The 69015-nt window shown below is 47.3% G+C and overlaps 3 protein-coding genes across 4 annotated transcripts in view; 2 read left to right on the forward strand and 1 right to left on the reverse strand.

Moving 5' to 3' along the window:
* Positions 1 to 23490, reverse strand: part of appbp2 (amyloid beta precursor protein (cytoplasmic tail) binding protein 2) — a 30634-nt gene extending 7144 nt beyond the window's left edge. For both annotated transcript variants that reach the window (XR_008810505.1, XM_056283216.1), the window contains exons 1-12: positions 22797 to 23490; positions 17642 to 17730; positions 16524 to 16675; positions 16202 to 16325; positions 10021 to 10189; positions 9388 to 9477; positions 9020 to 9087; positions 8823 to 8928; positions 8510 to 8634; positions 7560 to 7645; positions 6395 to 6585; positions 4524 to 4689 (exon numbers count right to left, since the gene is read on the reverse strand). Coding sequence is in view for 1 of the 2 variants with exons in the window: in XM_056283216.1 (XP_056139191.1) it covers positions 4524 to 4689; positions 6395 to 6585; positions 7560 to 7645; positions 8510 to 8634; positions 8823 to 8928; positions 9020 to 9087; positions 9388 to 9477; positions 10021 to 10189; positions 16202 to 16325; positions 16524 to 16675; positions 17642 to 17730; positions 22797 to 22934 (1504 nt within the window). In the remaining variant the exon portion in view is untranslated. The remainder of the gene's footprint in view (positions 1 to 4523; positions 4690 to 6394; positions 6586 to 7559; positions 7646 to 8509; positions 8635 to 8822; positions 8929 to 9019; positions 9088 to 9387; positions 9478 to 10020; positions 10190 to 16201; positions 16326 to 16523; positions 16676 to 17641; positions 17731 to 22796) is intronic.
* A 3704-nt stretch (positions 23491 to 27194) lies between these two features.
* Positions 27195 to 39394, forward strand: LOC130115521 (protein phosphatase 1D-like). Its single transcript, XM_056283215.1, has 6 exons — positions 27195 to 27842; positions 31667 to 31895; positions 34587 to 34711; positions 35461 to 35642; positions 35782 to 36006; positions 37376 to 39394. Exons 1-6 carry the CDS (start codon positions 27218 to 27220, stop codon positions 37775 to 37777), a joined length of 1788 nt encoding a protein of 595 aa, XP_056139190.1. The 5' UTR covers positions 27195 to 27217; the 3' UTR covers positions 37778 to 39394.
* Positions 39395 to 50355: 10961 nt separating this feature from the next.
* si:ch211-151h10.2 (uncharacterized protein LOC567699 homolog) lies at positions 50356 to 52507 on the forward strand. The gene is made up of 4 exons (XM_056284112.1): positions 50356 to 50503; positions 51790 to 51917; positions 52037 to 52217; positions 52378 to 52507. Exons 1-4 carry the CDS (start codon positions 50363 to 50365, stop codon positions 52495 to 52497), a joined length of 570 nt encoding a protein of 189 aa, XP_056140087.1. The 5' UTR covers positions 50356 to 50362; the 3' UTR covers positions 52498 to 52507.
* Positions 52508 to 69015: the final 16508 nt, after the last annotated feature.

Raw genomic sequence — 69015 nt, forward strand, 5'->3', positions numbered from 1 at the left:
ACTACTGCAGAGGCAGGTATCATCTTTATGGTTTTTCTAGTGCAGAGACAGGTATCATCTTTTTGGTTTTTCTAGTGCAGAGGCAGGTATCATCTGTATGGTTTTTCTAGTTCAGAGACAGGTATCATCTTTATGGTTTTTCTAGTGCAGAGACAGGTATCATCTTTATGGTTTTTCTAGTGCAGAGACAGGTATCATCTGTATGGTTTTTCTAGTGCAGAGACAGGTATCATCTTTATGGTTTTTCTAGTGCAGAGGCAGGGATCATCTTTATGGTTTTTCTAGTGCAGAGAAAAGTATCATCTTTACAGTTTTTCTAGTTCGGAGACAGGTATCATCTTTACGGGTTTTCTAGTGCAGAGACAGGTATTGTCCTTATGGTTTTACTACTGCAGAGACAGGTATCATCTTTATGGTTTTTCTAGTGCAGAGACAGGTATTGTCCTTATGGTTTTACTACTGCAGAGACAGGTATCATCTTTGTGGTTTTTCTAGTGCAGAGACAGGTATCCTCTTTATGGTTTTACTAGTGCAGAGGCAGGTATTATCTTCATGGTTGTTCTAGTGCAGAGACAGGTATCATCTTTATGGTTTTACTAGTGCAGAGGCAGGTATTATCTTTATGGTTGTTCTTGTGCAGAGACAGGTATTATCTTTATGGTTTTTCTAGTGCAGAGACAGGTATCATCTTTATGGTTTTTCTAGTGCAGAGACAAGTATCATCTGTATGGTTGTTCTAGTGCAGAGACAGGTATCATCTTTATGGTTTTTCGACTGCAGAGACAGGTATCATCTTTATGGTTGTTCTAGTGCAGAGGCAGGGATCATCTTTATGGTTTTTCTAGTGCAGAGACAGGTATCGTCTTTATGGTTTTTCTAGTGCAGAGACAAGTCTCGTCTTTATAGTTTTTCTAGTGCAGAGACAGGTATCATCTGTATGGGTTTTCTAGTGCAGAGACAGGTATCATCTGTATGGTTTTACTAGTGCAGAGACAGGTATCGTCTTTATGGTTTTTCTAGTGCAGAGACAGGTATCATCTGTATGGGTTTTCTAGTGCAGAGACAGGTATCATCTGTATGGTCTTACTAGTGCAGAGACAGGTATCATCTGTATGGGTTTTCTAGTGCAGAGACAGGTATCATCTGTATGGTTTTACTAGTGCAGAGACAGGTATCGTCTTTATGGTTTTACTACTGCAGAGACAGGTATCATCTTTGTGGTTTTACTAGTGCAGAGACAGGTATCGTCTTTATGGTTTTTCTACTGCAGAAGCAGGTATCATCTGTATGGGTTTTCTAGTGCAGAAACAGGTATCATCTTTATGGTTTTTCTAGTGCAGAGACAGGTATCATCTTTATGGTTTTACTAGTGCAGAGACAGGTATCGTCTTTATGGTTTTTATAGTGCAGAGACAGGTATCATCTTTATGGTTTTTCTAGTGCAGAGACAGGTATCGTCTTTATGGTTTTACTACTGCAGAGACAGGTATCGTCTGTGTGGTTTTTCTAGTGCAGAGACAGGTATCATCTTTATGGTTTTACTAGTGCAGAGACAGGTATCATCTTTGTGGTTTTACTACTGCAGAGACAGGTATCATCTGTATGGTTTTTCTAGTGCAGAGACAGGTATCATCTTTATGGTTTTACTAGTGCAGAGACAGGTATCATCTTTATGGTTTTTCTAATGCAGAGGCAGGGATCATCTTTATGGTTTTTCTAGTGCAGAGAAAAGTATCATCTTTACAGTTTTTCTAGTTCGGAGACAGGTATCATCTTTACGGGTTTTCTAGTGCAGAGACAGGTATTGTCCTTATGGTTTTACTACTGCAGAGACAGGTATTATCTTTATGGTTGTTCTAGTGCAGAGACAGGTATCGTCTTTATGGTTTTACTAGTGCAGAGACAGGTATCATCTTTGTGGTTTTACTACTGCAGAGACAGGTATCATCTGTATGGTTTTTCTAGTGCAGAGACAGGTATCATCTTTATGGTTTTACTACTGCAGAGACAGGTATCATCTTTATGGTTTTACTAGTGCAGAGACAGGTATTATCTTTATGGTTGTTCTAGTGCAGAGACAGGTATTATCTTTATGGTTGTTCTAGTGCAGTGACAGGTATCATCTTTATGGTTGTTCTAGTGCAGAGGCAGGGATCATCTTTATGGTTTTTCTAGTGCAGAGACAAGTCTCGTCTTTATGGTTTTTCTAGTGCAGAGACAGGTATCATCTGTATGGGTTTTCTAGTGCAGAGACAGGTATCATCTTTATGGTTTTTCTAGAGCAGAGACAGGGATCATCTTTATGGTTTTACTACTGCAGAGACAGGTATCATCTGTATGGTTTTACTAGTGCAGAGACAGGTATCATCTGTATGGTTTTACTACTGCAGAGACAGGTATCATCTTTGTGGTTTTACTAGTGCAGAGACAGGTATCGTCTTTATGGTTTTTCTACTGCAGAAGCAGGTATCATCTGTATGGGTTTTCTAGTGCAGAAACAGGTATCATCTTTATGGTTTTTCGACTGAAGAGACAGGTATCGTCCTTATGGTTTTTCTAGTGCAGAGACAGGTATCATCTTTATGGTTTTACTACTGCAGAGACAGGTATCATCTTTATGGTTTTACTACTGCCGAGACAGGTATCATCTTCATGGTTTTACTACTGCAGAGACAGGTATCATCTTTATGGTTTTACGACTGCAGAGACAGGTATCATCTTTATGGTTTTTATAGTGCAGAGACAGGTATCATCTTTACGGGTTTTCTAGTGCAGAGACAGGTATCGTCTTTATGGTTTTACTACTGCAGAGGCAGGTATCATCTTTATGGCTTTTATAGTGCAGAGACAGGTATCATCTTTACGGGTTTTCTAGTGCAGAGACAGGTATCATCTTTATGGTTTTACTACTGCAGAGACAGGTATCATCTTTATGGTTTTTCTAGTGCAGAGGCAGGTATCATCTTTATAGTTTTTCCAGTGCAGAGACAAGTATCATCTTTATGGTTTTACTACTGCAGAGGCAGGTATCATCTTTATGGTTTTTATAGTGCAGAGACAGGTATCATCGTTATGGTTGTTCTAGTGCAGAGACGGGTATAATCTTTATGGTTGTACTACTGCAGAGACAGGTATCATCTTTATGGTTTTTCTAGTGCAGAGGCAGGTATCATTTTTATGGTTTTATAGTGCAGAGACAGGTATCATCTTTACGGGTTTTCTAGTGCAGAGACAGGTATCATCTTTATGGTTTTACTACTGCAGAGACAGGTATCATCTTTATGGTTGTTCTAGTGCAGAGACGGGTATCATCTTTATGGTTTTACAACTGCAGAGACAGGTATCATCTTTATGGTTTTTCTAGTGCAGAGACAGGTATCGTCTTTATGGTTTTTCTAGTGCAGAGACAGGTATCATCTTTATGGTTTTTATAGTGCAGAGACAGGTATAATCTTTACGGGTTTTCTAGTGCAGAGACAGGTATCGTCCTTATGGTTTTTCTAGTGCAGAGACAGGTATCATCTTTATGGTTTTACTACTGTAGAGACAGGTATCGTCTTTATGGTTTTTCTAGTGCAGAGACAGGTATCATCTTTATGGTTTTACTACTGCAGAGGCAGGTATCATCTTTATGGTTTTTATAGTGCAGAGACAGGTATCATCTTTATGGTTGTTCTAGTGCAGAGAAGGGTATCATCTTTATGGTTTTACTACTGCAGAGACAGGTATAATCTTTATGGTTTTTCTAGTGCAGAGACAGGTATAATCTTTATGGTTTTACTACTGCAGAGACAGGTATCATCTTTATGGTTGTTCTAGTGCACAGACGGGTATCATCTTTATGGTTTTACTACTGCAGAGACAGGTATCATCTTTATGGTTTTTCTAGTGAAGAGACAGGTATCATCTTTACGGGGTTTCTAGTGCAGAGACAGGTATCATCTTTATGGTTTTTATAGTGCAGAGACAGGTATCATCTTTACGGGTTTTCTAGTGCAGAGACAGGTATAGTCCTTATGGTTTTTCTAGTGCAGAGACAGGTATCGTCTTTATGGTTTTTCTAGTGCAGAGACAGGTATCATCTTTATGGGTTTTCTAGTGCAGAGACAGGTATCGTACTTATGGTTTTTCTAGTGCAGAGACAGGGATCGTCTTTATTGTTTTTCCAGTGCAGAGACAGGTATCATCTGTATGGTGTTTCTAGTGCATAGACAGGTATCGCTTTTATGGTTGTTCTAGTGCAGAGACCGGTATCATCTTTGAGCTAAACGCGGTTTACAATGTGCTGAAAGTGAAGGAACAGCCTGTCTCTGGTTAAGGAAAACTGGAGATTGTGTGGTGTAGATTCTCAATGCAATTGACTGTTCAGGCGATCCTTTCCCATTACAGGGAGTCATTTGATTTACTGACAATATCAGAAATATCCCTTAATCCAGCTTTATATAATAGCTACTGATTATGCAGGACAATAACCATCAAATTGGAAACACTTAACTGGGGAGTATGCCTAAATTATGCCTCACCGATAGCAATGGACCGTAGGTACAGTCTCTCTGCATCTTCGTACTGATTCATGTCATAGTTGTAGAGGGAGGCCAGGTGCCCCACAGACAAAGCCACCTCGTAGTCCTCCTGGCCAAGAAGTTGCTCCTTGATTTGGATGGCCTTGATGTGCATCTCCTCTGCTTCCTAGATATAGTGTACACAGACCGATTAGTCACAAATGATGTATCTGCACACCCCTAAAAGGTGCATCATGTTTGCATACAAACAAATGCATTTACAAACAAGCACACAGACACACTGACAAGCCCGTTATCTGCTGTAGCAACTTATTCATGTCCATGATTCTTTTCCCAAATCAGTGAAAACTAAAGGAATGATACATGAAGCTTCATGAAACATGGCGAGAAACTAAGGCACAGAATCTTCACATTGTGTTACTTCAATACTTCAAAATAAAGTCCTTCCGATATTAAAAAGAATTCAGAAACTACGAGACTTGAGGGATTAAGCGGAAAAAATTCTCATGACAGAAATGTCCTTTCAGGTCATCTTGATTTATTTTTGACCAAAACCAAACATTTTGGAATATCAAGGCAAGAGGTCTTTTCTTTAATGTATGTCCAGTCTGACCGCCATCCTGGCTGGCGTTCGTTCCCTTGGCCAGTGATTTTTCTTGTTGTTGTTTAGTTTGGATATGTGTGTTAGTGTGGATGTGTGTGTTAGTGTGGATGTGTGTGTTCGTGTAGTTCTTGGATATGTTTGTCTTTGTGTTGCACTGCTGTGGACTGGGGGAAACGATATTTCGTTTCACTTCGTGTGTGCAAGTACATGAGAAGTGTTCCTGATTCCTTTGACTGAATTTTTTCCCTAACTGCTCTTGGCCTGTGCTGCTCCAAGGACAGTAGATGTAGCAGACTTACAAACCACATACACCATCTATACGTAGGAGGAAAGATACTTCACCTTTGGGCGTATTTAGGGGTGAGACATTTTTGTCAATACCTTAACTACTTTATATTAAAATAATCCCAGATTATGATTGCATGTAAGGCAAGTCCTTTTTTGAGAATTGTATTTTTTTCAGAAGTGTGTGTCAGAGTCAAGTTGCCTAACCTTATAGCTTTGGGCTGTCTGCATATTACACGTTTCACTTGGCCGACGGCCTCCGTTCCCTATGTAATTTTAGGGGTGAGTTACCGACTCATTTCCATGTAATTCAAATCAACCTGAGCGCTGATGAATTTGCCATATGTTGTGTGCACTGTGGCCACAACTGTAAAAAGCAACCCCCCTCCCCAAAACAAGAAGAAACCCTTAACAGAAAAGCAAGAGGTCAGACAGATAATAAAGCAAGAGGTCAGACAGATAATAAAGCAGTATCGCCTGTTGAACAGTAAACAATAAAACCATTTATCTGGTGTTTATCTGTCATTTGTCATGTATCTCTTCTCTATATTCCATGTGTCTGTGTTGTAAACTGTCAATTCCATAATTTCCCCAGGGCTCCAGCATTTACTTCTGAAAATCAGTGTGTTTTTTTCCCCCCTTAACACCAGCTCAGATAAACATCGGAGAAAAGTACAATACTCAAGGGAACACATTTACAGTCATTTCAGCACATTAAGTTTAAAAAGAGCTGGTGCTAATGTCCCTTACAAATGACTTGATAGTTGTGCTGACAGGGCACTGGCAGATTTACAACCATATGAGGAGGCCTCTACAGGATCAATACCAGGTAAACCCGCTGTGGAGGCAGACAAGCTTAATCCACTGCCTATCTACAAGCAAACTGCGCATGATGCTGTCCATCAACGCTGACAATGCTGGACACACAAACCCTGCCGACACACACACACACACACACACACTCTCTCTATTTACCACTAACCTTGAACTTCCTCATGGACTGGTAGAGACGTCCAAGATTGCCATAGTGCTTGGCTGTCTGTACATTGAATTCGCCAAAGGCTTTTTTTGCCAACTGCAGTGAGGATAAGTGGAGGTCGTGTGCCTCCTGCAGGAGGCGCTCCTCTGTCTCCTTATTGTGGCAGTCAATCGCTATTTCCTCCAGGATCAGGGCTGACGGAAGAGAGGGGGTGGCAACAAAGGATATTTTAGCCTTCTGACTGGGCTTTACTACCAAGTCAAGTAGCAAAAAAGGTGTGAGAGCACACTGAGAATTTGTGGCACCAACAGGCGTGCACCCCAATAACGTCAATCACAGCTGATTATATTAAATATGAAAATCACTAGTGTTTACAGTGTCCTTGAATCACCTTTTTAACATTATGGGGAGGACATGACTAAAACTCAGCGACTAACACCCACTGAGAGGGCACAGACATTAAGGATGTCATCAAATATCCATATCATTCGGTGCATTGTTATATCAAAAAACTCTTGAGGCATCGATACCTTAAAATGATAATGAAACTGTATTTTTTGATGCAGTAATGTAGTACATTTAGCGAGCACACAACATTATGCTCTGCCACCACCCTGCATGCCTCTCCTGAATCAGTGGGTCGCCTTAAAACGGTATAGCAAATGACTTCTGAGGTAAAATGTAACATAGATGCTGATTTATTTCAATAAAATGTTTGCATTACATGAGATTTTGTCACCATTCTTATTAGGATTAGGTGCTGTTGTTATAGTTGATTTTAACAAGTTTATGCGATATTTCATATATTATATCTATATATATTCTTTTTCTTTTCTTTTGGCAATTATATCGATACTCATCAGGAATACTTTCCAATCATTGACACTTGAAAGAGGGTTCGATAACATGCCTAACAGACATATTATGTTAATTTAACTGGGCATATACTAAGTGCAAATTTCGAAGAAAGTACAAAGTGTAAACAGAGGAAACTAGCCAAAAGCAGGTAAGCCTTAACTACGACAAATACAAGAATGCAGAAATCAGGTCCTCCCTGTCTCCAAGACAAATGCAGTAGTTATATTCAGAGGCTGGTCGGCCTCATGTTTTCCATTGTCCTGTGTACATAGCTGGCAACAGCACAATGTCTCTAAGCAACCTCACTTACCTTTGACCCTCTTGGAGGAGGCCAGCAGCAGATGGTCCTCAGGGAGAATGTGAGTTATGATGTCTATGGCACGTTCTGCGTGAAATCTGAAAGGACAAACACAATAACGGACCCAAACGGAGCACGAGGCCCAAATTTGGTTGGTAACATGACTGCTGTCAACAGTTCGGGATAAACAATTCTAAGAAAAGAAGGAGGCCTTTTCTTAGAATAGCACTGCTATATACTTGTGTTGTTAAAGTGAACCGGGATCATTGAGTGTAGGACAGAAGGCCAGTTAGTTGTGAATCAATGCCTGTGCCCCTCGTGTAGGTCCCAGTTCAGCTGGGATGCAGCCATGAGCTCCATCTTCATGTTACCTTTTGCCTACTAACAAACTGCTTTCATGAAAGTATCAAGAGCATGCCCTCCAACCATGCAGCTAAATACCATGATGCAACCATGAAAGCCAATACAGTAAAAACAAGAGATGAGACCATTACAGGGTGTGACTCAGTCTTGTGTTTTTTCCATGGAACCTCATAACTGCTGCCGTGGGCAATGCGTCGCAAACTGTGGTCTTATTCACTCACTCATGGACACAAATTGTGGTCACTCACTTATGGATGACCTGCGAGGGACACTTAGTAGATGTTTAGTAGGACGCGCTCACAAATTGTGGTCACTCACTCGCACACCCACGGACGCAAATTATGGTCACTCACTCATGGATGACCTGAGAGGGATGCTTTTAAAATTCCTCGGAATAATAATAATCTAACTAAAATGGAAGGAGTCTCCGTCCATCGATTTTCCCAGCAACTGTCCATCCGATCAACTTCACACTTAGCGGGTGCGCCGTGGGTCTGGACGGTTTCATGCTTGTTGTACCATGAGAGTTGTCACATTAGTAATGTAATTAGTTGGCAGAAGAGCCTTATAATAATGAGCTTCATAGCAGGCCTACTCACAGAGCATTGTCAAATTTCCCAGAGCTGTACTGATGCACATAGGAGGAATATGCCAGATCTTCATGAGCAGTGGCAACATGGATGTTCTTCCCCCCAAATACAGACTGTCGGATATCCAGGGCAGTCTGGCCATAGTCAGATAGGTCGCCAGACAAGACAGAAAACAAAGACTTTTATTCACAGTAAGTTAGGAAATAGATATTGAACAAGGTCTGAAAACAGATATTTAACAAGATTACAATACTTCTTTTATCATACTGGTTTTACACGATAAATGACATAACCACATATTTTTATTCATGACCAGACTTACCTGGTAAATGGCAACTGACTGGCATATGTTGTCTACATTTAGTAAGTAAAACCCATAATCTAGCAGTGTGTCAGAGTATTTCGGATGCTTGTGTCCAAAATGTTCTCTGTAAAACAAAACAATATCAAAGTCAGGGATGAAGAGGTCAAAGGAAGCGTTCGCCGATTTTGCAGACTTTCTCAGAAGTTAGCTGTTACCTTGCTAGAAATACTGCGTGTTTGATCAGCTGTTCTGCTTTTCGGAACTCCCTCTTTACCACACAAGCCTACAGTGGAAAGATAGGTACAGTCACTCTTCACAAACACTGTAAAATGTATACCTCACTATCTTAGGAACAAACTTCAGATAACAAAAGAAAAAAAGGCCAAGAGAATTCTTGACTATGATAAATAAATTGCTATGTCCCCCTTGAATCGATTAAAATATCCAAAATCAATGACAATGCACCAACAGCATGTCTACTACTACTACTTTCGGCTGCCCCCGTTAGGGGTATACACCAATAGCATGTCTATCATCTTGTAATATAATACCATAATCTAATTATGTTTGTGTGGCGTGTTACCTTGGAGGCTTGTCGGAGGACATCCACCACTACTTTAACAGGTAGCCCTGGTGTAATTTCTTTCATAGCCTCTATGCACCATCTATATGCCTGGGAGAAATGGCAAACATGAAGAAAATATATTATTTAAAATGAATTCAATATTTGTCAGTTTCTGCATGTAATATTTCTCATTAGAAATACATTTTCCCACCCAAATGTACTATACATTTCTCAATTAAATCTAAAGACTTTCAGAGTAAACCACGTTTGTTTATTTATATCCATCATCCATCCCTTATCCAAACCGCTTATCCTGCTCTCAGGGTCGTGGGGATGCTGGAGCCTATCCCACCGTCATTGGGCGGCAGGCGGGAAGACACCCTGGACAGGCCGCCAGGCCATCACAGGGCGTGTGCGCACACACCCACACCCAGACACACACATACATTCATACCTAGGGACAATTTAGTAAGCCCGATTCACTTGACCTACATGTCTTTACGATGACCCCCAAGGTTGGACTACCCCGGGGCTGTAACCCAGGGCCTTCTTGCTGTGAGGCAACCGCACTAACCACTGCGCCACCGTGCCGCCTGTTATTTAGATATATGTACTAAAAACAAAAGTTCAGTGACTTGCATTCAAGCCTACCTCATCATAATGGCTTTTGGCAAAGAGCAAGGCACAAAGCTCGCCATACAGTGCTGCCTTGTTGGCCTGGTGACCATGTTTGGCTAGTTTATCCATGTAGGACTGGGCCAGCTTGAAGGTCTCCTCCCCCAGGTGGTATTTACAGTTGCCATTGCGGACATGGAGCAGCCTGCAGAATTAAAGAGAGTTTATGCTAAGTTAGCTGTATTTTGACTAAACATGTACTGTGTTTTAGGCCGATGAACTGAGATGCTAGATTGAACACAACTAAAATAGCTTTGATTGTGTTTTTCCAGCAGCAGAAGTGGTTCTTTACAACAGGGATTCTCAAACTTTTCCATGCCAAGGCCCCCCAAATAGCATTAACTTCTGGCTGGGGCCTCCCTTTTGCAAGACGTCTTTAAAAACCCATTGACAATACTATGGCACATGTAAAAAAACAAAAAGACTTCTGAATATATTTCCTTACTTGTATTAATGCAGTCATTACATTTGTATTTCAGTTATTCCATGAGATTCAATATTTCTGTTTTCCATTATAAGCATTGTTTGTCAGTTTAGTTTAACAACATTGCACGTGTGTGTGTGTGTGTGTCTGCGACTGACGCTAGCATACTAGTGGGGGGGTGGGCTTATATATAACATAATATGTAACAGTTGTATATTATTTTAAATTATACAGGACAGGATGAGGTGGAAACAGATGATCCACTGTGGCGACCCTTAACGGGAGCAGCCAAAAGAAGAGGAAGATTTTATAATAATATACATATAATAATAATGATAATAGCAATAATATAATAATAATAATATAAATTAAGAATTTTTTTCCCCCCCAGCAGTTTTCCTCATCTTGCCTCCAATTTGCACAACTTTGAGAACCACTGACCACACACATGGAGAATTTCAGATTTTATAAATGAGAATAGGAAGCAACTTAGTGACAGCATTCACTGACCCCACTGCATCAGGCCCAGCACTCTGAGGACTACTCTGGAGTAAGAGTGAGTCAGGATTTTCGCACCATCTTTCATGAAGGCGTGGCAGAACTTGGCCCCCTTAGTTCTGAACAGTAAAATCTTCTCTAGAAACAGCTCCCCCCTCGCACCCATCGCTTTTTTTACAGCATGACAGATCCTTGTAGTCCAGTGATATGAGACTTATGAAACGCAGGTCAAGCAGTCTGTAGCTGATGTCAGGTTCTCTCAGTCCTTGCAGTGTCTCTCCTTTGACTCTCTTGAGGAACTCAAGCAAAATGCGGATGGCAGCTACAGCAGATAACATATCTGAGTCTTTCCTCATCTGGGTCCTGAAATACTCAACCAATTCGTCTACGTTCATCTTGAAAATGAAAATACTCCACACGGCTGGCTCAGCCTTTTCTCCAGCTAGAGCCAAAGTAAATACGGAATCAGAACACTTTGCCATTTCACCTCATGTACTTGCGCACATGAAATGAAACGAAATGCTGTTTCCCCCAGTCCACAGCAGTGCAGCATACAGACAAAAACACATTCAAGAACTACAAGAACACTACTACTACTACTACTACAATTACTACTACTACTACCAGCTGCTCCCGTTAGGGATCACCACAGCGGATCATCCGTTTCCATTTCTTCCTGTCTTCTGCATCTTCCTCTGTCACACCAGCCACCTGCATGTCCTCCCTCACCGCATCCATAAACCTCCTCTTTGGCCTTCCTCGTCTCCTCTTGCCTGGCAGCTCCATATTCAGCATCCTTCTCCCAATATACCCAGCATCTCTCCTCCACACATGTCCAAACCATCTCAATCTTGCCTCTCTTGCTTTGTCTCCAAACCGTCCAACTTGAGCGGTCCCTCTAATATACAAACCCCAGTTCCAATGAAGTCGGGACGTTGTGTAAAACGTGAATAAAAACAGAACACAATGATTTGCAAATCCTTTTCGACCTATATTCAATTGAATACACTACAAAGACAAGATATTTAATGTTCGAACTGATAAACTTTATTGTTTTTTGCAAATATTCACTCATTGTAAATTTGATGCCTGCAACACGTTCCAAAGAAGCTGGGACAGGGGCAACAAAAGACTGGCAAAGTTTAGGAATGCTCAAAAAACACCTGTCTGGAACATTCCACAGGTGAACAGGTTAACTGGAAACAGGGGAGTGTCATGATTGGGTATTAAAGGAGCATCCCTGAAAGGCTCAGTAGTTCACAAGCAAGGATGGGGCGAGGGTCACCACTTTGTGAACAACTGTGTGAGCAAATAGTCCAACAGTTTAAGAACAACGTTTCTCAACGTACAACTGCAAGGAATTTAGGGATTTCCTCATCTCCAGTCCATAATATCATCACAAGATTCAGAGAATCCGGAGAAATCTCTGCACATAAGCGGCAAGGCCGAAAACCAACATTGAATGCCCGTGACCTTCGACCCCTCAGGCGGCACTGCACTAAAAACCGACATCATTGTGTAAAGGATATGACCACGTGGGCTCAGGAGCACTTGGGAAAACCATCGTCAGTTAACACGGTTCGTCGCTACATCTACAAGTGCAAGTTAAAACTCTACCATGCAAAGCCAAAGCCAGATATCAACACCACCCAGAAACACCGCCCGCCGGCTTCTCTGGGCCCGAGCTCCTCTGAGATGGGCTGACCCAAAGTAGAAAAGTGTGCTGTGGTCTGACGAGTCCACATTTCAAATTGTTTCTGGAAATCATGGACGTCGTGTTCTCCGGGCTAAAGAGGAAAAGGACCATCCAGATTGTTCTCAGCACAAAGCTCAAAAGCCAGCATCTGTGATGGTATGGGGGGGTGTTAGTGCCCATGGCATCATGGGTAACTTGCACATCTGTGAAGGCACCATTAATGCTGAAGGTACATACAGATTTGGAGCTACATATGCTGCCATCCAAGCGACATCTTTTTCAGGGACGTCCCAGCTTTTTTCAGCAAGACAATGCCAAGCCACATTCTGCACGTGTTACAACAGTGTGGCTTCATAGTGAAAGGGTGCGGGTACTAGACTGGCCTGCCTGCAGTCCAGACCTGTCTCCCATTGAAAATGTGTGGGGCATTATGAAGCACAAAATACGACAACGGAGACCCCGGACTGTTGAGCAACTGAAGTCGTACATCAAGCAAGACTGGGTCAGAATTCCACCTACAAAGCTTCAACAAGTAGTGTCCTCAGTTCCCAAACGCTTATTGAGTGTTGTTAAAAGGAAAGGTGATGTAACACAGTGGTGAACATGCCCCTGTCCCAGCTTTTTGGAACGTGTTGCAGGCATCAAATTCAAAATGAGTGAATATTTACAAAAAAAACAAACAAAAAAACAAAGTTTATCAGTTTGAACAGTTTGAAAAAAGTGTATCACACGTGCGTGCACGCGCATATGCATGCGCTCATTAGCTTGTCACACACCTTGAAACCGGGACAATCCCGGACAAACTGGGATGTCTGGTCACCCTAACAAGTTAGGAATTTTGCCAGGACACCAGGGGACCCCATACATTTTGTGATAAGTGCCATGGGATCTTTAATGACCACAGTGAGTCAGGACCTCGGTTTTAATGTCACATTCGAAGGACGGCATCTCCAACAGCACAGTGTCCCTGTCACTGCACTGGGATTTTTTGATGCATTTATTATTATTATTATTATTAGGGCCAGAGGGAAGACTGTCCCCTACTGGCCCACCAACACCACTTCCAGCAGCAACTCAGTTTTCCTGGGAAGTTTCCCATCCAAGTACTAGCCAGGCCCACATCTGCTTAGCTTCCATCATTCATTCCGCAGAGCCAGGGTACATATTGGTATGGCTGCCGGCGATAGAAGTCTGATAGAAAAGTTGAATAGTTTGAAAAAAATTGTACAGTAAGTAACACTGAAATTGTTTTTCATCCAAGTTTAAACTGAATACCAAGATATTAAAATTCAGACAATGAAAAACATTTCAGTTTTTGAAAAGAAAAAAAAAGAATCAACTACTGGCCACATAATTCAATTCCAAGAGAAAAACAATTTCAATGCTCATTATTATATTCAATAATCTAGTGCAAATTTCAACCCGTAGAAATCTTTGACAAATCTTAATTGCCATCTTTCAATAACGCTGGTGTGTTTGTTTGGCTGTTCACATCACAGCTGGCTCAAATGCTCTCTCAGGAGGCTTTCACATCAGGGATCCGGGCCTGGATCAGAATACACTTGACCCCAAAATCCAATTCATTTGATTAGTGTGAACTCTGTGTACTGTACCCGGCCACGGGTCCACTTGAAAAGGTGGTCTCGAGTACGGTTCATGTGTACTCGGGTACGGTTTGCATCAGGTGTGAAAACTACTGTACCAAAACACAGAAGTGGACTACCATGTGACGTCATAACTATTCAACTGTTCTGTTCAAACATGGCCTCTTCCAAAATCTGTGCATGCGCACAACACGTGTCAATCTCATCCTCTGAACTGCACGGCCATAGCTGATAAAGTAGGAAGGCAGGTGAGAGGGTTGTATAGTGAGAAGATTGACTCCATTGTATGCTTTTTCTACACTGGAGCGACAACATAAACAAATGTCGCGTAGTCGATGATGCAAGTGTACGCTTCTTCGGGTTTAGCAGATCGCAAACCAACTAGGTGCATACAGCGACCTACTGTATCTGAGTGTGTAATAATAATAATAATAATAATACATTTTATTTGTGGTCGCCTTTCAGAGCACTCAAGGACAATTACAGAACACAGTTCTGTAGCTGTAGCCTTGGGTAACAGCTAATGGGGATCTAAATAAACATAAACATCCATCCATCCATCCATTATCCGAACCGCTTATCCTGCTCTTAGGGTCGTGGGATTCTGGAGCCTATCCCAGCAGTCATTGGGCGGCAGGCGGGAGACACCCTGGACAGGCCGCCAGACCATCTCACAGGACCGACACACATACACACACATTCATACCTAGGAACAATTTAATATGGCCGATTCACCTGACCTACATGTCTTTGAACTGTGGGAGGAAACTGGAGCACCCAGAGGAAACCCACGCAGACACAAGGAGAACATGCAAACTCCACACAGAGGACAACCCGGGATGACCCCCAAGTTTGGACTACCCCGGGGCTCGAACCCAGAACCTTCTTGCTGTGAGGTGCCTGCGCTAACCACTGCGCCGCTAAACATAAACAGTAAAAAACAAGCAGCACTGTATCACACAGCATAACATTAAAACAAAGCAGGGTAGACAATAGAAAGTTAACACAACAGGTAAGTATAAAATAAACATCTGCACAAAACTGAAAGAAGCGTGGATCAGACTGAATATGCCAGTTTGAAAAGGTGCATTTTGAGATGGGATGTGAAGGCTGAAAGAGAGCCAATGTTGTGAATGTCTTGTGGGAGAGAGTTCCATAGGCAGGGGGCAGAATGACTGAAGGCTGTAGACCCCATAGTAGTCAAGCGGGCCAATGGTGTAGTGAGGTGGAGAGCAGAGGAGTTCAGGAGGGTGTGTGGATATGAAGGAGTTCGGAAAGATAAGAAGGAGCTAGGTTATTAAGGGCCTTAAAGGTGAGGAGCAGGATCTTGAAGTCAATACGGTATTTAACAGGGAGCCAGTGGAGTTGCTGAAGATCAGGAGTGATATGATCTATGGAAGGAGTTCTGGTAATGATACGGGCAGCTGGATTCTGGACCAACTGAAGTTTATGAAGACACTTGAGGGTAAGACCAAAGAAGATAGAATTGCAGTAGTAAGTGATGGGCGAAGACAATTAATACTGCATAGGTGGAAGTATGCAGACCGAGTAACATTGTTGATGTGAGCTTCAAAAGATAATGTGCTGTCCAGGATGACACCCAGACTCTTAACCTGAGGCGCAAGTAGATATGCAAGTGTGCTCGGGTACGGAACAAAATTACTAAAGTGAAAGCTGAGCGGCGGGGAGTGGAGAGGGCAATTGTACTCAGGCATGGTACAAAGCAATCATACCTAATATGAAAACGCCCTCAGTAGCTATGAGAATATTGGAAATGAACAAATGAAATAATGTAAAGGTCTTGATATTCCCTGTTCATCATCTGATTGCAATGTTCAAGGGGGAAAAAAACAGCTAAATGTGGTCAATTGTCTCTAGTAAAATGTGGGCATTTTTTGCAGACTTCATAGACAGGAACAAATTCTTCAGACTGACCTGACACAGCATTCGACAGCACGATACCAATGCAGGACCTCATTGTGGAGAGTGCAGAGCTGCAGGCATGACAGAAACACCTTTTCTGCATCTCCATACCAGCCCGCATCAGACAGGAAGCCACCTAGTATGCAAACATCAGATTATTTCGGCTAACTAAAAAAAAAAAAAAAAAAAATCCAAACATGTAAAAAACATTTTTTTTTTAAAAATCAAAGCTTATGAAGCAATTTTAAGTTTATTTTTAATAGAACGCACTCAAATATCATTATACTTGTTTTAGTGATTGCAGAGATTACCATTATTTCCCTCAGCCATTTACCTAGCACAAAGCCAAACTGGATGGCCTTCTCTTTGACATGGGCATCAGATTCTGAAATGTAGGAGCAACGCCGGCTGAAGGAGTTGGCCAAAACTGAAGCCACTTTCACCCCATGATCCATCAGGGCCTGGAAGCAGTGGTGCAGGAGGTGTCTAAAGTGAAGAGAATATGGTAATGGTCAGGCTAAACAGAGAATCCACGCCACTGAAATGCAAACCTAATCAATTACATCATGGTGGTAACACCACACTACTCAACTATACAGAGTTATAACCACAGGGCAACTAACTAATGCTAGTCTGCCTGTGATCAAAACACTCAATCCTATTAATAAAAAAAATCCTCAAATTGAAGGTAAAGCTATAAGTTGGAGACTTTGGACATATTAATTTCAAGGGCTGTCACACCACAATCAACAGTGATATCACCACAGCTTGCATTTTTGCCTGTGGTATGGATACATTTGCAATGGTTTATACATAAAAGTTGAACAACCGGTCCATAGGATTTAGCCTACTAGAGGCAAGATGATCATGATTATCATGAACGCGCAAGCCACTGGATCATAAAATCTTCAATTCTATACTTGATGGTTTCTTAATCACTATATTAATATTTTTTTGGCCCTGTGATGGACTGGCGGCCTGTCCAGGGTGTCACCCTGCCTGCCGCCCAATGACTGCCGGGATAGGCTCCAGCATCCCCGAGTCGCAGGATAAGTGGTTCAGATAATGGATGGATATTTCAATATTTCTAAGAAATAGTATAAACTTAAGAGACTTTAAATTCCATTTTGCATACCAAATATGGGCTCTTAAAAAAGCCATCGATCTAGGCTAAAGGCCACAACACACTCTGCTGATCACATTACTGAAAAGGCATCAACAACGCACTTTAGCGTACTAAACAGCAGTGGCAAGAGACAAACCTTTAACTCTTGTCATTGCATACTGACAGTCTTTTGCTCTTCCAGAAAATGAGATTGACCAAATCTGTTGATTTGAACTATCTTGTCCACCTATCAGCAGCGAGCAGAGGCATTCAGGGCCTCTTTAGGATTACATTTTGCCAACAATGTTGGTGGTTTCACAGGAGGCTCAACCCCATTGTGTTCTCACCTTTTGTCTGAGGCGCGTAGGACTTTAGCAAAGACCTCCAGCTCACAGAACTCTCCTCCCAGCTGGCAGAGACGGCCCTGCTGGTAAAGCTGAAAGAGAAAGGAGGGGGTGGGGGGCTTAAGTTTAGAATGGGGACTCCCTTTGTCTTATAGAACAATACGGTTGACTTGTCTTCTCCAGTTACATTTTGCAGGTAGCATTCCTTTATTGATTGTAAAATTTTGCTAGACTACAAAAGTTATCTAAATGCTATTTGCTATAAAAGGAATTCCGTTTTGTTTAAGCATTAGCTTGGTTGCTATTATTGAAAAGATTTGCCCTGCGGTTCAAAGGCCTACAGATTTTGTTATGTAAGATTTACCTCAGACTTTACAGACTACAATTTCGGTTCATTTGCGGTACTGTGTAACATTCGGCTCTAGCAGTGTTTTGTTTTCAGGTCGACCGAATGCAAGGCCAGATACACTTCTTAACAATAACGTAAACAAGAAAACACTCAAGCCAAAAATAAATAAATAAATGAGTCCAAGCCGCAATCTAATTGTTAAAAAGTATAGGGCAGTGATCATCTCTTAAAGTGTTTTTAGCTCCACAATGAACATAGTTCATGCTTAACAGAAAAAGTTGAAAAAGTTTCACAATAAATGGTTTTACAACTAAAAAAACAAAACATAGCTAACATCTTGAAACATCTGAAATCGTGTAAAATATACAATAAAAATGGACTATGAGTGACAAGTTAATTATGAATTAGTTTGAAATGGGGGCTTCAGCAGATGCTGGGACATTCAGATGATCAAACAAAGCAATCTGCTGATGTCTGGCAGGTCATCAAAATGTGCTGAGCTGCAAGTTGGTATTTTCACTGCCTCTACATGTGCCTTTTCGGCAGATGCTGCATAATGTTCTGAGTTTTATCTTTCTCTCTCTCAGCTGCGTGTTTGTTAAGTTTTCAGGGATTTCTGAGTACTTCCAACTACCATATGCTTTAAGCATATCAAAATCCAGTACAGTTTTATGCAAAAACTTGGGGCCCCCCATTCAAAGCTGCGCGTTTTGCTAAATCTCTTGAGAAGAATTAACACAACCTCTAAGATTCAAAGTAAAGCAGGACATATTACTGCTTATTTTAAAGCACGCGTGCCATTTATTTAATGGATTTAACAGACTGAGGGAAAAAAAATGAAATGGTAAACGTGCAAAAGTTTAGGCACTTTGTCAGTAAGATAAACATCTTTTGCAGAAATCACAGCTTGCTATAGCCAGTTTATAGTCTATTATTTCCAACATGACTCTTAGTTCACGAATATTATTAGGTCGTCTCGTATGCACTGCATCTCTAAGATCTCCCTAAAGAGTTTCAATAATATTTATGTCTGGGAACAGTGACAGCCATTCCAATCCTATTTTTTTGCTCCTGTATATGTGTACACAGTTGAGTCAGAGGTACATATTCTATCACTCTACTGCTGAAATATCCAATCTCTATTCAGGTTTAATACCATCATTACATATGGGCATTCACTGATTATCACGCTGACTCCATCCTTCCATCCACCTGCATATTTCCTTTGCCACTGGCTGCTGCCCAACCACACATTTATAATAGACTACCCCAGTGGTTACCCCAGTAGTACGGAGATCTTTTCTTAAAATGTTTCACCTGTTTTTCTCCAATTGCATCTAGGGGTTTGAGGTCAAAAATAGCTATTTTTAACTCATCAGTCAACATAACTGTTTCAAAAAGATTTGCTTTGTCTTGGTCCTGTAGATCAGGGGTGGCTAACCATGTGCCATGGAGAGCCATGTATATGCAGGTTTTCATTCCAGCTGGACTCCACACCATCTGATTTCACTGATTAGCAACCCTTCGACCAAAGAGGAAGAATGAATCAGTGAAATCGGCTGGTGTGGAGTCCGGCTGGAATGAAAACCTGCATCCACATGGTCTCCATGGCACATGGTTAGCCATCCCTGATCTAGATCTTGCCTCGACTAAAACAGTTCCTTTTAACTTCAGTTTCTTAATGATGTATCTGACTGAACAAGTTAAAAGCTGAAAGTGTTTGACACCTTTTTATAGCCTTTGCCAACTGACATTTGATTATGTTTATTCTGAAGTTCTCAATCGGCAGCATAGAGAGGAGACCAGGTTTGTTGCAGGTAAGCACAACATCCTGAGAGGTTAGAAGGCTGAGTATTTTTCATCTTCTGCAGGTTCTTCACTTATTCATATTTTTTTAAAGATGTGATTTCTGACCAAGTGTTGTACCAAGTTACAGGGTGCCTAAACCTTTTTACATGCCACATTTACACTTCTATTTCTTTAATCTTGTAAATTTAGCAAATAAATAGTAATAATGCATCCAGTTATGCAGGAATATGCCATTTTTAATTTGTATATTTCAGAGATTGACTTCATTTCACCGTAACATTAAGGAAAATATGCAGTTTGACCAGGGGTTCCAAAATGTTTGCATACAACTGTATATTCTTTTATAGTTTATTGTATTTACTGCATTACAGCAGCCAAGGACAGCCTTAAAACTGCGGGTTAGGTGGAGTCCATGCATGTTCAAAGTTTTTCATGTTGTCAACAGATCTGGACTGTGGGGTTGGGTAGGTCGGGCAGCAAGACAGAAGTCACTTCTCACCAATGTGAACATAGTTGTGTCTTGGTTATAAAAAGTGTCTTTCAAAATCATGTGGTAAAATGTTTTATGGTATAATACAGTCACAACAGAACTTTTTAGTTTCAAAAGACATCTGGGCAAACACAGCCCACTACTCAAAGAACACAGTAGATTCCATTAAGCCTGACTATGACAGCAATCAAGGCTGACAATTCACCAAACAGGACCTTTTGATGCTTTCCCTTATTCATGTAGACCAGCAGCCAGATGCGCAAAACTTTGTGTGTACTTGTCATTATGCATGCTCAGTTATCCAGGTAAGAAAATCAAAGAAAGTTGAATCAGTTCATTTGGACATGTTTGTTGACATACGTTTCATCACTCATCCAAGTGACCTCTTCACTGACTGCAGGTGTCCCCACCCTCATAAACAATGCAGTGGCATAACCACCCAAAACAACAATCGGTTTCATATGCAAACTGCCATGACCATTAACTAGTTTCAATGGCCATGTGTACTATTCACAGAGGATTTGGGAATGTTTGCAATCACAGCATTGTAAAATGGTGACAGATGTACACTCCCAATGCCCCCCCCCCCTCGGTTCAGGGATGGTCATTCCCTCTTCGTCTCCCTCTTGCCATCTATGTGAAGAGGGAACGACCATCCCTGAACTGAAGGGGAGGGGGGCTTAAGAGTACATCTGTTGCCATCTTACAACGCTGTGACAACACAGAAAAAATTCTGACTGGATAAAAGTATATTAATTTAGACAAAGCACAAGTGTTACACTGAACAGCAGGTGCAGCCATAGGGATGATTATAGACTTAAGAAAATGAATGATGTGGAACTTGAAACATAGAAAAATTATAAATGCCACAAAGGTGGAGCTCTTTGCATCATGCAAACTCTGAGCCAGCGCAGAAGCTCTGTATAGGCAGTTCTGGCACCCCAAAGCCCACCTATAGCACCGGATATAGGCAGTGATACTTAATCATGGGCCATGGAGGGCTATTTGTATGTAGGATTTTCATTTCAACATAACACTTCACCAGAAAATTTCACTTATTAGCCTAGTCCTCCCCTGTCTGGTTGAAGATGTGTTAATCAATGAAATCAGGTGGTGTAGTGCACACACGGCCCTTTATAACACATGATTGAGTATCACTGGCGTAAGGGAACCTGATTTATTTTTCATTTCAACAAATTATGCCATCCTACACCATGGGCATGATCTGGATCAAAGTGGATGGAGGTGCTATATCTGACCTGTCTGCAAGTTCTCTGGAAAACAAATCTCAACAGAAGAAACCAAAGAGTGGTGAAAACCCTCTGGATGGACTGGGATGGCATGGTTTCTCTGCAAGAGCCATGTCAACACTGGGTCCAATTTGGTAAACAGTGTCAAAAGCACGGCATTCAGAAATCGACAGTAGCACATTAGCCGTTCATCATCATCTTAATAGACTTTATTGGGGAGCTTTAATAATATCTTTACAGCTTACGGCAGACAGTATAAGATACCTATTCATGAGGGCAATATTCCAATTTCCCAATTGTGTTTGCGTTGGGTGAAAAACTTGTTTACTCAGGCTGGAACCTGAACCTAACTGACAGAATAGTTGTTGTTATGCTCTCTCTCTCTCGCTCAGTATTTATTTTTTCAAACTCAAACACTGTGTCCCCATACAAGCCTACAGTCAATGAATAAAACTCGACATTAAAGTCCCCCAATTCTGATTGCCATAGGTTCTTTTTCACCAAACGAGTATATCAAGGCTGGACCCCGAGATGCATACAGGTACACATATTCCCCCGGGCTGTGCTGGAGTTTCAGAAATGTTGAGTTTCGCATGGAAAACGGTGCAGGTTAAACGCTTCTGTGTGTACGTAGCAGGACAGTATTTGGCCCCAGATCTGAACAGCGGTCTGTATCCTGGATTTGACACACGGGGCAGCCGCCATAACCACGGGTCATCAAACAGGTGAAACTAGGTCACTGTAATCGTCGGTCCCCAGATAGTTCGGGAACGTGTCGGCGAGGGTGGGAACGTGTCAGCGAGGGCGTACACAAGACGTGTCTGTCGGGGGGGGGGGGGGTCGCCTCGGCTGTGTCCCCGGTCCGGATCCCAGTCGGCGATGTCAGACCATCGATTACTCACCGAACCCATCGCAGCTCCAAGCCCCCCCCCCCGAACCCTCCGCCGTCTCCACCACTAACCGTTACATAAGGGGTCCGCGCGAGCGCCTTTAACGGACAGACGTCAGAAACGTGGCCGAACGGAACACCCGAGGTTCTGTTTGCTCGGACGGTTTAACAAACTAAACGTTACTTGGGAATCTGGGGACGTGACCCGTCAGCGTCGTCGGTCAACCCGGTTATGAACCCCTGAGCCTGGCTAGCTTAGCTTAGCTTAGCTTAGCATCCGATCTTCCAGCGTCCCTGTGTGACGGACGCCGTCTTCAGCACAGCCGACCTCGGGCCGTGGTGTGGCTGGACGTGCGGGGCTGGACACTCACCTTGTAGTAGACGTCGAACTGTATGTTCTCCGGCAGCGAGCGAATGTCCCTCCTCGCCCTGCTGTAGTTGTCCACCACGGCCGAGATAGCGGTGTTGTACAGCGTCTCCGGGATCCACTCCAGCTCTACCGCCGCCATGTTGTTTCCCCTCTCCAAAGCCCCGCAGCGACAGCCCCCCTCCGACTCTCACCACATTCGCTGCCTTAACGCGAATAAAGCTCCTCTTCCGCGACGCCGCACACACTACACGGTCAGTGTTGCGAGTGTGGACGGCTTCCCTTCCCCCCGGATTTCAGCAAGCTGGCAACGTAGCGATCGACTCACATCTTTCTCCCTCATCGCCGTTCCTCCGTCATCCCGAACGGCTCCGATTAGACGCAGCAGATATCGCGAGAGAAACAGGCAACTGTCAAGCGGAGCCCCCCAAAAGGCCACCACCTTCTGGGGTTATCGATCCCTCTCACTGGAGGACAGGTCACCGGGGCAGAAATAAAGAACACACAGGGGCAAAACTGCTCCCATCTCATTTATTTCAGCGTTTGTTTTTCCGAGGGATTCTCGGTCATTACCATGACGGCAGACGGTCAGTGAGCCCTGCTAGATGTGTTGGGCCACTGACTCCCGTTTGATGAGATTTTATCAAGATTTCTCTTGTCACACATGATGCACTACAAAATAACACTGATATGAGCAAATAAAAAAGGAAAATCGTATATATTCTCCCAGTGTACTAAGCCAATCCAGTCTAGTCTTTTTTTCTCAGCCTTTACTACATTTTTACAATTACTTGCCTATTTTGTTTGCATCTTGCACAGCCGATGGAAGTCAGCTAGTGACACTTGTTGGTGTTCAAGAGAAAGCGAGAGAGCGAGACACAGACAGACGGGGGGGGGCAGACAGAGACAGGCAGACGGGGGGGGCAGACAGAGACAGACAGAGACAGACAGACAGACCCAGACAGACAGACAGACAGACAGACAGACAGACATAGACAGATAGACAGACAGACGGGGGGGGGCAGACAGAGACAGACAGACGGGGGGGGGGCAGACAGAGACAGACAGACGGGGGGGCGGGGGCAGATAGAGACAGACAGACAGACGGGGGGCAGACAGGCGGGGGGGCAGACAGAGACAGACAGACAGACGGGGGGGCAGACAGAGACAGACAGACGGGGGGGCAGACAGAGACAGACAGACAGACAGAGACAGACGGGGGGGGGCAGACAGAGACAGGCAGACGGGGGGGCAGACAGAGACAGACAGACGGGGGGGCAGACAGACAGACGGGGGGGGCAGACAGAGACAGACAGACAGACGGGGGGGCAGACAGAGACAGACAGACAGACAGACAGACAGACAGACACACAGAGACAGACAGACAGACGGGGGGGGGCAGACAGAGACAGACAGAGACAGACAGACAGACACACAGAGACAGACAGACAGACGGGGGGCAGACAGAGACAGACAGACAGACAGAGACAGACGGGGGGGGGCAGACAGAGACAGACACACAGACACACAGACACACAGACACACAGAGACAGACAGACAGACGGGGGGGCAGACAGAGACAGACAGACAGACGGGGGGGCAGACAGACAGACAGACGGGGGGCAGACAGGCGGGGGGGCAGACAGAGACAGACAGACAGACGGGGGGGCAGACAGAGACAGACAGACGGGGGGGCAGACAGAGACAGACAGACAGACAGAGACAGACGGGGGGGGCAGACAGAGACAGGCAGACGGGGGGGCAGACAGAGACAGACAGACGGGGGGGCAGACAGAGACAGACAGACGGGGGGCAGACAGAGACAGACAGACAGACAGAGACAGACGGGGGGGGGGGCAGACAGAGACAGACACACAGACACACAGACACACAGAGACAGACAGACAGACGGGGGGGCAGACAGAGACAGACAGACAGACAGAGACAGACGGGGGGGCAGACAGAGACAGACAGACGGGGGCAGACAGAGAGACAGACAGAGAGACAGACAGACAGAGACACACAGACAGACAGACAGACGGGGGGGGCAGACAGAGACAGACAGACAGACAGAGGGGGACAGACAGACAGAGGGGGACAGACAGACAGACAGACAGAGGGGGGCAGACAGAGACACACGTTCCCCTGCTACACGTTGTTGCTGCTCTGTTTGATGACAGTATATTGGTTTGGTTTGGTACTATCTTTCTTTGCTGTGCTGTGTGTTTGTTTTCAATAATGTTTTCCAGTTAATGTTGAGCTTTTTCAATGCTTATTCCCATGCTTTGGCAATATGTACGGTGTTACATCATGCCAACAAAGCCAACTGAATTTGAATTTGAATTTGAACTGAAAGAGAGACCAAAAAGCAAGGCAGACAGTGCAAATATTAAAATCATTACGCGGATTGACAAGAGCATACTGGATCGGTCGAGGCCCGGCTTCACAACGACCACCATCGGTGCTGTGCCCTCACAGGGTACCCATGGAAACTATCAAATCCGCTGTGGTGACCCCTGGGAAACAGGGAACAAGCCGAAAGAAGAAGACAGTGCAAATATTGGGTTTTGTGCAGTGAGTGGACTCGGTCAACAAGTCGGGATGTTTGATGGCTTATATTTCATATAAAAAAGACTTTCCCTTTTGCTTCTGTGCTCAGCCACACACAAACAACTTGGAAACTTGGAGCAATCTGTACATCGGGTACATAAATCCCTCAGTCCGTCCTACTCATGCGGTGATTCAGCAGCCCAGGCGACAGCTCACATGCGTGATCAGTGTTACATTGGTAGAATGATTGTTTATTGATAGCTTAGAGTAACATGACCCCACAGTATCAGTGTGCCCCACCCCTTTCTCTCCTTTAAAAACGCACAGAAAGAAGATCTTTTGGGGGGAGTCTGTGCAAGTTGCACACGAGTGATTGGTTGGTATCAGACTCTGATTAGAGGGGGTGGTGACACACACACACACACACACACACACACACACACACACACACACACAAATCAAAGAAGGTTGAATCAGTTCATCTGGACACAGCGTTTATTGAGAGAAAGGTTTCATCATCATCTAAGTGACCTCTTCAGTCTCACCTGACTGCAGGTACCCCACCCTTATAACCAACACAGTGGCATAACAGTCATATAACGTAACTTTGCTAAAATCCAATCTATCCTACCAATCGCTGGCGTCAATACCTTTATTTCTGTAATTGTTTTGTCCAGACTTAACTACTGCAATGTCCTTTTCTCTGGGTTTCCACATTCTAGCATAGAGAACCCCCAGATGACCCTGAAAGCCACTGAAAAACTCTAGAATCAAACTAGAAAGGGGGACCACAATAAACTCAGAGCCTTCCTTCATTGAATCCCCAACCATGCTAGATCCTACTTTAATGGTGGTGCTGGATGGCCTGGTGGCCTGTCCAGGGTGTCTCTCTGCCTGCCACCCAATGACTGCTGGGATGTAGGCTCCAGCATCCCCGCGACCTGGAGAGCAGGGATGGCGGTTTGGATGATGGATGGATTACTGTTGGTTGTGTACATATTGTGTAACATTGCACTGCTAACATGCATCCTTGCCCTTTGCAGCCAAGTGACCTTTAATGTGGGGTGAATTTCACCTTTATCCCTCTACTTCCATCCTTTCAGTCACAGCTAGTTGTTTCGATCCTTCTCAAGACACAGTTGTACACCGAAGATCAACCGGTGATATCTGTCTGCTGCCATGTCCGAGGAATATGTACTGTTATGTGTCATCAGTGCATGGTTTGGGGTCTAGAAAAGTAGGAAATTGGGTTTGTTTCCATTGCAATTTGATTTAAGGTTGTATTAGTATTGCATTACATATATGTTTTTTCATTATTTGTTTGTAATTTTGGTGTTGCGTTGCACGTTGTCCCTCTTGGGAGAGAGATCCCTCCTCTGCTGCTCTCCCTGAGGTTTCCTCCTATTTCTTTCTCCCTGTTAAGGTTTTTTTAGGGAGTTCCTTGTCCGGCGAGAGGGTCTAAGGACAGACAGGATGTTGTGTTGCTGTCAAGCCCCTTGAGGCAAACTTATAATTTGTGATATTGGGCTATACAAATAACACCGACTTGACGATTCCTCTGGGTGGGACGTTATTTGTTCTTTAACCCCGTGGTAATAAACGTATGCATAAACACACACACACACACACACACACACACACACACACACACACACACACACACACACACACACACACACAATCTCCCAGGAAGTCCGTTTACGTACATAGAGGCTGCAGCTCTGACGTCAGCGCGTTGGGGCATGCCTACTAGACTTAACGTAAACAAAGGCCGGACGCAACAACACAGCAAAGTAAAGTTAACTACTTAAGTTGCTATTTTAGGTGGTGGCCATACCGGAGGAGAGCCCGCAGGAACACCCCGCTCGGTCAGCCATGGAGAACGAATTGTTGATTCGAGTGAGCGTGTTCGCCGACCAAGGAGGAAGGAAGTACATGGAGGATGTCACCGATGTCGTAGTGGAGCCCGAGCCGGGGGAAGAGGCGCCCGGGACGGACGGCTGGAAAGACGGCGGAGGCGGCGCCGCTCAGCCCGGCTCTGCCGCCGCCGGAAGCGCTCAGCCCGGCTCTGCCGCCACCGGCTCTGGCGCCGCTCAACCCGGCTCTGCCGCCGGCGGAGGCGCTCAGCCCGGCTCTGGCGCCACCGGCGGCGGCGGCCCGCCTGCAGAAGTGTCGGATCCTCCGCTGCTGGCGGCTACATCCGCGCACCTCACGCCGAGCGACGGCCGGCCCACGGCGGCTGCAGCGTCCCTCCCGGAGGAGGGCACCCGGTCGCTGGCTCGGTGCGCCGCGGAGACCGGAAGCCGTCCCCGCCGCTCGGTGGCTTTCTTCGCCGTGTTCGACGGCCACGGGGGGCGTGAGGCGGCTCAGTTTGCGCGGCTCTGGCTGTGGGAGTTCATCAAGAAGCAGCGCGGGTTCTGGTCCCGGTGCGACGCGGACGTGTGTTCGGCCATACGGAAAGGATTCGTCGCCTGTCATCACGCCATGTGGAAGAAGTTACGTAAGTTGGAGGCAACACATACCTGGCCGTTAATATTGGCTACCACAGGTTGCACCGTTCAGTACGTGTACAGCTTCTTTTCTTTTGTTGTGTTTTGTTGTGTTTTGTTGTTTTACCCGTTTTCATGCACACTGCAGATTTATATGCAAGGCTGCCAAATGTCTCTCGTGACTGTGGACAAATCAAGCCTGCAGTCACACAACTGTCCGGTGTCGACGTTTGTGCTACAAATCCCAGCAACCCAGGGTGTCCCAGTTGGCCAACACGCACATTCATCTGGATTTGAAGGCATGTCACATAAAGCCACGACAGCGCCTTGTTTTTGAATCAAAGACCTGCAGCATGAAGTGACCAGCATGTATGTACTGGTGCTGGCTGCATCGCATGCCACCCGTCCTACCTAAATGTAGGCTTGGTTAGTTAGTTACCCCCCCCCCCCCACTGTCTCTTAAGAAGGACACAAGATAACCAACACGGCGGCCGTCTCTCCGCGTTCTGTAGGATGAGCGGTGCATGCCGGGGCATGTCACCGCCATGCGCTTGCAGCTGATAGGAGAGCGATAACAATGGCTGTGGTGTTTTAAACGCGCCTGCCTCACGCCGCGAGACTGCCTGCGTCTGATTGGCCCGTTTGATAGTTTTGACTGGTCACGAGTTCAAGGCGTGAACGAGGCGATGAGAGTCAGCGCCTCCGAGTCTGAGGCCATGGTTCTCTACCGCATAATGGTGGATCGCTCCCTCCGGGTTGGGGACGGGTTGCTGCCTCAAGTGAAGCAGTTCAAGTATCTCGGGATCTTGTTCCCCAGTGAGGGTAGGATGGAGCGGGAGATTGACAGGCGGATTGGTGCAGCATCAACAGTAATGCGGATGTTGTACCGGACCGTTGTGGTGAAGAGGGAGCTGAGCCGGGAGACAAAGCTCTCAGTGTACCAGTCAGTCTTGGTTCCAACCCTCCCCTATGGTCATGAGCTTTGGGTAGTGACCGAAAGGGCGAGATCGCGGATACAAGTGGCTGAGATGAGTTTCCTCTGTAGGGTGTCTGGGCTCAGCCCTAGAGATAGGGTGAGGAGCTCGGAGTAGAGCCGCTGCTCCTTCACGTCGAAAGGAGACAGTTGAGGTGGTTCGGGCATCTGATTAGGATGCCTCCTGGGCGCCTTCCTTTGGAGGTTTACCGGGCATGGCCAACTGGGAGGAGACCCCGGGGTAGACCCAGAACTCGCTGGAGGGACTACATGTCCAGATTGGCCTGGGAACACCTTGGGATCCCCCAGGAGGAGCTGGAGGGCGTTGCTGGGGAGAGGAAGGTCTGGAGTGTCCTACTTAGCTTGCTGCCACCGCGACCCGACCCCGGAGGAGCGGCTGAAGATGAATGCATGAATGAGTTCAAGGCTACGTTTACACCACAACGGTCTTGCTAAAAACGTAAAAGTTTTTCATTTGCGTTTTAGAATAGTGCCGCGTTCAGACGACGTCGTTTTGAATACGATCCGCATGCACACGGATCCGCAGAAAGCCACAGAAAGCGCTGCAGTGTGCATGCCACGCCAGTAGATGGCGGTGAAACTTTGTAGTAGACAGACTTTCCGGTGGACCCCGACAACACCACGCGCGTGCGCACAAACGCATTCTTGTCAGCGCCGGTGAGTCATCCAACAGACGATGGCGGGTGTACGCTGGAAGACAGATAATGTCGTCCGAACGAACGGCCAAAACGCAGCAACACTTTACCCTTTTATGTTGAGGACGTTGCCGTGGGAAACGGCCCTTAAGAGCCCCTAAAAGGCCCTTAAGAGACAACACTAACAATGGCGGATTACCGAGCGGCGTTTGTGCCGTTATCTCTGCGAAGTTTCAGCGCCACCTACTGGTCTGGCGTACACACTACAGCGCGTTCTGCGGCTTTCTGCGGATCGTATTGTAAACGGCGTCGTGTGGCACTGTTAAAACGCGAAGGGAGCCTTGTCGGTGTTTAGCAGGGCCGCTGTGGTATAAACGGAGCGGCGACCATGGCTGGGATCTTTTCAAAGCGCCTGCCTCACCTTGCAAGAATCTGCCTCCGTCTGATTGGCTCGTTTGATAGTGTAAACTACAAATAAGACACGTTAGCCGCTAGCTAACGGGTCTCAGCCTTTAGCCGAGCGGTCAGTGACGTCGCCTTGCGGTGCAGTACACCTCGTATCGAATCCCGCACTGGGCAAGAAAATAACCGGTTACAGTAAGTTTGACTGGTCACAAGTTCAAATTTGATTATAGTCTGTTTTTTGGTTTTTTTTAAGAGTGGACGCATTTATATTGTAACGTGCATGTATAAGTAGACACGCTGGCCGCCGGCTGGCGGGTCTGGCCCTTTAGTCTAGCGGTTAGCGATGTCTCCTGCGGTGCGGGCGATACAGGTTCTCTTCCCGGCCGCGGCAGCTCCTGTGGTTGCGTTGTCCCCCGAATTCGCTACAGTATCTATGTGGCCTCTTTCCACCGCCCCTGTGCTCTTTCAGGTATCTGTCCTAAATGGCAAATGAATGGCTCATAAATTAACCTTTCAAGACGAACCCTAACTTAAAACCTATTGTGAGCATCGCAGGCTAGAACGACCGGGATTTCACTCCTACCTAAAATGACCACGGGCGGTCAAAATGACGGCCGGGTTTTAAACTCTGTACTCTGTCAAGATAAATACCCAGTTGCCATGTTAATGCATTGCATATGTTAGTATGTCTGTTAGGAAAGGACTGACGCCAACATTCACATTTTAACAGCTATAATACTATTTTTAAATAATTTAAACTTCAGAGAGACATGGTCCAACTTGAATAGCAAAATTGAAAAAAAAATGTAATCGCTCATGGTCATTCATTCATTCATTCATTCGCTCATTCATTAATTTATTCATTCATTCATTCATTCATCATCCGCTTCTTGGGGGTCGGGTCGCAGTGGCAGCAAGCTACGTAGGGCACTCCAGACAACCCTCCCCCCGGCAACGCCCCCCAGCTCCTCCTGGGGGTACATGCAACTTTAGGAGCTGCAGGGAGCGGCAGGTCTCTTTTTTTCTTCTTCTTCACAAAGTTGTTAAACTTTGAAAATCCAAAACAGTCAAAATGACCGCCTTGGTTGTGCTAGTGTTAAAGTTTGGATTTACCTTTTTAAAAAGTCTGATAAAACACATCGAAACACATTAAGTTTCTTATAGTGCTCGGCGACACGGAAAGTATACACAGTATGTGCAAAATATGTCTAAGAATCCAATTGAGGTTCATCATTTGGTAGTGTAAATAAATATATTATCAACCCAAAACTAGTTTTCAAATAATACTCCCTAAAACATGTAAGACCTCATTTCATGAGGAATTTTACATAATAGATTTTCATTGTCATTAATGTAGACAACAAAACTGGTACATGGTTGTGTCAGTGTAAGAATAGTGTAATGTGCATGGATGAGAAGACACGCTGGCCGCTGGCTGGCGGGTCTGACCCTTTAGTCGAGCGGTTAGTGATGTCTCCTGCGGTGTGGGCGCTACGGGTTCGCTTCCCGGCCACGGCAGCTCCTGTGGTTGCGTTGTCCCCCGAATTCACTACAATGTCAATGACACAGTATAAGAATATCCAAGTTTCAAGCAAATACAACACAATTGAAAGACGATAGATGATAATATTGAATTATGGCTCAGCCTTAGTTGCTTTTCCTCCATTGATGGCATTATGGAAAAATATTTTAAGACTCCAGATTCTGATTTGAGGAATGACAAAATGTGCAGCAGCTGTGGGTGAGTACATATCAGATGGTAAAAGCTTGTGGCCTTTATTTTTCCTGTCTCTCTTCTTAGCTGAGTGGCCGAAGACACTTACGGGCCTACCCAGTACATCTGGCACCACAGCCAGTGTGGTTGTCATCCGGGGTGACCGCATGTACGTGGCTCATGTAGGGGACTCTGCAGTGGTCCTTGGAGTCCAAGATGACCTTTCCGACAATGTCATAAGAGCTGTGGAAGTCACACAGGACCACAAGCCTGAGCTGCCCAAGGAGAGAGAGCGTATTGAAGGTCTTGGAGGGAGGTAAGATGTCATCCAAACTCCACATGATTATGCTTTCCTCCACTTCGTTATCTGTTTTGAAAAAGGCACCCCCGTAACGCAGAGTTGGAAATGAAAAATAAGTTGTTTGAAAATCAACCCACAGACGATTTCCTTCAAAGCATCATTCAGTCAAAACATAAGTAATGAAAAATTTCCTAGCAATGCAAAATTCATTAAATTTCTTGACTTGAATGCTGACTTCTATTGAATGAATAACAGCAACAGCAAAAAGAGACCTCTGAATGCAAATGCAGAATTACTGATCCATCTGAAATTCAGCTTAATGGTAAAATGCATACAGATGTAAAAAAAGACCTTGTTACACCCAGTGGTAGTTTTTTGCTATTTTACTTTTAATTATCCCACAAGTATAGATACCTTGAGATGAGATGGATTCTGGTGGGTTGTTATGTAGTAATGAAATAGTTAAAAAATTAATAGTATTCCCTAGCTTAGCACTTTTTCCACGAATGTGCATCTCCCACTTGGCCTTCTCCTGCTGTCCTCTTGTCTTCATCATATGCTGTCATTGCAGTATCAGTTGTGAATATTTTATATATCAGTAAAGATAGAAAAAGAGGCAAAAACCATTGTGCGTATGCAACAATTCTGTAAAGAGAGCTTTGAAACAATAGCAGAAACACAACAGCTGGGCCAGCTGCTGTGTTTCTGAATTCAGGAATCTGGGTTGTGAAGTTGCACGAGTTGTTTACTTTGTTTGAGTTATTATCACTCAGCTGCCCATACTGATAGCTGCTCATTATATTTTGTTTCAGGGAACAGCATTGTCAAATATTACACTCAACCCATTTAAAACTCATTATTACTGTCACGTTGGGCTGCTGAAAGCATACGCACATTGATTTTTGACTTTGGTTTCTTTAGTTCAAATCTCTAAAGCCGTCTGAGAGGGAAAGCTTTGAGAGAGCTTCTTAAAATTCTGCCATAAAAGAGGCTTTACTAATGTTGTCCAACTATGAATGGAACATTTTGTGGAAGTGGCTTATAATTAAGGTCAGAGGCTTGTGCTGTAGCAGGCAACAATATCTATGGGAATAAAGCTTGAACTCAACCAATGTAGATTCTTTACCTGGTCGCACATCCTCAGGAACGACCTTGATAAAGATGAGTGTACAACGAAAAATCAGCTCTTGCACATAGTATGTTGTACTGTTATCTGACCTTGGGAGCAACATGAGCTGCGATTTCTCCTGTGCAGCTACTGATGCACATGAGACTTATGGGGCAGCACAGTGGCCCAGTGGTTAGCACTGTTGCTTAACAGCAAGAAGGTCCTGGGTTTGAACCCCAGGCCATCCCAGGTCCTTTCTGTGTGGAGTTTGCATGTTCTCCCCGTGTCTGCGTGGGTTTCCTCTGGGTGCTCCGGTTTCCTCCCACCACCACCAAAAAAAAAGAAAAAGAAAAGACATGCCTGTTAGGGTGACTACTCCTGCCTGTGCCCCTGAGCAAGGCAATGGAAAGAAGAACTGGAGTTGGTCCCCGGGTGCTGCAGGTGCCCACTGCTCCTAGTGTGTGTGTTGGGATGGGTTAAATGCAGAGGATGAATTTCCCCAAGGGGATTAATAAAAGTATATCTTATAGTTGAAGCTATAGGCCTGTCAGTAGCTTGACGACAGAAGAAACCTTCAGAGAGCTGACTCGGCTTCACGGCCTAACAACGCCTGACACACAAGTAGAGAGGAAAATTAAAGACTTCCTCATTTAGTTTTTCATGTAGCAAAAGTAGGCTAACACTAATTGTTGTGCCTTTGCAAGATGGATTATTTTTTTGCTGTGTTTCCACTGTTATGCTTTTCACATCATTCAAAATTGTATGATATATATATTTTTCCTAAATAATGTCAGGAGAGAGCAGAATCCTAGCTGGTGGGAAAGCTGTCTGTCAGCTTAATGCTTTGTAAAGATGACGTTTTGCTTTTTAGATGAGCGCACACGATGCCTACCGCTTCCCTTTTGACTCAACCACTTACAAAGGACACGAGACAGTGTTTTGCCATGATACTTTATTATATACCATTTAAGGTAGCTGAAGACTGAACTCAGTGGAGGGCAGAATGAATATGGAGAACAGACCTGTGGAACAGTAAGAGGTCGTTCACTGATTCCCAGATACTTTGATGAAATAAAAAGTCAATCTGGGAGTACGATCTTTGGGTTCTGGGAATTTCTGGTAGGTGTTTGAGAGTTATCTCTAACTGTGGTTTGGTGATATTGACATTTACTACAGCTGGTTGTTCTGTACACCCTGTGTCCTGCTTTCTTCTCAAAATGCAGTTTAAAGTCGGGCTGTTCAATAACCATGTGTTGTGTGAATCCTGTCTTTGTGAACAGCATATCTCTTAAACCGAGAAAAAGTCTATTAAATAACTTAGTGTATTCCTCAGCCTTCAGACTTTTTTTTAACTCAACACAGAATAACTTATCTGCTGTCAAGTTGTGGATACTTTAAGGTTTGTTTATTTGTATATCTGTCTGGCGATCTGTCTTCTAATTCATAGTAATTCTTTTGTGTATTTTACTCGCTTTGCCAGAAATATGTGTGCTCTGATTGCTGAGAGAGCTGGGCTGCTGTCATGCAGTGTACGTTGTCCTCTCTGAACGGTCACTAAAGTCTGTTTGCGTTCCATTCCACTTCCATTTCCCTGCCAGTGTCATTAAGAAGTCTGGCGTGAACCGCGTGGTCTGGAAGAGGCCCCGGCTGAGCCACAACGGCCCTGTACGCAGGAGCACCGTCATCGACCAGATCCCGTTCTTGGCTGTGGCCAGGGCTCTTGGTAAGAAAATAAATCGTCGTAGTTATTAGAATAGGATAAAGGACAGATAATTCACCTGCTATGAAAGCAGTCACATTGAAACCACTTGGGGAAATCACAGGAAATTTGAACCAGTTCATCTGGACACAACGTTTATTGGGAGAAGCGTTTCATCATCATCTAAGTGACCTCTTCAGTCTCCCCTGGCTGCAGGTGTCCCCCCCCTTATAAAGGTCAGGTGAGACTGAAGAGGTCACTTAGATGATGATGAAACATTTCTCCCAATAAACGGTGTGTCCAGGTGAACTGATTCACCTTTCTGTGATTTCCTTACCTGGATTATTGAACGTGCATAAAGACACTTGGGGAAATGTGGCTTAATTCTTAGCTCTTTCCTCTGTTGTGCTGTTTTTATAGATTTGCTTACTCAGATGAAGGCATTCAAAAGTTTTTGCTGTGCAGTTAGATGTGGAGTTGTTGAACATTTTCTGTTTGCCTATATTTCTTAGAAATCTGGGTTAGAATCAGCTGGGAGTATTCTGTTATTGAGGGTATTGATATGGTTTTCAGGTTGATGGAAATGTAGCTCTTGGAAAGTTGAGCAGGAAACCACACAAAAAACAATGAGCAGTGGTAATCCTGCCAAATTTTCAACTGCTGATTAGCCAGCGTGAAGCCAAAGCTGTTCAGAAGTACTGAAATACCAGTCACTGTGAAGTTATCCCCTACCTCTGGTGACTGAAGTTTTTTTTGTTGTTTTTTTTTTTCAGGTGATCTTTGGAGCTATGACTTCTACAGCGGGGAATTTGTAGTGTCACCAGAGCCAGACACTAGCGTGGTGATCCTGGACCCCAGCAAACACCGCTACATAATCCTGGGCAGCGACGGCCTGTGGAATATGGTGGCACCCCAGGATGCCATCTCCCTTTGCCAAGATAACGACAAATCTCCGGTAAATTGAGCATAGCACAAGTGTAAAATCTGCTCCTGCAGTGGAGTGAATATTAGTCTAAAATCAGTGTGGCTTGTTGTAGATGGGCGTCCCCTCAGGATGAAAGGTCCTCTTTAATAAAACCATTTCCTCTTGATAGGCGCTGTGTGGCATGTCAAATGCCCGGCAGTTAGTAAGTCATGCTCTTCTACGATGGCGCCAGCGGATGCTCCGTGCTGACAACACCAGTGCCATTGTCATTGCCCTGCAGGAGCCTGGGACTCCCCAGGAAATGGTGCACCACGAGGAGTTTCTGCTCAATTTAGCCAGGGTGTCCCAGAGTCCTCCCCCTTCCGTTTCCCACTGTGAGACCGCACGCCTTAAGGTGAGAGTACTGACATGCTCCATAGTTGTGAAAGAGAACAGAAAGCACACGGCCATTGACCCATTCCATTTTTTTTCAGCTTTCCAGGAAGTTGAAGGGGATTCAGGGAATTGGTGGAATAAACAAATCAAAAGTTGGGGTTTAAAATGTTTTTTAAAATCTTATACAGCCCAACTTGCTAAAAAGAAAACAGAATCAGATCAATGTCATCTCCCAATTGGGTAAAATATGTGACTTTTTTTACAACACAGATTATAGTATAAATTGTTTGATTTGTTTCGTCTCTCCTGTCATAGGTTTGCCTAGCTTGTACCCTTCCATGCTCTGAGAGTCTTTGCCATTTCCTGGTTTCTGGTATACTAGCAACATGCACTTAACCAGTGCTGGCTACTTTGTTAAAAGTGCAACTAGCTCAGATATGGCTGATGTCCGTCCTTGTGCAATAGTTGGGCATCCTCAAAAATGAGTTTCCAGAAAATTCCCCAAAGAGCAATTTATGGAATGCGTGTTTATCTTTCCCTGGAAAACATCAGGCCACTCTGTTTGAAGCAGAGCTGATAGCGAGGCCCATTTCCAGATCTGAATGTTTCTCTTTATATGATTCACCAAGTATGTGAAGCTGTTCTTTCAATCGTCTGTGATAATGAGCTACCTCAGTAAGACAGCAACACTTAATTGGTAGCAAATTAGCTTGGACATATGCAAAGCACAGTACACTGTGCTCAACCATGGAACAAGCATTAGCACTGCTAGCTGAGGTGTTGTCATCAGAACTGTTCTGTACTACCAACATGGGGATCGGTGGTTCGAATCCCTGTGTTACCTCCGGCTTGGTCAGGCGTCCCTACAGACAATTGGCCTTGTCTGCGGGTGGGAGGCCAGATGTGGGTATGTGTCCTGGTCACTGCACTAGCGCCTCCTCTGGTCAGTCGGAGTGCCTGTTCAGGGGGGAGGGGGAACTGGGGGGAATAGCGTGATCTTCCCACGCGCTACGTCCTCCTGGTGAAACTCCTCACCGTCAGGTGAAAAGAGGTGGCTGGTGACTCCACATGTATGGGAGGAGGCATGTGGTAGTCTGCAGCCCTCCCCGGATCAGCAGAGGGGGTGGAGCAGAGACCGGGGAGGGCCGCAGAAGAGTGGGGTAATTGGGCGGGTGCAATTGGGGAGAAAAGGGGGGGGAGAAAAGCCACAAAAAAAAAAAGATTTTTTTTTTACATGATTCACAATTTAGTGTTACGACTTCTCAAAGGGTCACAGAAAATGTGCTTTGCTTCAGATGGATATATACAGATGGATAGAATGCCATTGTTGAAACTTAAAAATATGCCTCCATTTCTACTGGTTAATGCAACTTGAATTTCTCTGACAGCAGTCTCCAGAGTCGGGTTCGCCAACAGCTATCTGTGAGCTCTCGCCCAGACTGGGACGAAGGGAGGGTCTGTCAGGATGCAGCACCCTGCACACTAAATCCCAGAAGGATCCCCTTGACCCGCTGCTACGACACACTGATGCCAGCTGTGAGCCCTCCTTTTTCGGTTCATCCCCAGCCAAGCACTTGACTCTGAGGGAGGGATTTGGGGGTGGTGCGAGGACACCCAATAACAAAAGGGCCGCCAATGGGTCCACGGTCCATTTGGCTAAGAAGGCCCGGCGCAAAAACTCTGAGAGGACGTCACTGGTCAGACACAGTGTGGAAAAACGTCAGGAAAAGTCGTCCGGCATTCCTGCCCTGCTCCGGCAGCACAGCAAAACCACTGTGTGTGTATGCTGAATCCCGGCTCCAGCTATTTGTACTGCACTTATGGAGTTCACTAAAACACACATCAATAGGCTGCCTCTTCTAAACCACTACCCTTTTCCAAAAAAAGACCAATTTCAGTTTAGTCACTGTGGATTTATACACTGATGAGCCAAAACATGGTCACATGTCTAATATGCTGGTGGTCCTCCGTGTGCCGCCAAAACAGTGCCGATCCACCGAGGCATGGATTCTACAAGACCCCTGAAGGTGTCAGGTGGTATCTGGCACCAAAACATTAGCAGCAGATCCTTAAAGTCCTCCTGTAAGTTGTGAGGTGGAGCCGCCGTGGATCGGACTTGTTGGTCCATCACATCCCACAGATGCTCAAGCGGATTGAGATCTGGAGAATTTGAAGGCCAGGGCAACACCTTGAACACTTCGTGTTCCTTAAAGCATCCTCAAACAATGTGTGCAGTGTGGCAGGGCACATTATCCTGCTGAAAGAGGCCACTGTCATCAGGGAATACCACTGCCATGAAGGGGTGTACCTGGTCTGCAATGATGTTTAGGTGCCACATGTCAAATTGATGTCCACATGAATGGCTGGACCCAGGGTTTCCCAGCAACACATATCCCAGAGCATGACACTCCCTCCACTGGCTTGTCGTCTTCCCACAGTGCATCCTGGTGCCTCCGGTTCCACAGGTAAACGATGCATACGTACACAGCCATCCACGTGATCTAAAAGAAAACGGGACTCATCTGATCAGGCGACCTTCTTCCATTGCTCCAAGCTCCAGTTCCGATGCTCGTATGCCCATGGTGCTTTCAGCGGTGGACAGGGGTCATCACGGGCACTCTGACCGGTCTGCGGCGAAGTACACAGCTCCATACGCAGCAGGGTGCGATACGCTGTGTTGTGACACATTCCTACCGTAGCCATCATTAAAATGTTCTGTAGACCTTCTGTTGGTTTGGACCAGACTGGATCGCCTTTGTTGCCCTCGTGCATCGATGAGCCTTGGGCATGGTTTGTCCCTCCTCGGACCCCTGTCGGTAGGTACTCACCACTGCTGACCAGGAGCACCCCACAAGCCTTGCTGTTTCAGAGATGCTGTGACCCAGTCTTCTGGCCTTATCAAAGTCGCTCAGGTCTTTACTGCTGCTCATCTGTCCTGCGTCCAGCATGTTGACTTGTTCACTTACCAGCGGATTCACCCAGACCGCCACATGTACCCTTGTTTGGAGACAATCAAGGTTATTTGGTTCACCTGTGAGTGGTCATAATGTTTTGGCTCATTGGTGTATTGCGTATTCATTGTCAGCAAATGGGGTGTCTCCTGTATGGCTTGACCGTTAAAATCACCACACCTTCTAACAAACAGTGTGGAGCAAGGGTTTGCCCTCTCACGGGTTGTTTTTTTGTCTTTTTACAGACCATTATCATAAAATTCATTTCCAGTTTGCACTTTTCTCAGCAGAGCTCTCTTGAAACAACAGATGTCTTTGTTTTCCAAATCCTTCCTAAAATGGTGCAGATCTTTTTTATTGTTTGCATTGTCGCATGTAGATAAATACAAGCAGGTGTAAAAAATAACGAATAATCATTTTTTAAAGAAGCGTAGAGAAGTAAGTGAACATGTTTCTTCTAAAGCAAAGTGAATCTATTTTTATACATCATTTTACTATATGAGATGACATGCGGGTGTCCCTTTTGGATGAACTCCACCACAACAGATGACGACATGCTTTCCTGAACTATGCTGAAACCACCTCACTCTGACTAAATCCTTGTGTATACACCCTAGCAGGAGTATTTATCTAGTTTGAATCCTTCATTTTATTTAATCACTGGATGAGATTTGTCTTGAATACAAAGTGAAAGTGCTGCTACAGTCAAGACCAGTAAGACCAGTAAGCTAAGAGACAGTTTGTGTTGACTTACTGATGTGTACCTGTGCTGTTAACCTGGTTTTGAAGAAACGCATGTTGTGCTCCCCCTGTAGGTTCAAATGATGAACAGCATTATGATGGACACTTGCTTCTTCAGTGTTTTAAGAATGTGCTTGACCAGTGGATTAATTGGGGGTTTTTTTGCTGATGATTTTAAACATCAATTTGCATTTATTTATTTCCACCTGAGGGGGCAGTAAGCATTCGCTGTACTGTCGAAGCACCAGTCCAGCTGGCATTTTGACCTGTGGTTGTTGGCCCCTGCATTGGACCATATAAAGAGCTGTTAACAGGCATCCAGGTGGCGTAGCGGTCTATTCTGTTGCCTACCAACACGGGGATCGCCGGTTCAAATCCCCGTGTTGCCTCCGGCTTGGTCGGACGTCCCCACAGACACAATTGGCCGTGTCTGCGGGTGGGAAGCCGGATGTGGGTATGTGTCCTGGTTGCTGCACTAGCGCCTCCTCTGGTTGGTCAGGGAGCCTGTTTGGGGGGGGGCTGGGGGGAATAGCGTGATCCTCCCACGCCGTACGTCCCCCTGGTGAAACTCCTCACTGTCAGGTGAAAAGAAGCGGCTGTTGACTCCACATGTATGGGAGGAGGCACGTGGTAGTCTGCAGCCCTCCCTGGATCAGCAGAGGGGGTGGAGCAGAGACCGGGACAGATCAGCAGAGGGGGTGGAGCAGAGACTGGATCAGCAGAGGGGGTGGAGCAGAGACCGGGCTGATTGGCCAGGTACAACTGACGAGGAAAAAGGGGAAAAAAATCCACAAAAGAAAAAAAAATCTGTTAACAAGGTCTTACTGGGGTGTGTGGTCAAGACTGACCGCCAGCCTCACCGTTCTGCTCACGACCACACGTGCAGCGGGTACTGCAGTCTGGAGTACTACAACACACCCTGTGTGTGCAGCGGGTACTGCTGTCTGGAGTACTACAACACACCCTGTGTGTGCAGCGGGTACTGCTGTCTGGAGTACTACAACACACCCTGTGTGTGCAGCGGGTACTGCAGTCTGGAGTACTGCAACACACCCTGCGTGTGCAGTGTGTACTGCTGTCTGGAGTACTACAACACACCCTGTGTGTGCAGCATTGGACTGCTGTCTGTAGTACTACAACACACCCTGTGTGTGCAGTGTGTACTGCAGTCTGGAGTACTACAACACACCCTGCGTGTGCAGCATTGGACTGCTGTCTGTAGTACTACAACACACCCTGCGTGTGCAGTGTGTACTGCTGTCTGGAGTACTACAACACACCCTGCGTGTGCAGCGGGTACTGCAGTCTGGAGTACTACAACACACCCTGTGTGTGCAGCGGGTACTGCAGTCTGGAGTACTACAACACACCCTGCGTGTGCAGCGGGTACTGCTGTCTGGAGTACTACAACACACCCTGCGTGTGCAGCGGGTACTGCTGTCTGGAGTACTACAACACACCCTGCGTGTGCAGCGGGTACTGCAGTCTGGAGTACTACAACACACCCTGCGTGTGCAGTGTGTACTGCTGTCTGGAGTACTACAACACACCCTGCGTGTGCAGTGTGTACTGCTGTCTGGAGTACTACAACACACCCTGTGTGTGCAGCATTGGACTGCTGTCTGTAGTACTACAACACACCCTGTGTGTGCAGCATTGGACTGCTGTCTGTAGTACTACAACACACCCTGTGTGTGCAGTGTGTACTGCTGTCTGGAGTACTACAACACACCCTGCGTGTGCAGCATTGGACTGCTGTCTGTAGTACTACAACACACCCTGCGTGTGCAGTGTGTACTGCTGTCTGGAGTACTACAACACACCCTGCGTGTGCAGTGTGTACTGCTGTCTGGAGTACTACAACACACCCTGTGTGTGCAGCGGGTACTGCAGTCTGGAGTACTACAACACACCCTGCGTGTGCAGTGTGTACTGCTGTCTGGAGTACTACAACACACCCTGCATGTGCAGTGGGTACTGCTGTCTGTAGTACTACAACACACCCTGTGTGTGCAGTGTGTACTGCTGTCTGTAGTACTACAACACACCCTGCGTGTGCAGTGTGTACTGCTGTCTGTAGTACTACAACACACCCTGTGTGTGCAGCATTGGACTGCTGTCTGTAGTACTACAACACACCCTGCGTGTGCAGTGTGTACTGCTGTCTGTAGTACTACAACACACCCTGCGTGTGCAGTGTGTACTGCTGTCTGGAGTACTACAACACACCCTGCATGTGCAGTGGGTACTGCAGTCTGGAGTACTACAACACACCCTGCATGTGCAGCATTGGACTGCTGTCCGTAGTACTACAACACACCCTGCGTGTGCAGCATTGGACTGCTGTCTGTAGTACTACAACACACCCTGTGTGTGCAGCATTGGACTGCTGTCTGTAGTACTACAACACACCCTGCGTGTGCAGTGTGTACTGCTGTCTGGAGTACTACAACACACCCTGTGTGTGCAGCGGGTACTGCAGTCTGGAGTACTACAACACACCCTGCGTGTGCAGTGTGTACTGCTGTCTGGAGTACTACAACACACCCTGCATGTGCAGTGGGTACTGCTGTCTGTAGTACTACAACACACCCTGTGTGTGCAGTGTGTACTGCTGTCTGTAGTACTACAACACACCCTGCGTGTGCAGTGTGTATTGCTGTCTGTAGTACTACAACACACCCTGCGTGTGCAGTGTGTACTGCTGTCTGGAGTACTACAACACACCCTGCATGTGCAGTGGGTACTGCTGTCTGCTCTGTGTGGATGTCTGTTTTACTGTGTGGACTGAATTGTTGCAGAGTATTTCCTACACTAACACGATGACCCAGCTTATTGTCTGGAAGTGGTTGAGCTGGGAAGGACGAGGTTGGGCCATGAAGTCATGAGGTCACGACGAGGTTAACAGACAGCGAGCAGAGGCACAACACTGATAAGTCTGGAATATTGAATTATTATATTGAATTAAATGACAAAGCATAATGAATTTACTTGTGTACTTGTACAGTATTCAGGATATGTCCTTGCCCTCATTTGTCTCCATTATGCCATTATCTAGTCATCTAGTCAGTAGAGCGAGAGTTTGTAGAACATTTATTTCCACGCATTTGACGCTAATGACAATAATCTGGACAAAGTAGACTTTATTCATCATCGATTCCTTTAAATATTTAATGTTTTTGCATTTTTACAGAGCTAAGGGCAAATTATCATAAATTAGTCTAATCTGATTTTGTTCAGAAGAATACATTTTTATTTGAAGATGTGTGATGAATATTAATGTTCCTATTTTTCTCTGCAAAACAAGCATCTGTCACAGACGGGTTTGTGTGTCAGTGTATAAATACCAGGTTTTGTGAAAAATGGTCATGGGTTCATATCTCTATTTAAGTAAATGCATCTCATGAGGAGGACTGTTTACAGCAGATAGTGCACGTGTTAGAGTGTAAATGTGAAAAACAATTGTCTGGAAGCGGGCCTATTTAAATAAAAAAAGTTCTCTGAATTTATGGTGGATATCAAGTCTGCACACCCTTTCAGATCTTCTGGTCTTTATGATCTTGCTCCCTGAAATTAAATCAGCCAGTTTTCACTACTGAGGACAGTCTCCTCTTGTCTTGACAATGTTTAAAACAGAACAGAACAGAACAGAGCAAAGCAGAACAGACCAGACCAGAACAAAGCGGACCAGAGCAGAACAAGCAGACCAGAGCAGAACAGAGCAAAGCAGAACAGAACAGACCAGAACAGAACAGAACAGAGCAGAACAGAGCAGAACAGAACAGAGCAGAACAGAACAGAGCAGACCAGACCATAACAGAATAGACCAGACCATAACAGAATAGAACAGAACAGACCAGAACAGAACAGAGCAGAACAGAACAGACCAGAACAGAACAGAGCAGAACAGACCAGAACAGAGCAGACCAGAACAGAGCAGAACAGAGCAGAACAGAGCAGACCAGAACAGACCAGAACAGAACAGACCAGAACAGAGCAGAACAGAGCAGACCAGAACAGAACAGACCAGAACAGACCAGAACAGAGCAGACCAGAGCAGAACAGAGCAGAACAAAGCAGATCAGAGCAGACCAGACCAGAACAGACCAGAACAGAGCAGACCAGAACAGACAACTAGACCATCAGTCAACACTCGGTCAAAAGCACCTTCTGCTGTGACCACACCGGCTCTGCTGGATTCAGCAGTTTCCTCCCTTCATTCTTTGCACAAGAGTTCAAGTTTTATCAAATTCAATGGGCCACCAAACATAGACTCCTCCTCAGGTGGGCCTGCGGTGAAAAACTTTTGGAAAATTGTGAGAAAAGTGTAAATCCTTCATCATATGAAACATCCAGATGCCTAATCTGTCCTTGCTTCTTCTTTGGTTTCTTCTCATTTGACACTGTGGTCTGCTACCATGGGATTTGTGTGAGTGTGGTGATGCAGTGTACCCTCGTCCTGCAGACCTTCACTGTGACCCTGCATGGGTAGGCATTATTTTAATTCCCCCGCTAATCACTCTATAGCATTTGATTTTGTCTGGTGTGCCAAACCTGAGGAGCTTATGATGAAGAGCTGAAGACTGCAGGCATGTTCATTGGCTGGCTGGGGGGAAACAGGTCTGTGGTATGAACTCATGCAGGACATCTAGGCATGTAGACGACTTCTTGTAAATCTGGCTCCTCAACGTAGGTTTGGTCAGGGATTTTAATTGTTATTGGCATGTGTAATCTATCTTAAATGTAAATAGATTAACATCATGTCTGTGAATGTTCTCATTCATCCAGGTCATGGTTATCCAAAGGCACTGAATCGAGTGCAACTGGACTTGGTGTATAGGGTTAGGGTTAGGGTTAGGGTTAGGGTTAGACCAAGTCCAGTTGCACTCGATTCAACTCCTTTGGAGATTAACATCATTATTAATAGAATGCTATCAATAGGAATTGAGCGGTATGAGTGGAGGTTCAGCGCCTTTCCATGGGTTAAAACTACCCATCCATCCATCCCTCATCCAAACCGCTCATCCTGCCCTCAGGGTCGCGGGATGCTGGAGCCTATCCCAGCAGTCGCTGGGCGGCGGGCGGGGAGACACCCTGGACAGGCTGCCAGGCCATCACAGGGCAGCAGACTACTCAGCACATCTCTGAAAAACAAGAGACAGATAGTGACATTCTCATACTTGAGTTAATAGATAAATCCCCCCTGAACAAATGAATAACACTTGCTTAATGCAGCTGCTTCTCTTGGCCGCTTCGTCACAGCACTCAGAGGGAAAACAGCCGTTTAGCGCCTGCCTCGTTGGCTCCAGTGGTTCACTTTTTCAAGCTGGTAAAAACAGGCTTTCTGCCTTTAAACTGGGACGGGTTCGGCCACACTGTGGTCTGAACTGCTCCTCAGATCTGCATCAGAGACGCACATGCGCCTCCCCAACAGTCTAGCATCCCGCCCCGTGCTTGGGTTGTCCTGGACCGGATTGTTTTTGCTTAAGGACAGTTTGCTTTTTGTGTTTTGTTCTTTCTTTGAATGCTGGTTAGAACTAATGTTAAGGTGTTGAGATAATGAAGCCAAAGTAAAGTAAGACGTTATCCCACCTGACACCGTCAGCCCCGTGGCGGGGAGCTCTTATTCATTATTCATATTGGAAACAGTCCCATGGGCTTCAAATGTAAAATACGGCTGGAATATTAGAGAGAGTTTCCCTCTTGTACAGCGATCGTTGTCCCTGGTCAGTTTGTCCTCTCGCTCATTTGTTGAGAAATGAAGTTATTTCATATACCTGTAGGCAGTGGTGGATCTAGAGATTTTTTCCTGTGGTGGCAACAGGGGTGGCAAGACTGTGTCCCAGAGGTGGCAGCTGCCACCCCTTGCCACCCTGTAGATCCGCCCCTGCCTGTAGGCCTTCGCTGTGTTTTCTGTCCTCTGTCTGATGCAACGGGTGCGTTGCTGTTGGTGGCATCACTAAAGCTGCAGGTCGTCTTTGTGATGCTGCACAGCTGGCCTGCTGGTTCTCTCCCCCTCAACCCTTTGGCACGTGATTACGTCAGGTTTGGGACACCGGACTTAATAAAGGGCCATCATGTACGATGGGTTGAGTAAGTGGTGCAAGCAGGGCTTCAACAGAAGGACACGGGACACTTGATGACGGGGTTGAGAAACAGCGCCTTGTAGAGGCTACAGGTAGGTAATCAACAAACCCCAGATTCATTTTCCGTGGACTAGTTCTGCAACGGGGTCCAGAATCAGAACCGCAGCCCTTATCTGCTCTGTCACTGTGAGTTGGGGGGGGGGGGGGGGCTTGTTGAAAGACTTCCCTTATTAGCCTGCGTTCATGTCATTCTCACTCTCACCTCTAGATGGCAGCAGAACATCGCAATTCAGGAGTCCTTCAGACGCTGAACGGCATGTGATGAACAGTTCCCGAGGGCGCCGCTGCGAGTCCCTGCCATGGCCTCTGAGCCACTACAGGCCTCCAAACAGGACTAGAACACACCTGTAATCCACATCCAGCACCCACTGGTTCTGTCCTCTCACCCCCGTATACACCGGCACTCCTCTGTCTTTATATTGTTGCAGTCCATCCACCATCCAAGCCGCCTACCCTGATGGGGGTGGCGGGGATGCTGGAGCCTGTCCCAGCAGTCAGGGGGGGAGACCCCCTGGACAGGCCGCCAGGCCATCACAGGGCCCTGTTTCAGCAGCGCCGATGTATTCGGTATTTCACACTTCCATACCTCTCCCGTACCTCTCCCGTACCTCTTCCGTACCTCTCCCGTACCTCTCCCGTCTTCCGTACCTCTCCCGTACCTCTCCCGTACCTCTCCCGTACCTCTCCCGTACCTCTCCCGTACCTCTTCCGTACCTCTTCCGTACCTCTTCCATACCTCTTCCATACCTCTCCCATACCTCTCCCATACCTCTTCCATACCTCTCCTATACCTCTCCCATACCTCTTCCATACCTCTCCCATACCTCTCCCATACCTCTTCCATACCTCTCCCATACCCCTTCCATACCTCTTCCATACCTCTCCCATACCCCTTCCATACCTCTTCCATACCTCTTCCATACCTCTCCCATACCTCTTTCATACCTCTTCCATACCTCTCCCATACCTCTTCCATACCTCTCCCATACCTCTCCCAGATCTTGAAGCCGCTCACTGGATTTGAGGGTTTGCTTGGTGTTCGGTATGAGTTACGCTGCCAGTCAGCCCACAGTAAGCTTGTTGTGTTGCTCTAGAGGTCGCTGTTGGTCATGGTGAGAAACACAAGTGTTTGTTTAGTTTAGGCAGAATGTGTTTGTCTGGTACCCACTTCGGTGAAGATCAGCCGCACTTCCTGAGAAACGCAGAACTCCTGTCTGGAAACTGTCGTTAGCTTGCGTGGCGATAGCCAGGGGCAGACCCTGTGCTTGAAATGGAGGCGGACATGATCTTAAACAGTCTATTAGCTGTTATTAGATTATCACAAGTATTGTTATGGTGATGATTATATTATTATAAATGATCTGTCAGCTATTATTACAAAGCTGGTGTCTAGATATAGGGAGGTAAATAGATAGAAAAGGTGGCAGCTTGTCCCAGACCTCCGGCAGGACGGGGGGGGGGGGGGCAGCGAGCATGGTTGTGTGTGGCTTTTTTAGTATATCGTAAAGAGAATCTAGCTCGGTGTTAGAAACTGAACGCCACTCAGGAGAAAGGTGATTGTTGGAAGGGCGGGGATAACTGGGTGGAGCAGGAACTCAGCCTGGTCCTTCACACAGTTCATGTGGTCGGTGTGCCTGAACACATTCCTCTCTGGCAGGAATGTGGGAAAAGAATAAAAGCACTTGCTCGGAAAACTAATCATCTAGCAGAACCAGTTGGACCCGCTCGCCATGATGCACAGCCAGTCCCTGACTGGGCAGGTTTATGTCGTAAGTCTCTTGACAGAGTTTGAAGCGGGATGTCTCTTTAATTTTGGCCGCTATGCCTCAGTTGACCACTGCCTCCCCTCAGGGTCAAAGGGGCGAGGGACTCGGAGGGAGAGAGGAGGCCGGGAGTCACCCGATGAATGGACGGAGGAAGGGAAGAGAGAACTAACCTACGGAGGACGGCGGAGGTATGTCAGTCAACAGGTGCCCTGTCTGATTGTTTAGTGACAGCTCTCTGATTTGCCCCGGAGTGAAAGTCATCAGGGGGTGAGAGGTATGAAATGGACACCTCTTCTGCAGCTTTCCCCGGGTTGACTGTGGAGAGAGCGCTCCCTCAGGTACACAGTCTGTCTGCAGACCTGATGGCTTGCAAATCAGACTTTGCATTCATCTATATGTATGTATTGTCATGTACCCATACGCAAGACCTGAACCAGCTGTCCTTGGTGTGGTGCTGGATGAGACTACAAGGCTGGTTCAGATGTTTGGACGAGAGTCCGTTTACATCTTATCATGTGGGGACTTCCAATACCGAACGCTCTGCTGAATGTGAAGCCACACAGGGACAGATTAAATGGATAGATTGCATTAGGCCGACATTTTTATTTTCAGCCCCCCAATCCTCTCACCCCAGACATGCACATTTTGATACTCATAATTAATTTGATGCTCACTGTAAACAAACTAAATGCCTTTATTACTGCCACATGGTTATTGATTCTTCTGATTATGAGTTTAGTGAGATATATACTCTTAATTTTTAGTTTGTCATATACTGAATAAACTGATGTTTATTTGCAGGGGGAAGTATAACATTTATATCAATTTGCCTTATGCATTTCATTTCATCACATGTTATTAACTCAGATTTAACTCTTTAAAGGGAAAGCACACTCACTTTTACAGGCGCTTTCTCCTGAATTTCGCTCAGGAGACGTCCTCATGAGGTCATCGTAATAAGTAAAACCTTTACAGACAGTTTAAAGCTAGGTTTTTCAAGTCTAGTCAAGTAAAGTCGATTTTATTTGTATAGCCCAATATCACAAATTACAGATTTGCCTCGGGGGCTGTACAGCAACACAACATCCTGTCCTTGGAGAGTTCTCAATCAGGCTTAGTTAGGCTGAACCCTTCTGTCTGGGCCTGCAGACAGGTGGCAGCTGCACATTTTGCCTATCAAGGAGATTAACTGCTTAATTTTGACGTCTCAAAGCCACCTCCTCTTTACATGCTGTTAGCAGAGCCACACCTTGACATTGCACCCATATGCATATATTGCTGCAGCCTATTGTAAGTGCAGACAGTGAATCTGTTTCATCTGGAACAATTAATTAATGATTTGTGTCAGCTCAATATTCCTTGGACTTTGATTGTACCAAATTCCTGCCCTGAATTGCATCTCTGCTCCTACTTTCATGCAAACATTCCCAGTTATCCGCTTGCTTATTCACTCCATTCATTGTCATTTTGTCTCTGTCACCCTCTCCTCCCATCGCTGCAGGTCAAACCAACCTTCCCTTGATAGGAAGCTGCACCGCAGGACTTGGCCTCAAACCCTGATGACAGGGAGAGGTCATCCGTGGCGAGGCTGCTACAGTTTAGCTCTGGTAGGTGTAGCGTGGTCTGTTTGCCAGGTGGAGGCGCCCCTGCACCCCTCTCTCTGCATGGGGGAGGTGTGCAGGAGGCTTCTGGCAGTCTGCATACTGGCAATTTGCATCCTTGCCCTGAAGTATGGCCTGAGGCTCGGACGGAGATGGGTGAGTCCAGCGTCATTGCTTCTACCTGACCCCACCGGCCGACCCCTTACCTGGTTGTTAATCTCACCCGGGTGATTCCTTGTCTTTGTTCAAAATTAAGGGGGTGCCTCCTCAGAGAACGCGACAAGAGCTTGTGACCGTGCAGAACAATAACCAGTATATACGGTGAGACAGGAAGAGTATAAAGGGAATAAAGTTTCCACTTTGTGACTTACAGTTGAGTGAAACAGGAAGGAAACACAACATTAGTTCGATTCCAAGAAGCTGCACACCCCACAGGTGTAGCCAAGGTGGAATGGGGTCAGACAGGTCATTCAAGCTACCCCTGACAAACGAAAGGTCATAAAAGTCCAACTAAAGTGTATTCACTGAAACAAATATACAAAACCATACTCTTAGCCACTGCCACATGATGTTTCTAAGCCTAAAATATCCATTAGTTGAAGACCCGTCCACTAAATTACAAGTTATGTAGTATGAAGCTGGTGTATCTGGAGCCATAGCAGGTCAAAGGCCGGCTTGCACAAGATATCCTGTGCTAGCAACACAAGGATCCGTTTTTCGGGAAGAAAGGAACATATTTTAGTAGGCCGACCATAGCCCGGCATCCATTTTAGGGGAAATGATTATTATTCTTTAAATATATTATCTTAGATATGCATATGTTGTCTGTCTAACATATTTAAAAAGCATCATCATTTGTCACCCAAACACTTAGAGTTGCCACCACCCTTTCAGAAGAAGTACCTTCATTCTTTTTTAATTACGCTAAAATAATAATAATAATTATTCTCATTATAATTTAAATTTGTTAAAGAAATTTTGAATTATTTAATTACTAATCAATTGTTTTACTTTTTTGCATATTAATTAGTAAATGGGGTGGCGTGATGGATGATATATGGTCTTAGAGTGAGCCTCTTCATATGGTAGACATTTGTTATTATTGTCTTAACCTGTTGTTGTTGTTATACAATACTTCAATTTTCTCACTCTGATCTCTCACGTTCCCCCATGGTATCCAGAGAGAGACCCCCGGGTGCCTGGGTCCCCCTGACCCACGCCCTGGCAGACGGCCTGCTGCTGTGTGTGCTCCAGGAGCCTCTGACGGACCCCGGTCCCGCCCACATCGAGGCTCTCCTCACACGGCTGGAGGTGAGATACGCGGGCGGGTGTAGGATCTCTCAAGAGAAAGCAAAAAACCTTGGTGACGTGTTAGCGATCAGGTCACATGACATAAGCACTTCCCGATAACCTCGTTGGTCTGAGATCAGTTCTTTAAGAGCCCTCATAATTACGGGGCCTGAGCTTGTCTGCAGAGACTTGGTTACTCTGCCGTGTCTGTCTGCAAATATTGCCTCTATTGTACAGTAACAAGAAATACTGCAAAGACGGATTGAGCACAATATTCTCAAGTCCCTGTGACTTCAGTCAGGGTTATGATTCTGTTATATCCAAGCAGTCATTTGCATGCATTTACCAAATGGTGTCTCCTCATCGCCTCGATGGCACGACTACATAAGCTGCACACGTCATGCAAAGAATATACTCAAAATTTAAAGAACAACTTGAGTGACGGCTCTGAAAAAACACTGGTCCCTCTTCGGCCAACCCATTAAACCTTTTCTGCAGGCGCCACTGGTGAAATTGGTCGCCTCAGGACAACACAATCTGCAGCATCTGGCACCGCCTCTGACAATCTCCTTTGTGTTGTTTTGTTTTGTTTTATTTATTTCTTTACAGCTCCGTGCATGTGCAGGAATGCCCGGCAACATTGCCGCGTTGTCTCTTTTACTCGGTAATGACTGCAGAGATCACACCCGGTGATTCAGTATGCACCACAGAGGAGGTGTTGAAGCCCGAGGCAGCAGACACATCACTGAGCTGCTGTCACCTGCACTATTAATTTACCAGACAGCAGAGGAAGAAGCTGTAACCCGGATAGCTCGTCTCCCTCTCTCGTCTCCCTCTCTCGTCTCCCTCTCGTCTCCCCCCTCGCTGCACGGTTCTCCCCCCTCACCGAGCTTTCTTTTCATCTGCTTCCATTTCTACGAAACACCCGTGTTTGGCTTTGCCGTGATCTTGCGTTTTACTTGACTCTTTTGAGTTTCTTCTGGTGGGATATGTTTCCATAAACACACCCACCCCGTTTCCCCGCCATGCAACACAATGTTCTGCCCTCTTCTTCCCATGTTTGTTCAGTTTGTCTGTTTATTTGTGCAAATTTATGCACACAACCACTTGGGTTTAAACATGTTAATGCACCTTGGAAAGCGTACTATGATTGCTTTGCTTTCCCCACATGCCCATGCGCCGCCCCCCCTCCCCCCATTTGCAGTCGTGCCCCCTCCAACGCTGGCATAGTTGGTGCCGTGGCTCTACCGATCCAGCTGCAAAGAACCACAAAACACAAACTGTTTTCTGTCTCTACCTCATCCCAGTCAGTGTCTGACACCCTGGAAAGGGCTGACGTTCTGTCTGAGCCATGGCCCGAGGGGGTACATCAGCAGGAAGCAGACTCCCTCCTGAGAGACAAGGTGAAGCTCCTCAGCACTTACCTACAGCAGAGGTGAGGGGCAAAAAAGGAAAAGGAAACCCCACAACAACAACAACATGTGGCTGTCTCTCACTTTCAATCTCAATTCTCGCCTCATTGACGATGCAGAGCACACAACCCCTCTTTGACAGGACAAGGCTGTTGCGCCGGCTCGTCCAGGTGCACGGGGAATTCGAGGCCAGCATCAAGGACACACTGGAGGGTCTGGAATGCCTCTGGGCACAGCTGGAGGAGCTCCACACCAGGGTCACGCTCACCAAAGAGTGGAGCCAAGGCCACGGAGATCTGTCCACAGCTCGGGCCGAGGCAGAGGTAGGGGCGTAGTGGGAGCGAGCGAGTGAAGGCCGACTTGGCGTGCGAGTCTGCCGCTGTGTGCGTGCAAACCGGGGGAAAGTTCGAGACTGTGAATGTGGTGCGCTGTTGAGAAGTCCACATTAGTGAGTGTGTAATGCTTGTGTGTTTTGGGGGGAAGGATTTGTCCGCAGTGCTGGACCAGTACAGGAACAAGCTCCGGTGCTGCCAGGCCCACCACAGGGACAGCACACGAATCCTGCAGGTCAGAGTTTCTCTACGCGAGAGAGGAAAGACGTAAAAAAGAAAAGAAAAGACCTCTTAGCTGTTTCCTGCTGTGTCCACTCAGCGCTGTTTACACTGACCCGCGGTGCTCTCTGCTCGCTCTCATAGGAGCTAACCTGGAGTCACACTCATGTTAGCAGCAGCAGCACTGTTAGCAGCAGCAGCGTTAGCAGCAGCAGCACTGTTAGCAGCAGCAGCAGCAGCGGCGGACCAGTCTGGCCGGAGCTCCTGCTCCAGTCCAACATGGAGCAGGTACATTTTCTACACAACGCCTCACACACAAACAGCAGAGTGCTGTGCATGTGTAAATGTGCGTGTGCATGTATGTGTGTGTGTATAAATGTGTGTGCGTGTGCATGTATGTATGTGTGCATGTGTGTAAATGTGTGTGTGCATGTATGTATGTGTGTATAAATGTGTGTGCGTGTGCATGTATGTATGTGTGCATGTGTGTAAATGTGTGTGTGCATGTATGTATGTGTGTATAAATGTGTGTGCGTGTGCATGTATGTATGTGTGCATGTGTGTAAATGTGTGTGTGCATGTATGTATGTGTGTATAAATGTGGTGTGCGTGTGCATGTATGTATGTGTGCATGTGTGTAAATGTGTGTGTGCGTGTGCATGTATGTGTGTGTGTGTGCATGTATGTATGTGTGTGTGTGTGTAAATGTGTGTGAGCGTGTGCATGTATGTGTGTGTGTGTGTGCGTGTATGTATGTGTGCATGTGTGTAAATGTGTGTGTGCGTGTGCATGTATGTGTGTGTGTGTAAATGTGTGTGTGCATGTGTGCGTCTTCTTTCTCAGGTGGTTCAGACCCATATGTTCATAGTTGGCGTTTCTTCTTCTCACGAGTGTGTGCAGGCACCAACAAGCTCTGCACACACTGCCCCCCCATATGATCAGTGGAAACCATTTCTCTCCCCCTCTCTCCCCCTCTCTCTCTCTCTCCCTCTCTCTCTCCCTCTCTCTCTCTCTCTCCCTCTCTCCCCCCCCCCTCTCTCTCTCTCCTCTCTCTCTCTCTCTCTCTCTCTCTCTCTCTCCTCTCTCTCTCTCCCTCTCTCCCTCTCTCTGTCCCTCTCTCTCTCTCCCTCTCTCCCTCTCTCTGTCCCTCTCTCTCACTCTCTCTCTCTCTCTCTCTCTCTCTCTCTCTCTCTCTCTCTCTCTCTCTCTCTCTCTCTCTCTCTCTCTCTCTCTTCTAGAATAATGATATATAATTACAATAATAACAATGGTGCTATAAAAACGCACAGTCAGACAAAGGGCCTGCTCAGTGTGATGGGACCCTAAAGCTGATATTGTACCTTCTCTCTCTCTCTCTCTCTCTCTCTCTCTCTCTCTCTCTCTCTCTCTCTCTCTCTCTCTCTCCCTCTCTCCCCCCCCTCTCTCTCTCTCTCCCTCTCTCTCCCCCCCCTCTCTCTCCCTCTCTCTCTCTCTCCCTCTCTCTCTCCCTCTCTCTCTCCCCCCCCCCCTCTCTCCCTCTCTCCCTCTCTCTCTCTCTCTGTCCCTCTCTCTCTCTCCCTCTCTCTGCCCCCCCCCTCTCTCTCTCTTCTAGAATAATGATATATAATTACAATAATAACAATGGTGCTATAAAAACGCACAGTCAGACAGAGGGCCTGCTCAGTGTGATGGGACCCTAAAGCTGATATTGTACCTTCTCTCTCTCTCTCTCTCTCTCTCTCTCTCTCTCCTCTCTCTCTCTCCCGCTCCCCCCCCCCTCTCTCTCTCCCTCTCCCCCCCCCTCTCTCTTCCCCCTCTCCCTCTCTCTCTCTCTCTCCCTCTCTCTCTCTCTCTCCCTCTCTCTCTCTCTCTCTCTCTCTCTCTCTCTCTCTCTCTCTCTCTCTCTCTCTCTCTCTCTCTCTCTCTCTCTCTCTCTCCACACAGTTTGACAAGGTCCAAGAGAGTTTCTTCTCCATGGAACAACAGACGTCCACATTCCAGGCCCACCTGGATGGACTTGGTTGTGAGATCCAGGAGAGACACACCGGCCCCTCTCCACCACCGGCCAGGTGCCCTGTCAGTGCTCTGCCTCTCCGCGGACTCTCTGCTCCCCCTGCAGTCGAACCTCAGTTGATGCTCCCCCGGGTCCGCTTCGCGACCCCTCCCTGACACCTGCACCGGACCCCTCGGAGGACGCAGACATGGAGGCTCTTACCCTGTGTGAGAGGACAGCAATGCAGGTCTCCACAGCCTTTGGACGCCTTCGTAGTTCTGGAAAGAGGAAATGAAATTTGAAATGAATTTCAGGGCCCTATGACCCTGATGCGGACGGATTTACCCGGGGACCGTATTTTCAAATGTTGGTCGTTTGATTTGACAGGTTGTCGGTAAAGTGACTATTTATTGCCTTTTTTGTTGTGGCTCATCATTCAGATGTCATTTTGCTAGATTGCCGAGCTGTGCTTTAAAGTACTAAAGACAGAGTCTGCTCTTGGAGAGCCTCCTGTTCGTCATGTCAAAGCGGCGTCCGGCTGCCCACATTGTAATGTCCGCTTTCCCTGTGGGAAGGTGGCGGCGCAAATTCACACTTGCAGCGGCCTCACCTGGTACCGTCGATGCAGGGTCTTTGTCCACGTCTGCGTCCAAGTTTTTGTCTTGGTTTGTTGGCTGCTAGAGCTGGCGCTGGATCGGCCGGGAGAGCCCGGTCCGGTGGGCCCGGGACCGCGGCCCCAGCCCGGAGCTGGACCCGAGGAGGAAACACCGAGGGCGGCCTGACAGGACGCGTAATCGGGGCAGGCTAGGCTAACTGCTAGCCCACGCTCGGGGCAGGCTAGGCTAACTGCTAGCCCACGCTCGGGGCAGGCTAGGCTAACTGCTAGCCCACGTAGACCGGCGGTTCTGACAGTCGTCCTGGCTGCTGTTCGTTCCCCCGGACAGTGATGGTTTTGTTTAGTGTGGATATGTGTGTTAGTGTGGGTGTGTGTGTTAGTGTGGATATGTGTGTTAGTATGGGTATGTGTGTTAGTGTGGATATGTGTGTTAGTGTGGGTATGTGTGTTAGTGTGGGTATGTGTGTTAGTGTGGATATGTGTGTTAGTGTGGGTATGTGTGTTAGTGTGGGTATGTGTGTTAATGTGGATATGTGTGTTAGCGTGGGTATGTGTGTTAGTGTGGGTATGTGTGTTAGTGTAGATATGTGTGTTAGTGTGGATATGTGTTTGTTAGTGTGGATATGTGTGTTGGTTTGGGTATGTGTGTTAGTGTGGGTATGTGTGTTAATGTGGATATGTGTGTTAGTGTAGATATGTGTGTTAGTGTGGGTATGTGTGTTAGTGTGGGTATGTGTGTTGGTTTGGGTATGTGTGTTGGTTTGGGTATGTGTGTTAGTGTAGATATGTGTGTTAGTGTGGGTATGTGTGTTGGTTTGGGTATGTGTGTTAGTGTGGGTATGTGTGTTAATGTGGATATGTGTGTTAGTGTGGGTATGTGTGTTGGTTTGGGTATGTGTGTTAGTGTGGGTATGTGTGTTAATGTGGATATGTGTGTTAGTGTGGGTATGTGTGTTGGTTTGGGTATGTGTGTTAGTGTAGATATGTGTGTTAGTGTGGGTATGTGTGTTAGTGTGGATATGTGTGTTAGTGTGGGTATGTGTGTTAGTGTGGATATGTGTGTTAGTATGGATATGTGTGTTAGTGTGGATATGTGTGTTAGTGTGGATATGTGTGTTAGTGTGGATATGTGTGTTAATGTGGATATGTGTGTTAGTGTGGGTATGTGTGTTGGTTTGGGTATGTGTGTTAGTGTAGATATGTGTGTTAGTGTGGATATGTGTGTTAGTGTGGATATGTGTGTTAGTGTGGGTATGTGTGTTAGTGTGGGTATGTGTGTTAGTGTGGATATGTGTGTTAGTGTGGGTATGTGTGTTAGTGTGGGTATGTGTGTTAATGTGGATATGTGTGTTAGCGTGGGTATGTGTGTTAGTGTGGGTATGTGTGTTAGTGTAGATATGTGTGTTAGTGTGGGTATGTGTGTTAGTGTGGGTATGTGTGTTGGTTTGGGTATGTGTGTTAGTGTGGGTATGTGTGTTAATGTGGATATGTGTGTTAGTGTGGGTATGTGTGTTGGTTTGGGTATGTGTGTTAGTGTAGATATGTGTGTTAGTGTGGATATGTGTGTTAGTGTGGGTATGTGTGTTAGTGTGGATATGTGTGTTAGTATGGATATGTGTGTTAGTGTGGATATGTGTGTTAGTGTGGATATGTGTGTTAGTGTGGATATGTGTGTTAATGTGGATATGTGTGTTAGTGTGGGTATGTGTGTTGGTTTGGGTATGTGTGTTAGTGTAGATATGTGTGTTAGTGTAGATATGTGTGTTAGTGTGGATATGTGTGTTAGTGTGGGTATGTGTGTTAGTGTGGATATGTGTGTTAGTGTGGGTATGTGTGTTAGTGTAGATATGTGTGTTAGTGTGGGTATGTGTGTTAGTGTAGATATGTGTGTTAGTGTGGGTATGTGTGTTAGTGTGGGTATGTGTGTTGGTTTGGGTATGTGTGTTAGTGTGGGTATGTGTGTTAATGTGGATATGTGTGTTAGTGTGGGTATGTGTGTTGGTTTGGGTATGTGTGTTAGTGTAGATATGTGTGTTAGTGTGGGTATGTGTGTTAGTGTGGATATGTGTGTTAGTGTAGATATGTGTTTGTTAGTGTGGATATGTGTGTTAGTGTAGATATGTGTGTTAGTGTGGGTATGTGTGTTAGTGTGGGTATGTGTGTTGGTTTGGGTATGTGTGTTAGTGTGGGTATGTGTGTTAATGTGGATATGTGTGTTAGTGTGGGTATGTGTGTTGGTTTGGGTATGTGTGTTAGTGTAGATATGTGTGTTAGTGTGGGTATGTGTGTTAGTGTGGATATGTGTGTTAGTGTGGGTATGTGTGTTAGTGTGGATATGTGTGTTAGTATGGATATGTGTGTTAGTGTGGATATGTGTGTTAGTGTGGATATGTGTGTTAGTGTGGATATGTGTGTTAATGTGGATATGTGTGTTAGTGTGGGTATGTGTGTTGGTTTGGGTATGTGTGTTAGTGTAGATATGTGTGTTAGTGTGGATATGTGTGTTAGTGTGGATATGTGTGTTAGTGTGGGTATGTGTGTTAGTGTGGGTATGTGTGTTAGTGTGGATATGTGTGTTAGTGTGGGTATGTGTGTTAGTGTGGGTATGTGTGTTAATGTGGATATGTGTGTTAGCGTGGGTATGTGTGTTAGTGTGGGTATGTGTGTTAGTGTAGATATGTGTGTTAGTGTGGGTATGTGTGTTAGTGTGGGTATGTGTGTTGGTTTGGGTATGTGTGTTAGTGTGGGTATGTGTGTTAATGTGGATATGTGTGTTAGTGTGGGTATGTGTGTTGGTTTGGGTATGTGTGTTAGTGTAGATATGTGTGTTAGTGTGGATATGTGTGTTAGTGTGGGTATGTGTGTTAGTGTGGATATGTGTGTTAGTATGGATATGTGTGTTAGTGTGGATATGTGTGTTAGTGTGGATATGTGTGTTAGTGTGGATATGTGTGTTAATGTGGATATGTGTGTTAGTGTGGGTATGTGTGTTGGTTTGGGTATGTGTGTTAGTGTAGATATGTGTGTTAGTGTAGATATGTGTGTTAGTGTGGATATGTGTGTTAGTGTGGGTATGTGTGTTAGTGTGGATATGTGTGTTAGTGTGGGTATGTGTGTTAGTGTGGATATGTGTGTTAGTGTGGATATGTGTGTTAGTGTGGATATGTGTGTTAGTGTGGATATGTGTGTTAGTGTGGATATGTGTGTTAGTGTGGGTATGTGTGTTAGTGTGGGTATGTGTGTTAGTGTGGGTGTGTGTGTTAGTCTGGGTATGTGTGTTAGTGTGGATATGTGTGTTAGTGTGGGTGTGTGTTTGTTAGTGTGGATATGTGTGTTAGTGTGGGTGTGTGTGTGTTAGTGTGGGTGTGTGTGTTAGTGTGGATATGTGTGTTAGTCTGGGTATGTGTGTTAGTGTGGATATGTGTGTTAGTGTGGATATGTGTGTTAGTGTGGGTATGTGTGTTAGTGTGGGTGTGTGTGTTAGTGTGGGTATGTGTGTTAGTGTGGGTATGTGTGTTAGTGTGGATATGTGTGTTAGTGTGGGTGTGTGTGTTAGTGTGGATATGTGTGTTAGTCTGGGTATGTGTGTTAGTGTGGATATGTGTGTTAGTGTGGGTGTGTGTTTGTTAGTGTGGATATGTGTGTTAGTGTGGGTATGTGTGTTAGTGTGGATATGTGTGTTAGTGTGGGTGTGTGTTTGTTAGTGTGGATATGTGTGTTAGTGTGGGTATGTGTGTTAGTGTGGATATGTGTGTTAGTGTGGGTATGTGTGTTAGTGTGGATATGTGTGTTAGTGTGGGTGTGTGTGTGTTAGTGTGGGTATGTGTGTTAGTGTGGGTATGTGTGTTAGTGTGGGTGTGTGTGTGTTAGTGTGGGTGTGTGTGTTAGTGTGAATATGTGTGTTGAAATGACAGTGTCCTGATTCCTGATTCCATTATGGGACAACGGCGCCGTCATGTTATGTAGCGCAGTGTGAACACCAGAGGGCGCTCTTCACCAGCTATTAGAAGCAGGGCGTTCAGTCCCAGCGTCGTTCCTTCCACGGCGCCATTTACAGTTTAACGTCATCCATCAGCGCTGCGGGCTGCAGGGACCACGTCCCGGTCCTGGTCCCTGCAGCCCGCCTCATGGGAGCAGCGAGCAGGCCGGAGCCCTCACACGTGTAAATACAGATGTGGACAGTGTGAAGGATGTCCACTATGTCCACTGTGTCCACTATGTCTATGTCCACTGTGTCCACTATGCCCACTATGTCCACTATGTCCACTATGTCCACTGTGTCCACTATGTCCACTATGTCCACTATGTCCACTATGCCCACTATGTCCACTATGCCCACTATGTCCACTATGCCCACTATGTCCACTATGCCCACTATGTCCACTATGTCCACTACGTGTTCCTGTCTTCTTCCAGCTGGCCCGTGTTTCAGGTGTTTTATGATTCCATGGTAACTGATCAGTTAAATCAGCCAGTCGGCCATTTACACCACTGAGAAACCACATCAGTCACCGCCTGTCTGCTCCTCCATCCTCCATTACTCCGCCTGGTCCTCCATCCTCCATTACTCCGCCTGGTCCTCCATCCTCCATTACTCCGTCTGGTCCTCCATCCTCCATTACTCTGCTTGGTCCTCCATCCTCCATTACTCCGCCTGGTCCTCCATCCTCCATTACTCCGCCTGTTCCTCCATCCTCCATTATTCTGTCTGGTCCTCCATCCTCCATTACTCCGCCTGGTCCTCCATCCTCCATTACTCCGCCTGGTGCTCCATCCTCCAGTATTCTGTCTGGTCCTCCATCCTCCATTACTCCGCCTGGTCCTCCACCCTCCAGTATTCCTCCATCTGCTGGGAAGCCTTATGCCATGTGTGCAACGTACTCCTGTACTCCTGCCGAGTGCTCGGGGGACAGGTTACAGGTTAAACAATGCCAGATCTTCTCTCCCCCCAAAACAATTTCTCTTTCTGTGTCTTTCCGTCACACGGAACGGACGAGACAGCTTGAGCCCCTCAGAGCAGGGATTTCTAGTTTGGGGGGGGGGGGACGGGGGGGCGAGGGGGGGGTAGGGGCCTGAAAGGTCAGCGCCGGAAGCGTTTCTGTTATTACTAAAAAGTGAGCAGCCCCTTGGACCTTTTCTTCCCTTTTGACAGACACGAACGTCTTTGATCCGAACTGAGTTAGTCCTGCCCGCCTCCTTTCTGAAGACACTGAAGCCGAATACGGCCTCCTCCACTTCCGCTCCCGCTCCCGCTCCCGCGAGCCTCCCCCACTTCCGCTCCCGCTTCCGCGAGCCTCCTCCACTTCCGCTCCCGCTCCCGCGAGCCTCCCCCACTTCCGCTCCCGCTCCCGCTCCCGCGAGCCTCCTCCACTTCCGCTCCCGCTCCCGCGAGCCTCCCCCACTTCCGCTCCCGCTTCTGCGAGCCTCCTCCACTTCCGCTCCCGCTCCCGCGAGCCTCTTCCACTTCCGCTCCCGCTTCCGCGAGCCTCCTCCACTTCCGCTCCCGCGAGCCTCCTCCACTCCCGCTCCCGCGAGCCTCCTCCACTTCCGCTCCCGCTCCCGCGAGCCTCCCCCACTTCCGCTCCCGCTTCCGCGAGCCTCCTCCACTTCCGCTCCCGCTTCCGCGAGCCTCCTCCACTTCCGCTCCCGCTTCCGCGAGCCTCCTCCACTTCCGCTCCCGCTCCCGCGAGCCTCTTCCACTTCCGCTCCCGCTTCCGCGAGCCTCCTCCACTTCCGCTCCCGCGAGCCTCCTCCACTCCCGCTCCCGCGAGCCTCCTCCACTCCCGCTCCCGCTCCCGCGAGCCTCCGGCGCGGCGGACGTCTGCAGCGGGACGCGGGTCATGGCTGCTGGCCTCGGCGTGCGGAGGGATCTGGACTGTGACGCGCCGCCACAGGGTCGAACACGGGGTGTTGACCATGGAGCCGGGAGCTGCTTTTGTGGGTCCTGCATCTGTTTGATTCCTTCACACCGGGGGATGGGGGTGGGGTGGGGATGGGGCGGGGGATGGGGGTGGGGGGGACCCCTGGGTGAGTCGGGGTGAATGGAACGTGAGCTGAATGCTGCTGGACTGGAGCTGTCACAACACCGAGGAGGCCGCATGGCGGGCGAGGCAGGAGGGATGCTGGGCAGCGGTCGTTTGAGGCGGGGGACAAACTGCTTTGGAAGGAACCGAGAACTGGTTTGGAGGCGTTGGGCGAACATGTCATGTTTTCCATGAATCAGGAACTGGCACGCTCAGCTTACAATAACAATGAACACGTTGTTGTTCTCAGGCCAGCGGTCAAGCAATAACACGACGTGTTTTTTAATTATTTCTTTTATAGCGCGAGCTGAGCTGTTTGGACCTCAACAACATGGTTTCACACGCGGTGCGAGAGTCTTGGTTCATGGAGCGGTGTGGAATATTCCCTGTCCCGATGAACCCATGCTCAGCATTGCTGACATGTGATGTCACGCCCTTGGTCAGCCAGAAGGCCAGAAGACCAGAAGGCAGGCAGAGAGAGAGGGGGGGGGGGAGAGAGAGGGGGGGAGAGGGAAAGGGGGGGGGACGAGAGAGTGAGGGAGAGAGAGGGGGGAGAGAGAGAGGGAGAGGGGGAAGAGAGAGACGGAGAGGGGGGGAGGAGAGAGTGAAGGCGAGAGAGAGGGGGGGGGATAGAGGGAGAGAGTGGCGAGAGAGGGAGGGGGAAAGAGGGAAAGGGGGACGAGAGAGTGGGGGGGGAGAGAGGGGGGGGAGAGGGGGGGGAGAGAGAGAGGGAGAGGGGGAAGAGAGAGTGAAGGCGAGAGAGAGAGGGGGGATAGAGGGAGAGAGTGGCGAGAGAGGGAGGGGGAAAGAGGGAAAGGGGGACGAGAGAGTGAAGAGGGAGAGGGGCAAGAGAGGGAGAGACGGAGAGGGGGGGAGGAGAGAGAGGGAGAGGGGGGGAAGAGAGTGAGGGAGGGGGAAAGAAAGAGAGAGTGAGGGAGAGAGAGAGAGAGAGTGAGGGAGAGAGAGGGTGGGAGAGTGAGGGAAAGGGGGACGAGAGAGTGAGGGAGGGGGGAAGAGAGAGTGAGGGAGAGGAGGTAAGAGAGAGAGAGGGAGAGGAGGTAAGAGAGAGAGAGGGAGAGGAGGTAAGAGAGAGAGAGGGAGAGAGGGGGGGAGGGAGAGGGGGGAAGAGAGAGAGAGGGACCCCATCATCTGCTTGTTGAGAGTGTAAGTGCGAGTGAATGAAGTGAGCAAAGTCTTTGTTTAGCTCCACTAAAAGAGTTGATGAGCAGCTTCCTCCCGGCCTCGCCGGTCCCGCAGGACAGTTCTGTTTCAAAGCGAACTCAAGTGTGTGTTGTTTCAGAAAATATGGTTCATGGCAGAGGTCAATCCCTTCCCTGATCCTGACAATTACTCAGCATCGGGTTTCACTGGCGTACACATAGCACACATTTCTGCTGAGCCCTCTGACGACACTGCAGGACACCGCACGGGAGTATGAAGGCCGCTTATCTCAGACAACACCGGTGAGCTTGTCATAAGCCGTAGTCTACATCAGCCGTAGTCTACATGAGCCATAGTCTACATGAGCCGTAGTCTACATCAGCCGTAGTCTACATGAGCTGTAGTCTACATGCACCGTAGTCTACATGAGCCACAGTCTACATGAGCCGTAGTCTACATGAGCCGCAGTCTACATAAGCCGTAGTCTACATCAGCCGTAGTCTACATAAGCCACAGTCTACATAAGCCGTAGTCTACATGAGCTGTAGTCTACATGAGCTGTAGTCTACATAAGCCGTAGTCTACATCAGCCGTAGTCTACATGAGCTGTAGTCTACATGCACCGTAGTCTACATGAGCCACAGTCTACATGAGCCGTAGTCTACATGAGCCGCAGTCTACATAAGCCGTAGTCTACATCAGCCGTAGTCTACATAAGCCACAGTCTACATAAGCCGTAGTCTACATCAGCTGTAGTCTACATCAGCTGTAGTCTACATGAGCTGTAGTCTACTTAAGCTGTAGTCTACATGAGCCGTAGTCTACATGAGCCGCAGTCTACATAAGCCGTAGTCTACATCAGCCGTAGTCTACATAAGCCACAGTCTACATAAGCCGTAGTCTACATCAGCTGTAGTCTACATCAGCTGTAGTCTACATGAGCTGTAGTCTACTTAAGCTGTAGTCTACATGAGCCGTAGTCTACATGAGCCGCAGTCTACATAAGCCGTAGTCTACATCAGCCGTAGTCTACATAAGCCACAGTCTACATAAACTGTAGTCTACATGACCTGTAGTCTACATAAGCTGTAGTCTACATCAGCTGTAGTCTACATCAGCTGTAGTCTACATGAGCTGTAGTCTACATGAGCTGTAGTCTACATTAGCCGTAGTCTACATAAGCTGTAGTCTACATGAGCTGTAGTCTACATAAGCTGCAGTCTACATAAGCTGTAGTCTACATGAGGGGGCGACTGATCAGATCGTTTTCATTTAAGCCTCACTGTGAGAGGTAGAAATACAAAGTTTGATATTTGATTCAATAGTTTAAGCACAGCCCGTTATGGCAACGCCCCACCGTGGCTAACTGGAGTACTGCGACGACACAAGCGCTCTATGCTGACCAGGAACGTGACATGATCTCTCGCCATCGGGCCAACGGTGTGTGATGGTCTGAGAAGAGGAGACAACTGAAAGCCTCAAGGGGAACCGGAAGTGATGCAGCCCTGGCTGGGTTTCTCATTTGCACGTGATAAAGTGAACAGAGTTTACCAAGTCTGACCGATGCAACTGCAGATAGCAAAACTGCTGTGGCCCGGATCCGTCCCACACCAACACTTCAGCCGGCCCACATGCCGTGTGGAATGACAGGACTTGGGCGGTCCGCTCCTGTTTGCCAGATCTGGGCCAGAACCAAGCCATAGCAATGCTGCATGTGCCACATATTTGTCAAAGGTGGCCATATTTGTTTTGTGATATTTGGGCCATATTTGCTATTGTACATGTGGGCCATTTCAGGCTCACATCCATTTGGTCAGGGCCAGAAGAAGGCGATCAGTGCCGCATCACTGCCTGAAGTGGGCCACATCCGGATGCTGTCTGGGTCGGCAACGTACAGATGAAGACACACATAAAGAATCAAAATCACTTCAATACCCAAAGTAAAGTTCATGCACATGAATGTGTCACCAGCTCTGAGTAAATACTTCCAGAGCATCCCGTGACAGTGGTAGCACTGTTTAACCCCTTTATTTTACCCAGAGACTTGCTGCTCAGCTTCAGAGTCAAAGTTAGAGCTCACTTCGCAGCAGCAGCAGCAGCAGTAGCAGCCTGTAGCCTGTAGCCTGTAGCCTGTAGCCTGTAGCCTGCAGCCTGTAGCCTGCAGCCTGCAGCCTGTAGCCTGTAGCCTGCAGCCTGCAGCCTGTAGCCTGCAGCCTGTAGCCTGTAGCCTGCAGCCTGTAGCCTGCAGCCTGTAGCCTGTAGCCTGCAGCCTGCAGCCTACAGCCTGCAGCCTGTAGCCTGCAGCCTGTAGCCTGTAGCCTGCAGCCTGTAGCCTGTAGCCTGTAGCCTGTAGCCTGTAGCCTGTAGCCTACATTCCAGACAGTTAAAAAAGTGGAGTGCTCATGGTGAATCACGAACTGCACGGGTGCTCCCGATTAAAGGGCTGGACACAGATAACTGGAGGCCACGCTATTTGTGACCAGAGGCTGTTGGAAGCGGAGCGGGCAGCTGCACGTTGAGACAAAAACATCAAAAGGCCAGCCACAGATGTGTGCAATTAGCTTCATGGTAGACATTTGGGGAGCAAAGGTCCATAAAACTGGCAACTTATTATGGTTGATCTAAGGTGGCCGGAGGGAAGCCTGAACTCAACAAAATGGAGCCCAGCTCACGATGGCTCTTTACCTGGGCTACAATAGTCCACCGTCGGCCTCTGAAGTGGAACGTCATCACCTTCAGATCCGCCGGACGTGTTTCCACGCCTTCAGGTTCTCCTTGAACGTCCCTCCTGCGACCCGAGCTCAACGTGTTTCCAATCACCGGCAAACGCTAAGCTTCCTGTTTGTGTAAACATTTTCTCATTTTGTTTTGCGAGAAAGCGGGTTAGAATAATCGCCGCTGACCCCTTCGCCCTCCTGCTCCCTAGCAAGCGCAGGGCAGGCCGGCCCTCTGTGCCGACACCGCTGGGGCCGGAGGCGGCAGCCTGTCACGGCCCATCGTGGCCTGTCAGCAGGAGAAAGTCAGGAATGGACAGATTCTCCAAGGGTCACCGACTCCAGCCATTGACACCGATGGTTACCAGCTGTGGGATCTTCTCAAACTCCGCATTCAGCTTGGACGCTCCATGTGGAGGCATGAAACAGCACAACAACAACACAACAGCAGCACCGGAATACCCGGGCCATGCACTCGGAGCGACTCCCTTCACATTAGCCCGCGGCGTTCCGACCCGCTGTCCGCTCTGTTAGTGCATAATTCAGCTCATAAACCTAATAACTTGAAATGAAATGCAACATAGCTGCCCTGCTGTTTCACGAATGTGATGCCTCCTCTAGCTCGAAGTAAACCGCAGCCAGCGTCGGGCTTCGGCGCCCCCTTCGCGTGTGCACATGCTGCACACCTGCTTTTTGCACCTCTGGTTGGACGGGAAAGGCCGTGCATGACAGCCGGTGAGTGGCCTTAGCCGTCGTGAGCTACACGACTCAGTTGTGGCCATTCTCCGGACGCGTCCGCCGGTCCTTCTGGAGTCCCGCTGGGTAGATATGTACGTGTTTCACTGCTAAACAGGAAACAACATTCTGAACGAGTCCCACCGGCGTCGCCCGCCCTGCGCCCCGCTCCCCGAGACAGCGGCCGAGACATGCCGCCATGTTGGATCCGAAGAGAATAGATTAAAAAAAAGGGGTTGCTATTTCTGTTCAGCCTCTGTCCTCTCATCCGGCGCCCCCCTGCATGCGGGATTGTTCAAGGAGCCGGTAAACATTTGGTTCCTGCTGTCACACGGGAGCTGGACTCACATCTAGTTGGTGACCTAATTCCACTGTTCTGACTCTGAGATGGTTTATTGATCCCTGTGGGGAAATTCCTCCCTGCATGTAACCCCTCCTAGCCGTGTAGCTAGGAGCAGTGGGCGGCCGCCGTGCAGCGCCTGAGGACCAGCTCCAGTTGGCCTTGCCATGCCTTGCTCAGGGGCACAGTCAGGAGCACTGACCCTAACATGCAGGTCTTTCTGATGGTGGAAGGAAACCGGAGCACCCGGAGAAACCCACCACCAGACACGGGGAGAACATGCAAACTTCACACAGATGACGACCCCCAAGGCTGGACGACCCCCAAGGCTGGACGACCCCCAAGGCTGGACGACCCCGGGGTTCGAACCCAGGACCTTCTTGCTGTGAGGCGAGCGTGCTAACCACTGGGCCTCCCGCATCACTCATGTAAGCCACCTCTTCAGTCTCGCGGGCACAAGCTCCATCTGGTCGCCTACAAACACGTCGCTGTCCTGCACCGCCCGCGAGCTCCACCTTGGTTTCTCTGTCCACAGAACATTTCCCGGGTTTCGGTCGGTTGTGGCCGGGCTGAACCATTTGGGGAAGACTTTTCCCCCCAGACCAATACTGCCGATGCAATTTAGTTTGTGTGTTTTTTTAAGTTAATTATCTTCTGTGTTATTCACTAAACACAAGCGATAACCCCTGGCAGTATGGCCAACACAACAACAAGCCTACGTCCCTGTGGGCCGGGCCTACGCAGCACGATGAAGACTCCAGATCAGCTGGCGAGTGAACGAACTGATAACATCCTTAACTATGGAGCTGCAAAACGTACAATCTTCACCTTCAGGCCTTGTCAAGGTGCAATATCATGATCGTGAGGTTTGCCCACTAGTGTCACCCCACTCTCCCCCGAGTCCTCCCTGGTAGAGCTGCTCAAGGTGAGGAGGCGACGGTGACACAACACAACCCTGCTCCACAACCACACGTTCCCCGCTGGCCAGCTGCTATCCCGGTTTCTGGGGTCTTTGCCTCGTCTTCCGTCAGCTCGGGCTTCGCTCGCCTCCCCGGTCCCTCGGAGGCGTCGATGTGTGAGGCGGCTCTGTGAGGGAAGGCTAAACAAACAGGCCGGGCCCGGCACAAAGAGTCCGCCACTCACAGACATGTGGCAGCAAAACCCTCTCAATCCCTTTCCCCACCCCCAGCGACAACTCGAGCCCCCTCACACTCCCACCAGAACCACACAACCCCTCCAGCCACCCCCTGAAAGATGCAGGGGGAGGGGGCGCAGATTCTGATTCCTATTCAGCGAATGTCAGCGCCTCACAAAGGGGACCACATGACACTGCCATTAAATCAGAGTTAATGGACTCCTTTCTCAGCCCCACGGACATGACAGGGGGCGTGCGTGTGGGGGCGGGGGGGGGGGTGGGGGAGGGAGTGGAGCCGCCGAGGGTGCCGGTTTGCCCCATTGAAGGGGCACATGGGCCGTGCGTGATGGAGTGAGCGGATGGGTGAGGGAGGCATGTTTTCCACGGATATTAAGGGCTCGCTGGGTGAAAAGCCCCGCGTCTCATTCAACACCTATTTGTTTTAAGAGGCATATAACTCAAAGGGCCGAGCGCCGCGGTGCCTTAAACAGTTGGGGATTTAAAATAGCCGATGTTAATCACACGGCTCGCCGGCTCCGCGGTCCGGCCCCGAGCCGCACGGCCCTTCTGCGCTGCAGCCGACTTGGGCGTGAGAGGCAGAACAACATAGCATCAATCATGAGCCACTTAAACAGCGAGCGGCCGACTACACGGACCATGTTGGGGAACGGCCCATCAATCAATCTGCCGGAGCCAAGGTAAGCATGGAGCACGCCCTCCGCTGGACTTGTGGGGCCATTGTTGATTTGCATGTGAACACTTAAGTCACAATGAGGAGCCAGACTGGGGGACAGCAATTCCTGAGATGCTATGTTCCCCTCCCCACAGGGCAGATCTCGGTGCCCCCTTCCTGCCCCCTTCCTGCCGTCCCACGCTCAAAGAGCGCATCGCCAAACGCCGGCGTGGAGATGAGCGAGGATGGCATTGGTGTCGCCGGCAGGCATTCATCGCCTCTGCAACCCCCTGCCTGACGCCGGGCAGGGGATGTGGAGAGAGACAGAGGCGGAGAGACACAGAGCCCCAGGTATCGACCTCATTAGCAGATAAAAGCAACCTTTCCCGGTGACCTCTGACCCCATGGGGTTGCCATGGAGCCTGCCAGGCGAGGCATGGATGGAGCATGCTGGGATAGCTCCCAGCAGGATAGAATGAATATGGGCTGCTGTGAGAATTATTACTACGCCCCCTCCCCCCCCCTCCCCCCCATCCAACACACACACGCACACACACACACACACACACACACACACACACACACACACACACACACACACACACACACACACACACACACACACACACACACACAGCTTTGCATCCATCTCCCTCGTGCTGCCTTGAACTCAGGTACAGTTGGAGCACATTCTCTGTGCTCTCATGCCCGTCGTGTTAAGACGGGTGTGACTGCTGAGCTCCTCGTGGCCACGGGCTCACCTCCGACCCGCCGCCGCCGCCGCCGCCGCTGCGAGGAGGGAGTGACGCCGTTTAGCCGAGGACGAGGTGGGGAGGCCGCCGAAGCGGCTGTAACGCTCCCCCTCCAACACGCGTTCGTCACTCGCAGGAAGTTGGCCATGTTGGCGTGCTCCACTTCACACTTCTACTGGATGCACGTTTTGATTTGGTGCTCTGCGTTGTGGATGACGTTCCTGGCCGAGCGGTCCGGAGGCTGGAGTTTGAACTTGCAGCTGGGATACACGGGAAACACAGGAGGGCGTTTCGCAGAGGCCTCGGACCGTGTAGTCATCCGCCCTCGGTGCTCCGCAGGACACCACACACGACATGTGTGAGGGAGTAGATATCTGTATGTTGCTGGTGTGTGTCCATCCCTGTGTGTGTCTGTGTGTCTGTGTGTGTCTGTGTGTGTGTGTGTGTGT

Source organism: Lampris incognitus, chromosome 7, assembly GCF_029633865.1.
Source record: "Lampris incognitus isolate fLamInc1 chromosome 7, fLamInc1.hap2, whole genome shotgun sequence".
NCBI lineage: Eukaryota > Metazoa > Chordata > Actinopteri > Lampriformes > Lampridae > Lampris > Lampris incognitus.

Bases quoted from the DNA above. Each gene is read 5' to 3' on its own strand.
- LOC130115521 (XM_056283215.1), top strand. From the start codon at position 27,218: ATGGAGAACGAATTGTTGATTCGAGTGAGCGTGTTCGCCGACCAAGGA. The intron at 27,843-31,666 runs GTAAGTTGGAGG...CTCTCTTCTTAG, and splicing joins CGCCATGTGGAAGAAGTTAC to CTGAGTGGCCGAAGACACTT. The intron at 31,896-34,586 runs GTAAGATGTCAT...TTTCCCTGCCAG, and splicing joins ATTGAAGGTCTTGGAGGGAG to TGTCATTAAGAAGTCTGGCG.
- si:ch211-151h10.2 (XM_056284112.1), top strand. From the start codon at position 50,363: ATGGTATCCAGAGAGAGACCCCCGGGTGCCTGGGTCCCCCTGACCCAC. The intron at 51,918-52,036 runs GTGAGGGGCAAA...CCTCTTTGACAG, and splicing joins AGCACTTACCTACAGCAGAG to GACAAGGCTGTTGCGCCGGC. The intron at 52,218-52,377 runs GTAGGGGCGTAG...TTTGGGGGGAAG, and splicing joins CAGCTCGGGCCGAGGCAGAG to GATTTGTCCGCAGTGCTGGA.